The 72089-nt window shown below is 35.1% G+C and overlaps 1 protein-coding gene across 1 annotated transcript; it reads left to right on the top strand.

Moving 5' to 3' along the window:
• Positions 1–21890: 21890 nt before the first annotated feature.
• Positions 21891–22376, top strand: LOC139856164 (uncharacterized). The gene is made up of 2 exons (XM_071845412.1): positions 21891–22143; positions 22237–22376. The coding sequence occupies exons 1-2, from the start codon at positions 22048–22050 to the stop codon at positions 22345–22347; spliced, it is 207 nt and encodes a 68-aa protein (XP_071701513.1). The 5' UTR covers positions 21891–22047; the 3' UTR covers positions 22348–22376.
• The last annotated feature ends 49713 nt before the right edge of the window (positions 22377–72089 follow it).

Genomic DNA, 72089 nt, shown 5'->3' with positions numbered 1-72089 from the left:
TCCTGCAATATTGTATATCAATATTAAACTGTGAGTTTCATAAGATCCCTTTTACTCTCTACATTTTTGGGCTGAGAATACATGCAAATGCTTTATTAACCGATATACAATATTTATATGCGTGAGTTTCATTTGCTCCCTTTTTAAATGCTTTTGCAATATATATTTTTGGGCTGAGAATACATGCACTTTATTTTAAACAATGGACACAAGTACATACTAAATTCTACACTGAGTTTGAACCGAAAATCCCTTAGCTTTGGTAACTAGTAACTGCCAGTTATAAGAACTGGTGGGCGTGAGTAGTAGTATATGGATCCATAGGGCTTGATATCCCCGTCCGAGCTAGAGCACTAGCCTTTTAACGGACGTATGCTATTTGAGAAGTGTACACGTTGGTTTGCGTGTATTATTAAGATGATTATACAAAGGGTACAAATTATATATACGTTAAAGTTTAGTTACCAGGGTGCTCAATTTTGTAGAATATTTTGATAAACGTTTCTGGATGAAACAACTGAAATCTTGTGATCCACTTTTATATAATCTATTGATAAACATTTCTGGATGAAACAACTAAAATCTTGTGATCCACTTTTATATACAGATTATACGAAAAACTAAAACTATGAACTCACCAACCTTTGTGTTGACACTTGTTAGCATGTTTATTCTCAGGTTTCCTAGAAGTCTTCCGCTGTTTGCTTAGATGTTAGACAAGCTATGTGCATGGAGTCTTGCATGACATATTTTTCAAGGAAACGTTGCATTCACCAAATCATCACCATGTATCTTATTTTGACTGCATGGTCAATGGAAGTACTGTTGTAAACTATTATTTATGGTGATTGTCTATATGTAGAAATCATTAGATGTCGAAAACCTTTGATTTAAATATTCATTTATGGTGTGCCTTTTCAAAAGAATGCAATGTTTACAAAACGTATCATAGAGGTCAAATACCTCGCAATGAAATCAATGAATGACGTGTTCGTCCATATGGATTTGGACCGATCGTCACAAATATTACTGCATATAGAGTGTCTATGGTTGTTCCAAATAATATATATAGATGGGTCGATATGATATGTCAAAACATTTACATACGTGTCTATGGTATTCCAAGATTACATAATATATTAGAATACATGTGTAATACAATATAAGTTAGCTAGGATATGATTTGTATAGAATTGTTGCAATATTTCCCGTAGCTACAACAATCAAAAAATATCCAATCTTGTTTTACCCATAACTTCTTCGTTTTAAATCCGTTTTGAGTGAATCAAATTGCTATGGTTTCATATTGAACTCTATTTTATGAATCTAAACAGAAAAAGTATAGGTTTATAGTCAGAAATATAAGTTAAAAGTCATTTTTGTAAGAGGTAGTCATTTCAGTCGAAAAAACAACGTCTTGATGACCATTTTGAAAAACATACTTCCACTTTGAGTTTAACCATGATTTTTGGATATAGTTTCATGTTCATAAGAAAAATAATTTTCCCAGAAGAACAACTTTTAAATCAAAGTTTAAAATAATTTTTAATTAACTAACCCAAAACAGCCCGCGGTGTTACTACGACAGCGTATGTCCGGTTTTACGGTGTTTTTCATGTTTCCAAGTTTTAAATCATTAAGTTAGCATATCATATAGATATAGAACATGTGTTTAGTTGATTTTAAAAGTCAGGTTAGAAGGATTAACTTTTGTTTGCGAACAAGTTTAGAATTAACTAAACTATGTTCTAGTGATTTCAAGTTTAAACCTTCGAATAAGGTAGTTTTATATATATGAATCGAATGATGTTATGAACATCATTACTACCTCAGATTTTGTGGATAAACCTACTGGAAATAAAAAAAATAGATTTAGCTTCAAAGGATCCTTGGATGGCTTGAAAGTTCTTGAAGCAGAATCATGACACGAAAACAAGTTCAAGTAAGATTTCCACTCGAAATAAGATTGTTATAGTTATAGAAATTGAATCAAAGTTTGAATATGAGTATTACCTTGTATTAGAAAGATATATTACTATAAATAAAGATTTCTTGAGGTTGGATGATCACTTTACAAGATTGGAAGTAAGCTAGCAAACTTGAAAGTATTCTTGATTTTATGAAACTATAACTTATAGAATTTATGAAGAACACTTAGAACTTGAATATAGAACTTGAGAGAGATCAATTATATGAATAAAATTGAAGAATGAAAGTGTTTGTAGGTGTTTTTGGTCGTTGGTATATGGATTAGATATAAAGGATGTGTAATTTTGTTTACATGTAAATAAGTCATGAATGATTACTAATATTTTTGTAATTTTATGAGATATTTTATGCTAGTTTCCAAATGGTGGTTCCCACATATGTTAGGTGACTCACATGGGCTGCTAAGAGCTGATCATTGGAGTGTATATACCAATAGTACATACATCTAAAAGCTGTGTATTGTACGAGTACGAATACGTGTGCATACAAGTAGAATTGTTGATGAAACTGAACGAGGATGTAATTGTAAGCATTTTTGTTAAGTAGAAGTATTTTGATTAGTGTCTTGAAGTCTTTCAAAAGTGTATGAATATATATTAAAACACTACATGTAAATACATTTTAACTGAGTCGTTAAGTCATCGTTAGTCATTACATGTAAATGTTGTTTTGAAACCTTTAGGTTAACGATCTTGTTAAATGTTGTTGACCCATTGTTTATTATATCTAAAGAGATGTTAAATTATTACATTATCATGATATTATGATATATTAATATATCTTAGTATGATATATATACAGTTAAATGTCGTTACAACGATAATCGTTACATATATGTCTCGTTTCGAAATCCTTAAGTTAGTAGTCTTGTTTTTTTACATATGTAGTTCATTGTTAATATACTTAATGATATGTTTACTTATCATAATATCATGTTAACTATATATATATATATCCATATATATGTCATCATATAGTTTTTACAAGTTTTAACGTTCGTGAATCACCGGTCAACTTGGGTGGTCAATTGTTTATATGAAACCTATTTCAATTAATCAAGTCTTAACAAGTTTGATTGCTTAACATGTTAGAAACACTTAATCATGTAAATATCAATTACATTTAATATAAATAAACATGGAAAAGTTCAGGTCACTACAATATATTAATCTCTTAACGTGTTTGATATTGTGTGTTAGATGTCTACCTCTAGTACAAATCCCATCGACTCACCTAATAATAATGAAGAGTCGAATATAGTTTGGGAAGATTCATAAATTCCCGAAGAGGAACCAGAAGAGGAGGAACCGGAAAAGGAGGAACCGGAAGAAGAGGTTTCAGAGGAGGAAATATTAGGAACCATAGAAAAACAGATAAATAAAAGAAAATCCTCAAACAATGGACCAAAGTTAAAAATGGTCAATGGTGTTTCCGTCGAGGAAGAAAAATATTGGGAAGATTACCAATTTTCCGATGAATCGGATCCCGATGGGGATTCTGATGATGTTATAGAAATTACCTCAACCAAATTTGAAAAATCAAAAGAAAATAATAAGGGAAAGGGCATCAAAATAGAGAAACCTGATTCCAACCCCGATGAAATTTATATGTATCGTCAACACCCGTATTTCTTAAGTTGTAACAATAACCCGGGAACCTCTAAGCCACCAGGTTTTTCTAAACCATTTGTGAAAACAACGGCTCGTATTAGAGGAACATCATATATCCCTAGAAAATTAGCAAAATGAAACAGGTTCGAAGAGGAAGAAACTAGTGAGTCGGAATAAAGAGTTGTAATCATGAGGTGTAAAATATGTAAAATAAGTGTGCTTGTACTTTTATTGTTGTATGTGAAAATTGCTTGTATTATTTGATAATTGTCTTTTACGAATCTAACCCTCGGCTATTTTTACAGTATTAAAACAAAAATGGATGTTAAGGATAGACAACCAAAAATTTTAGAAGACCTACCCGGGGACATGATTGATGAAATCTTGTCTAAAATCGGTCAGAATTCATCGGCACAATTATTTACGGCGAAATTAGTGTGTAGAACATTTGATGAATGTTCCAGGCATGCCTTAGTTTATAAAAGGCTTTCATTTGAAAGATGGGGTATATCACATTGGGGACACCGTAAGTTACACCGTGTTTTCTTTAAAGCGTTAAATGCGGGGTACCCAAGTGCAATTTTACGCTACGAGTTAAGAACCTATTTTGACTCAACATATCCCAACATAGGACTTCGTGAGTTAGAAAGAGCTTCTAACATGCAACATAAAGAAGCATGTTATGCTTACGGGTTAGTGATGTTCGCTTCTCACCAAAGTGAAAAAAAGAACATCGGATTACGACTGTTAAATAAAACATTCCCACAAGTGACGGATTCAGTAGTTGGGGTGAGAAACAAGGTTTTTAGATTATTACGGGGCTGTTGGATATTACGAAACCCTCGTCCCTTTGACGACGTTGCAACATGCTGTCTTGTCAACGGCCATAATGGTTATGTTCCACAAGACCAAGGATGGGAAGTAGTCTTAGTAAAACCAGAATGCATGACTTGTTTCTGAACTTATGAATTACGTGTTTTTATTGCCTTTACTAAACGACTTGCGTATTAACTAGGATTGTTGTCACAACTGTTTTGTATCAAAGTTATTGTGTGCTATATTTCATACCATATGTATAATAGCGGTATTGTAAGTTTGTAAATTTTTGTATAAAAGTTTGAACGCGAAATATTATTATAATCAGTTTTTCATATAGAATTGTAGTAGTTGAATGGTATATTAGCTACTAAGTATGAACTTAACGGGTAGGTACTACCCGAATTAAAACTATAAAATGCTAATATGAAGAAAAAGCTTTTATAAATGAGTTCATATTATGCTACGAAATACTATTGACTACTCTTAATATTCTATATGATTAACTTAATTCTTTTGGGCTATTTTTGAAGGAAATGGCACTGACAACTCGTCAGAATTTGAGCATAAGCGAGGAAGACTTCCGTGATTTCCTTGCAGCAAACATAGCCATAGTACAGGCTGCAATGCAAAACAACAACAATAACTCTGAATCTAGCAATACAAATAACGCCACAAGAAATCGTGTAGGATGCTCCTACAAAGAATTCATTGCCTGTAAACCTTTGAAATTCGATGGAACCGAGGGTCCAATCGGATTGAAACGGTGGACCAAAAAGGTTGAATCGGTGTTTGCCATATGTAAGTGTACTGAAGAAGACAAAGTAAAGTACGCTACGCATACCTTCACAGGTACTGCGTTAACATGGTGGAATACCTACCTAGAGCAAGGGAGACAAGATGCTGCGTACGCACTACCGTGGTCAGCATTCAAACAACTGATGACTGAGCAGTATCTTCCTAGAAACGAGGTCAATAAGCTCAAAGTAGAGCTTAAAGGATTACGAACATAAGGTTTCAACATTACCACATACGAACGACGATTCACGGAGTTGTGTTTATTGTGCCCAAGAGCGTTCGAAGATGAAGAGGAGAAAAACGACGCATTTGTAAAAGGGTTATCAGAAAGGATCCAAGAAGATATAAGTTCACACGAGCCCGCCTCTATACAAAAGGCAAGTCGAATGGCTCATAAACTCATAAATCAGATTGAGGAAAGAGTTAAAGAGCAGGCGGCCGAAGAAGCCAACACGAAACAAATCAAGAGAAAGTGGGAAGAAACCAGTGACAAGGGTCACAATTTTAACAATCAACACAACAATCACAACTACAATCGTACCAATTTTTGCAACAACAAACGCAACAACAACAACAACCACCCCAGCAACAACTACAACAATCGTTTCAACAACAATAACAACCGCAACAACAACAATCCCAACAATAACAACAAGAGGCAGAAACCATGTCAGAGGTGTGAAGGATACCATCCGACTGGGCTCTGTACGGCAGTGTGTACTAAGTGTAAAAGAAAGGGCCATGGTGCTACAAAGTGCGAAATCTACGGATCAATGGCTAAGGGAAAAAATAATTCCTGAATAAGTTATGCCGACATTACCTATTTCAGATGCGGGAAGAAGGGCCATTACAAAAATGTGTGTCCAAATCAGGGGGATAATAATGGGCAAGGCCGAGGAAGAGTCTTCAACATTAATGCAGTTGAAGCGCAGGAAGATCCGGAGCTTATTACGGGTACGTTTCTTATTGACAATACATCTGCTTATGTTTTATTTGATTCGGGTACGGATATAAGCTATATGAGTAAGGATTTCTGTGCTAAAATAAGTTGTCCATTGACGCCTTTGGATAATAAATTTTTACTCGAATTAGCAAACGGTAAATTAATTACAGCAGATAAGATATGTCAGAATCGAGAAATTAAACTGGTTAGCGAAACGCTTAAGATTGATTTAATACCAGTAGAGGGAGTTTTGATGTGATAATCGGCATGGACTAGTTGAAAAAGGAGAGAGCGGAAATCATATGTTACAAAAATGCGATTTGCATTGTAAGAGAAAAAGGAAAACCCTTAATGGTGTACGGAGGAAAGAGCAACGCGAAGCTAAATCTTATTAGTAATTTAAAGGCGCAAAAACTAATAAGAAAAGGTTGCTATGCCGTTCTAGCACACATCGAAGAAGTCAAACCCAAAGAAAAGAACATCAATGATGTTCCCGTCGCAAAAGAATTTCCCGATGTATTTCCAAAAGAATTACCGGGACTACCTCCACACCGATCTGTTGAATTTCAAATAGATCTCGTACTAGGAGCTGCACCAATAGCTCATGCTCCATAGAGACTCGCACCCAGCGAAATGAAGGAACTCCAAAGCCAATTACAAGAACTCTTAGAGCGTGGTTTCATTCGACCAAGCACGTCACCGTGGGGAGCCCCTGTTTTGTTTGTCAAGAAGAAAGATGGTACATTCAGGTTGTGTATCGACTACCGAGAGTTGAACAAACTTACCATCAAGAACCGTTACCCACTACCGAGAATCGACGACTTATTTGATCAACTACAAGGTTCGTCAGTTTATTCAAAGATTTATTTACATTCTGGATATCATCAAATGCGGGTGAAGGAGGATGATATTCCGAAAACATCTTTTAGGACGAGTTACGGTCATTACGAGTTTATCGTTATGCCATTTGGTTTGACTAAAGCACCAGCTGTGTTCATGGACCTTATGAACCGAGTGTGTGGACCATATCTTGACAAGTTTGTCATTGTTTTCATTGATGACATACTTATCTACTCAAAGAATGATCAAGAGCACGAAGAACATTTGAGAAAAGTGCTAGAGTTGTTGAGGAAAAAAAACAGTACGCTAAGTTTTCAAAGTGTGCATTTTGGTTGGAAGAAGTTTAATTCCTTTGTCACATAGTGAACGAAGAAGGTATTTAGGTGGATCCGGCAAAGATTGAAACCGTTGAAAAATGAGAAACCCCGAAAACTCCAAAACACATACGCCAATTTTTAGGATTAGCTGGTTACTACAGAAGATTCATCCAAGATTTTTCTAAAATAGCAAAACCCTTGACTGCATTAACGCATAAAGGGAAGAAATTTGAATGGAAGGATGAACAAGAAAAAGCGTTTCAATTGTTGAAGAAAAAGTTAACTACGGCACCTATATTGTCATTGCCTGAAGGGAATGATGATTTTGTGATATATTGTGACGCCTCAAAGCAAGGTCTCGGTTGTGTATTAATGCAACGAAAGAAGGTAATTGCTTATGCGTCTAGACAATTAAAGATTCACGAGCAGAATTATACGACGCATGATTTGGAATTAGGCGCAGTTGTTTTTGCATTAAAGACTTGGAGGCACTACTTATATGGGGTCAAAAGTATTATATATACCGATCACAAAAGTCTCCAACACATATTTAATCATAAATAACTAAACATGAGGCAGCGTAGGTGGATTGAGTTATTGAATGATTACGATTTCGAGATTCGTTACCATCCAGGGAAGGAAAATGTGGTAGCAGACGCTTTGAGTAGAAAGGACAGAGAACTTATGCGGGTAAAATCTATGAATATAATTATTCGTATTAACCTTACTACTCAAATAAAGGAGGCGCAGCAGGGTGTAGTAAAAGAAGGGAATTTGAAGAATGAAATACCCAAAGGATCGGAGAAACACCTTAATATTCGAGAAGACGGAACCCGGTATAGAGCCGAAAGAATTTGGGTACCAAAGTTTGGAGATGTGAGAAAAATGGTACTTGGGGAAGCACATAAAACCATATACTCGATACATCCCGGAGCGGGAAAGATGTACAAGTTCCTCAAGAAACATTTTTGGTGGCCGGGTATGAAAGCCGATATTGCGAGATATGTAGGAGAAAGTTTGACGTGTTCTAAGGTCAAAGATGAACATCATAAACCATCAGGTCTACTTCAACAACCTGAAATCCCAGAATGGAAATGGGAAAATATTACCATGGATTTCATTACTAAATTGCCAAGAACTGCAAGTGGTTATGATACTATTTGAGTAATAGTCGACCGTCTTACCAAATCAGCACACTTTCTGCCAATGAGAGAAGATGATAAAATGGAGAAGTTGGCGCGATTATATTTAAAGGAAGTTGTCTCCAGACATGGAATACCAATCTCTATTATCTCTGATAGGGATGGCAGATTTATTTCAAGGTTTTGGCATACACTGCAACAAGCATTGGGGACTCGTCTAGACATGAGTACTGCTTATCATCCACAAACTGATGGGCAAAGTGAAAGGATGATACAGACCCTTGAAGACATGCTACGAGCATGTGTTATCGATTTCGAAAATAGTTGGGATCGACACCTACCGTTAGTAGAATTTTCCTACAACAACAGTTACCATTCGAGTATTGAGATGGCATGGTTTGAAGCACTGTATGGTAGAAAGTGCAGGTCTCCAATTTTTTGGAGTGAAGTGGGGGATAGATATATTACGGGTCCGGAGATAATGCAAGAAACTACCGAGAAAATCATCCAAATTCAACAACGATTGAAAACCGCCCAGAGTCGACAAAAGAGCTACGCGGACAGTAAAAGAAAAGATATAGAATTTGAGATTGAAGAGATGGTCATGCTTAAGGTTTCTCCTTAGAAAGGCGTTGTTCGATTTAGTAAACGGGGGAAACTAAATCCAAGGTACATTGGACCATTCAAGATTATAGATCGTGTCGGACCAGTAGCTTACCAACTTGAGTTACCTCAACAACTCGAGGATGTACATAACACTTTCCACATCTTGAATTTGAAGAAGTGTTTTGCAAAAGAAGATCACACTATTCCATTAGACGAAATCCAAATCAACGAAAAACTTTAATTTATTGAAGAACCCGTCAAAATAATGGATCGTGAGGTTAAAAGACTTAAGCAAAACAAGATACCAATTGTGAAGGTTCAATGGAATGCTCGTAGAGGACCCGAGTTCACCTGGGAGCATGAAGATCAGATGAAGAAGAAATACCCGTACCTATTTCCAGAAGATTCGTCAACACCTTCTAAAGCTTAAAATTTCGGGATGAAATTTATTTAACGGGTAGGTACTGTCGTGACCCGAACTTTTCCATGTTTATATATATTAAATGAAATTATATAAATGAAATTGATATTTACATGATTAAATATTTCCAATATGTTAAGCAATCAAACTTGTTAAGACTTGATTATTTGAAATGAGTGTCATGTAGACAATTGACCACCCAAGTTGACCGGCGATTCACGAATGTTAAAACTTGTACAAACTATATGATGATATATATATGGATATATATATATAGTTAACATAATATTATGATAAGTAAGTATATTACTAGGTATATTAACAATGAGTTATATACATAAAAATGAGACTACTAAGTTAAGAAACTCCAAACGATATATATAACGATTATCGTTATAACAACGTCTTACTAAATACATATGTATCATATTAAGATATTTTTACACTATATTTAACATGATAAAATGATAATTATATATATCATTAAGTATATTAACAATGAACTACATATGTAAAACAAGACTACTAACTTAAGAATTTCGAAACAATATATACGTAACGATTATCGTTGTAATAGTATTTTAACATATATATATATGATGTTAAGATATATTCATACACCATGTTATCATGTTAACATAACAATTTAACATCTCATTTAAGTATAATAACAATGAATTAATTACATTTAACAAGATCGTTAACTTAAAGGTTTCAAAACAACACTTACATGTAACGACTAACGATGACTTAACGACTCAGTTAAAATGTATATACATGTAGTGTATTTAGATGTATTAGTACACTTTTGAAAGACTTCAAGACACATATCAAAACACTTCTACTTAACAAAAATTCTTACAATTTCATCCTCATTCATTTTCATCAACAATTCTACTCGTATGCACTCGTATTCGCACTCGTAAAATACACAGCTTCTAGATGTATATGCTATTGGTATATACACTTCAATGATCAGCTCCTTAGCAGCCTATTTGAGTCATTAAATATGTGGGAACCATTATTTGGCAACTAGCATGAAATATCTCACAAAATTACAAAAAATATTATAAATCATTCATGAATTATTTACATGAAAACAAAATTACACATCCTTTATATCTAATCCATATACCAATGACCAAAAATACCTACAAACACTTTCATTCTTCAATTTTCTTCATCTAATTGATCTCTCTCAAGTTCTATCTTCAAGTTCTAAGTGTTCTTCATATATTCTATATGTTCTAGTTTCATAAAACCAAGAACACTTTCAAGTTTGCAAGATTACTTCCAAGCTTTCTAATCCATTCCAAGTAATCATCCAAGATCAAGAAACCTTTGTTACATACAGTAGGTTATCTCTCTAATTCAAGGTAATACTCATATTCAAACTTTGATTCAATTTCTATAACTATAACAATCTTAATTCGAGCAGAAATCTTACTTGAACTTGTTTTCGTGTCATGATTCTACTTCAAGAACTTTTAAGCCATCCAAGAATCTTTTGAAGCTAGATCATTTCTTGTCACTTCTAGTAGGTTTACCTACAAAACTTAAGGTAGTAATGATGTTCATAATATCATTCGATTCATACATATAAAGCTATCTTATTCGAAGATTTAAACTTGTAATCACTAGAACATAGTTTAGTTAATTCTAAACTTGTTCGCAAATAAAGTTAATCCTTCTAAATTGACTTTTAAAATTAACTAAACACATGTTCTATATCTATATGATATGCTAACTTAATGATTTAAAACCTGGAAACATGAAGAACACCGTAAAACCGGACATACACCGTCGTGAAATCGGGGGCTGTTTTGGAGGGGGGGAAATAAAAAGTATCTTAATCTTTGAATTGGAAGTTTGTTTCCTGGAAAAATGATATTACATATGAACATGATACTATATCCAAAAACCATGGTTAAACACACAGTGGAAGTATGTTTTTCAAAATGGTCATCAAGATGTCATTTTTTTGACGGAAATGACTATCTCTTTAAAAAAATGACTTGTAACCTGTATTTCCAACTATAAACTTATACTTTTTTCTTTTTAGTTTCATAAATTTTAGTTCATTATGAAACCATAGCAACTTAAATCACTCAAAACGAATTTGAAAAGAAGAAATGACGGGTAAAACAAAATTGGATAAACTTGGTAGTTTTAGCTACGAAAATTTTGTAACAAATCTAGACTAAACATATCCTAACTAATTTATATTGTATTATACATATTATGTAATCTTGGGATACCATAGACACGTATACAATGTTTTGACATATCATATCGACCCATCTATATATATTATTTGGAACAACCATAGACACTCTATATGCAGTAATGTTTGAGTTAGCTATACAGGGTTGAGGTTGATTCCAAAAATATATATAATTTGAGTTGTGATCTAGCCTGAGACGTGTATACACTGGGTCGTGGATTGATTCAAGATAATATATATTGATTTATTTCTGTACAACTAACTGTGGATAACTAGTTGTAGGTTACTAACGAGGACTGGTAACTTAACAAACTTAAATCATAAAAACGTAATAAAAAATGTTGTGAATATATTTCGATCATACTTTGATATATATGTACACATTTGTTATAGGTTCGTGAATCGACCAGTGGCCAAGTCTTACTTCCGGCAAAGTAAATATCTGTAAAAGTGAGTTATAGTCCCACTTTTACAATCTAATATTTTTTTTTGGGATGAGAATACATGCAGCTTTATAAATGTTTTACAAAATAGACACAAGTACGCAAAACTACATTCTATGGTTGGATTATTAAACCGAATATCGCCCTTCAAGTCTGGTAACCTAAGAATTAGGGAAATGGCCCCTAATTGACGCGAATCCTAAAGATAGATCGATTGGGCTTAACAACCCCCATTCATGTTATGGATGGTTTAGTACTTCGAGATTATTATACAGACGAGAGGTTCTGTTTTAGGGATATTCTATGCATTAAGTTAACGTCGGTTATCAGGTGTTCAACATATGAATGATTTTTATCTCTATGCAGTTTGCGAAATGCCTGATATGAGATGTGCTTTAAAAAAATGAAATCTTGTGGTCTATTATTATGATTTGATAATATATAGGTTAAACCTATAACTCACCAACATTTTTTTTGACGTTTTAAGCATATTTATTCTTAGGTGATTATTAAGAGCTTCCGCTGTTGCATACTAAAATAAGGACAAGATTTGGAGTCAATGCTTGTATGATATTGTGTAAAAACTGCATTCAAGAAACTTATTTTTGATGTAATATATTCTTATTGTAAACCATTATGTAATGGTCGTGTGTAAACGGTATATTTTAGATTATCATTATTTGATAATCTACGTAATGCTTTTTAAACCTTTATCGATAAAATAAAGGTTATGGTTGTTTTAAAAATGAATGCAGTCTTTGAAAAACGTCTCATATAGAGGTCAAAACCTCGTGACGAAATCAATTAATATGGAACGTTTATAATCAATATGAACGGGACATTTCAATTAACTTGCTAATTGAATCTTATTTGTGAGGGCATTGTGCTTAATATTTGCTACATCTAACATGCCATAAATTTTTCATCATGCTTATGTGCTTACATGCTTATGATTTATTAACATGTTGAAAAATTATGCATGGATGTTTTTATACTCACGATCCAATATAACACTCCAAATTGTTAACTATGATACATCAAAAATTCTAGCTAGTTAACATTATACGTAGTCAAGTTAACATATCTCTACATGATGATAATTCTCTTAAATCATCTTTGTTGAGTGCTAAATTATACTTTGATATTAGCTAGCTTATCATGAGTTATGTGATTGCTTGTTACGTTATATCATTTAAGTGCAGTCTTGAGCTATATTTGAATAAATGACTAAGTAAGTAGTGACTTAACATAAATCATGTTGATCGTAGTTTACAAGCCAAATACCTACTTGATCTAGTTATTTAGTTTATGTATTTTCTCATCAATATTCATACTATGGAACATGCGTATATTTGAATATCATGATTACTTACTTGTTATGCATGATTGCTACTCACTTGTAGTATGAATTTTAATTGAGCTTACTATGCATGATTGCTTGTTTTGATGTGACATGTGCTTACTATGATGAATATTATTCTTGACTTCTATGCATGCATATATTTCAAACAATACATGCGAGACTTCAACGCATTGTTATGCTCATCACCCATGCAAAGGAAAGTCCCAATATGTCACACTTTTGAGCCGTTAAAAGGATCTTTAGAGAAATCTAAAGGGTTCTATGCATCATGAATATCATGTGCCTTAAAGATTCGGATAATGATGGATAGCTACTATTTAGAAGAGTGGTGTATGTGCATTAGTTAGTTTATGCATAACCTCTTGGCTCTCAAAGGAACAAACACTTGTAGCTCTCTCTCTCTCTACTACCAAAGTTGAGTTTATAGCAATTGAAAGATCATGTGCTCAAGGCTTAATGATGAAACAAACTTTCCTCGATTAAGGTACCACTTCTTCCGAAACTCATATATGTGTGCATCCTCTTGCTAAAATTGGACTAGTTAACCTAATAAGTGAATATTTGAACACCAATTTAGCTTTGATCATTACATGATAAGTGAAATATTAACATGATATATATGCTTAGGTTATACATATGTTCATCACTAAGTCTACAAAGAGATATGCTCTTAGTTGAATAACCTAAAACTTAGTGAATAATTTTTAAATGATAACTTATCATGTGGATAATGTTTTGAATTATCATATCGGCCCTATTGATCACCATTTCTTGACATGCTTCAACTAATATACTCATAATGTTAAATAGATTTGCCTCATGCATGTTTTAAGCTTATATATAAATTAGATCGTTATGCATATATTAGCTTCATCATGCTACTCTTACTTGTATTCTTACAATATGTATTCATCATGCTATTCTTATATTATGTGCAATATGCTTGACATGCTATGCTTATGATATGTGCCATACGTATGCCATGTTTGTGTCCTTACATGCTTGTTTGAAACTACCATGATAGTATTTATAGTGTTACATGATATGATTACGTGTGCTACTCTTACTTGTTTGCCATGCTATATTATTCTTGTGTTTTAACATGCTTGTTTGAACCTACCTTCTTTCATACATGCTCTAGCATCTAAGCTTATAAATATGATTATTACGCATGATTGTTTACTTGACAATTGATCTCATGTATATTAGCTTTTGCATGCTACTATCACTTATGTTTTCACATTGTTCTATGTGCAATATGTATACAATGCTATGCTATTTGGTTCTACATGCTTGTTTAAACCTATTTTCTTCTATACATGCATGAAATTGGTAGAACTAGTAGAGTAATGTTTGTACTTTATGATAGTGTTGCATGATATACTAAGTCTTTTGCTCACTACATGTTATATCGCACATTCATGCTATACTATTAATTAACCTTGATATGTGGTGGTTCATACGCACTTTTGATCTTGCATGCTCTCTAATGATCACATATATTTGTCAAAGTTCTCACTCCACTATCTTTGTTATCTATGACACATAATGATTCTTATGCTTGCTATATATGATTATGTGTGTGCACTAACCCTTGATTGAAGGTTTATCCAGCTCGTTGAGTTCATATCACTCCTTAATTGATATTATGTCTTATGTGTGGACTAATCCTCTTTTCTATGAGTCTTATATTGCACATTTCAAGGGGGAGCTATATCATCTACCGCTATGTAAGATTTAAGGGGGAGCATTACTCTAGGGCGCGCTTAGTTCCAGGAGGAGCTAACCTTTTTGCTTCGACAAAAGGCGGAGAAAGTGTATGGTAAGTGATGTTAACACATGTGTATGTGTTGTATTATACGCTCAAGCACACTTACATATGTTTGTCATCATCAAAAAGGGGGAGAATGTTGGTTAGTGATCCAATATTAATATTCAAATGTTAACCACTTTATTTTGATGATGACACCAAGTCTTGTGTGCTTAAACTACGTATTGAACAACACAAGTTCACAAGCCTATACTATCTCTAGCAAAAGACCAATACATAAATGATTAACTTGGTAAAAATTGATATGCGGCAGTACCATGGTCGACCGCGGGTCTGACCGTAGATGCCCTGTTCCAACGGCTACACCATTTTACAAAACTGTTGATCTACGATCAACCTCACGGCCGACCGTGGATCGACCGTAGTTTTATCTGTAACCAAATTCATCCACTTTAAGATAGACCACTTTGAGGCATCTATAATTTACAAAACCTTTTTAAACACACTTATAATGGTTGCATTCTTTGTTTTCAAAAGAATTTTGAACCAAAAGATGTTAATCTTGATTAATCACACCTAATAACACATTAATGCAATTTAGCTTGAAATAAGATTAAACACACAAGTGTTATATCTTTTTATACTATTACATAATGTCATTTAAACATACTAATAATGGTCATTAAAGTCCCAATTAAAGAGGTGTTTTCCCATTAGTTTTAAGTACCATTGTATGTGTGTAAATGTAATTAGTTCAAGCTAGTCAAGGTTCTAACAAGGATCATTAAGTTCCAACTAGATACAAACTAGTTCATTTGAGATGTAACAATGTTCCAAAGAGCAAGATACTTCCATCAAAGAAAAGACAAGTTGGTGAAGACATGGGTATGAGGTTTGGAATGTAGTGATGTATCTTTGTGATTAGTGCAACTAGTCAAAGTGTTCTAAAACTAGTTCAATGGAGTTGTAACAAGGTTCCAATGGGCAAGATACTTTCATCAAAGATGAAGACAAGGGTTTAAAGATTTGGAGAATGAAGTATGGATGCAAGTGGTTTGTCAAGGGACAAAAATCTGCATTTACCTTATTAAGAAATCAATGACAATGGTCAAGGACATTGGACTTTCTTCTTTAGCTAGCACATGTCAATATCCATGCATATGTCTAAGATCAAAGGGGTAATGGAGTTAACTTCTAGGTGTATTAAGCATCTTTTGAAAGCTTTATATTGGGTAAAGAAGCCAAAAATTCAAAGAAAAAAGTGCTTTAATGGATATATTGAATAGTTGTCCAGTAGGAGCAAGGTCGAAGCACGGCTGACCGTGGACTCAGCCGTACACCATCTGAGAGAATTTTTTCTTTCCTATAAATTCCAACCTTTTCCAAACTTGAAGACTACCTCTTTCCAACATTCTTTCAAAGACATATCTACTGATCTTCCAAGCCTCAAGCACATATCTATAGAGAGATTATAAGAGAGAAAGAGATATTCTACTTACACTAAGTAGAATTGAAATGTAAACTTTGTACTTATCATTTGTATCTTTAAGTTTACTTTGTACGACACTTCCTTAAGGGGTCGAGGAAGTTAGATGGTTCTTATGATAGGAAACACCATCTTGCTTAATGATTCAACTTCCTTAAAGGGATCTAGGAAGTTGATCAATTCCATTGGGAATTAAGTTGGTGTGATCTATTGAAGAACTATGAGTGATTGTAATCTTAGCTATAAGTTTACTTGTGAGTTATCTTCTTAAAGGGATCTAGAAGGTAGTTGTTACTTCATTGGGCTAGAGCATTAGGATCTTGTGGTAAGAGCATTTGGTGTTTGTGAATTCTTCAAAGGGACGTAAGGGTTCATAAGTAGCGGCTTATCGAGGATCTAGTGTTGTATCCTGACACTCCACCGGGTTTGGGGTATCATAGTGAAGAAAAGTCTCAATTCGTAGAATTGGAAAGTGGATTAAGTTGGATTAGTTAACATCCACCTGAACCACTATAAATCCTTATGTTTGTGCACTTACATTCTTTACATACTTGCATTAACAAACACAAATGCTTCCACACTTAAAACTTATGTTTTGATCGCTAAAGATTCCGAAAAAGTTTTAAGAAACCACAAAGTAACTATTCACCCCCTCTAGTTACTTACAGAACAACTTGATGAACAAGAATATCATAAATAAATTTCAGGAAGAACAACTTATGAGCTTACGATAAGCTTAAACAGGATCACAATTCAATGAAATCCTTGTCACGCCGACAAAACAAACTATTTAGTTGCAGGGGTAGTCCAAAAAGGAATGAGTACATCCCGAAGACAGAAATTCTTTTGGTATGTCAAGAAATATTACTGAGAAGACCCGTACTTGTTCAAAGTTTGTCAAGACCAGATAATCAAAAGATGTGTTGATGAAAAAAAAAAGCGATGGGAATCCTTCACCAATGTCACCATGAACCAACAGGAAGTCATCACTGAGCCAAATTGACCGTAAGGAAAATCTACGATTCAAGCTTTTATTTGCCAACTATATTCAAATATGCCCACAAAGTGTCTACATCACAAAGTGTTGAAGCATAACCTGTTTATCACTAATCAATTAACATTAACTAGTCAAAAAATCATTTAATAATTAAAGTAAAGTAAATGATAAATATAATAAATCTTTTGATTGAACAGAATAATCAATAACGAAAAATCAAACATTATAATTATAAATGAAAGACAATCCAACAATAAATGTTTCACATATGAGCAAACACAATAATTTTAACCTAACATGATTATAAAAAGAACAATCACAAACATGAACACAATATAATTCATAGTGATTAACAAAAACTAATGAAAAATAAAGAACCAATAACGATTTAATATCCAGTCATCAATCTTGATGTTAAAGGCCTTTGAAATTGATGAAGATACGGTTTGGAATCACCAAAATTGCCCAAGTATGCTCTCTAAACGGCTTTGAAAAGGTTAATCCTTCGAAATTCATTTTAATCAGCAAAACAGGTATGCCCTGACAACACTCATGATCGTTAGATTCATAAAGGCACAGGGATCGTGATCACGAGGACCTGGTCTTCGCGTTCAATTTTTGTATTCTCGCGTCTCTAGTTTAGCTCAATGCGTTGCTCGCGAAAGGAGATAAAATACACATGAAATCTCGCGAAAGGGAGAGTTGAAACACCATATTTTGGCCTTAAAAAGTCTTGAACTTGTAGCTCGAATCGAAACCATTATTCTTGACATTTTAGCTCCAAAACACCTCTAGACCCCCACAAATACCTCAAGTAACAACTCAAATAACACCTTAACATAAAAGGTGTTAAACTTCAATATATATCTTTGATTAATCTTCAATTATAAACCGAAATGAACACATATGAACCCGATATTGCGACATAAAAGAAGTATAAACCGAACAAAATCAGTGATACCGCGAGAAAAATTTTTCTTTTTATTTTTCTCTTTTCCACTTATACTTAAAACATGCATACAAGGGCATAACATGATTTAAGTGTGGGGGAGGGAAAATTAAAAAATTTTGGGGGTAAAATACATTTGGCTTGTTGAAATTTTGATTAAAATCTTAAATTTCTCTTATATTGGATTTTTTTTTTTTTTTTTTTTACTTTTGTAGTTGTTTTGAATTATGATTTGAAGAAATAAAAGAAAAGGCCAAGTGTTTTTTTTTTTTTAATATATATGAATGACTGTGATGCTGTTATTACACTTTTGCATTAGGATGTTTCAGGTACATTAATGGTGATCATAAAAAGTTTTAGTTAAAGACCGGGCCTTAGCTTTCTTTATTCTATAAGTTGATTGTCATTATATCTCCAACCAATGATAGTATATACTCCACCCCACTTTACCCATATTTTATGCAAACACATTTTGCCACAACGTTCATTATATTTGAACAGAAATCTTACAAGTTTATTAAACATTCTTATGTAGGTCACCTAAACCAAGTTTGGTGTCAACCATGAGAACGATGGTTGCATAGCATGGTTAGAAACCAAACCATGTGCCAGACCGAAAACTTCTAGGACGATTTTCACTGTTTCCCCTAACAGGGATATTGATTGCACCCGACCACTTATTACCCAATTTGTATGCATGTCATTAAGACATTGACGTAAACGTTTCTTGTTCATCGCTTCTATTTTTACCCGATAAGTAGTTTAGTGAGAGGTAATATACCGAGCAAGTAAAGTGGTTGTGTCTCTTTCCGATACCGACTTAGCTGTGAATGACACGTACATTTTCACTTGAAAATTGCTTTCTCGTCGCCTTCCTTTTCACCCAGAAGGTAGTTTATCAAAAGGTAATACACCGAGTTAGTTAATTGTTTGTGTGGTTGTTCATTTCCAAAATAACATTAAAAAAACATAGCACTATTCACAAAACTCTTGTATCTTGCTCATCATCCTTTTAACACGGAGTGATTTTTTTCGATCTTGATGCTTGTATTGTGTCGCAATCTTTAAAACAAGGATTTACTGTGGTTTGATACATTTCATTTCCCAAATGAACGGTTAATACGTAACTTAAGATCCTTTTGGGGCTAAATCCAAAACATGAGAGCTAATTGGGGCCAAATCCAAAAACATGGGAAATCGTACCAAGTCACATGGGGCTATAACCATGAACTTCCTTTCATTTCTACACCCTTTTCTCTATCACAAGAATATCCGACATCGGTGCATTTGATTGTAGTGCCGTTGTCTTGAACATGAAGACAACTGTGGAACACACACCCACTTTTTAACCCTTCGTTCTTTGCCCTACATTTGGTGATCTTATTCGTACTCGAAAAATATGCACATTGAAGTTGGAGATTTTAAGATGGTTCATTTTATTTTTGGTTAACGATGAAGATTTGTTTGAGGACAAATAAAGGCAGGTGTGGGAGATTTGATTGTTCCATATTTTACATTCACATTTGTGCCTTTGTGATGAAATGTACGAGAGTTTGAAGGTTAAAACAAGTTGATTTCGATGGCTTTTGTAATAGTTGAAGATTAGAGACGGTTGCACGAAAATGAAGTTAAAAACAAGAATATATCGAGATGTCGTCAAAATCATAAATTACAGTTTTGCAACCGTAAATACGGTTTGGTTTTACTGTATGTGTATGTTAGAGATTGTTAACAAAAGTGATAGAGCCACATTTTTACGGCTCAGTTTTACGATTTTGATTTTTTTTACCGTAAATTACGGTTTGATGGTCGTATTTTACGACAATTTATTTATGGCAGTTACTTTCTGGACGAATTTTAGGAATTTATGACTTAGGGGACAAGTTTTCTCACATCTATAAATACTAATCCCTAAACCCACAAATTTTATCATTCTCTATCTCAGTTTTGGAGCTAGAAACCTTAACCCTAACACCAAAACACTCAATTTTTTAAAGATTGAAGGCATGTTCATCACTCTTCATCCTTGTTCATCATGTTCATCATCGCCAACATGCTCCGCTAGTTCTCTTTTCTTTATTCCTTCCAATGAACACTTGATGTATGTTTTATTCATTCAAATATTTATGTGGTTTATGATTTTGTAAGGATTATGTCTTTTGAATTATAATTTTGTAAGCCATTCAATTTAACGTTTAATTTAACTTTGTTGATTTTAATTTTTGCAAGACGTATTATTGTGATTTAACAATTGTGTTTGATCCCACTTAGTGTTAATTTAGATTATGGATAAGGATAAATGTTTAGGTTACATAATTGTGCCCAAGATAATTAACTTTAACACATTTAAGAATTCATGTCTATGTGATTTAAATGGAAACGTGACAAGCATAATATTTGTTTGATCGAATGAATGCTCGTGATTTGGAAGCAATAAAGCTTTTTAATCAGATGATCACAACTTCACGTTTTTAATAATTTGCTTATGTTTTTGCTTAAACCCTATAAAGTTTAAGTCTTATTATTTAAACGTCTTTAAATTAGTTACAATTTGGTTTTAATTACAACAAACTCCTGAAAATTATTTGCTTTTAACCACTATCTCATGTGGAACGAACCCTTCTTACCCTAACTAGTTTAAGGTAATTAAGATATTTTTTATTGATACTTCGACGCCGATCAATGACTAAGCCGGCTAATTTTGTATATAACCGTCTAAAACGTTAGTCTAGCGGTTAAAAACCGGGTCAAAATCGACCTAAGACGGTCATGAATTTCTACAATTATTACAAATAATCCAACTCGAGAACTTGTACTCACAACTTCAAGGTTGATAAATTAGCTCGATACCACTAGATCTTCTACTATAAATAACTACTCCGTCTCATTTTTATTGTCTTATTTCATTTGAAATGTCTCAAATTAATTGTCCACTTTCATGAATAGATTACAATAAAGAGTCAAAGTTCTTTAATACCCTAATACCCTAATGTATGTATGGATTACAATAAAGAGTCAAAGTTCTTTAATACCCTAATACCCTAATGTATGTATGTAAGAAAAAATAAGTAAAAATTAAGAATTAAAACTGTATAGTACAGGAAAAATCAGAAGGATATCATTAAAAACGTGTGTTTTTTTTTTTTTATAAATGCACAATTAATATGGAAGGGAGGGTATTATCACTCTTTTCATTTTAGATATAAAGATTTAGAGAAGATATGTTCTCATGATAAAAAAAGCACTTATTTAAAATGAAGGGATAGGGTTTTAAACATATTTGGAGCCACATAAAAGTAGAAGCGTAGATAACCAAAAGCTTTGAATTGAAGATGGATGGATTACAACAAGTAGGACTCCCTGTGCTCGGCATCGTTGCAGCTGCCGCAGTTACTTTCTACGTCGTAAGCTTCTCCGAGCTCCGAGAGGTACTCACTCTCTCACTTACTCTAGCTTTTAAATTTAATTTGATGATTTTATTTATTTATATATTTATACTAAAAATTTGGATATAATTTCAGAAATCATTAAATAGAGATTGGGACGACAATGAATCCGAAGGGTTCAAAACATCATTGAGTTCAAGAGAAAGAAGAGCTAAAAGAAAAGCACAGAAACAAACTAATAAATAAATCATTCCACCTTGCTACTTCTGTTTTCTCTGTTTTCAAATTTTTCATAACAGAAGACAAGTTTATCATGAATTGTTACTATTTACTTATGTATTGATTAATCTATCAAAAGTCTACGGTATATCTCATTATCTAGTTTTTTAATTTCAACATTATTAGTTTTATGCTTTTATGCCATTATGATTTCTTTTGCCACATATTTGTATTTGTATTTGTATCAATTGATAGCAAATAGCAATATCAACAGATTTTCTCAGACATAAGGATATACCATATTAATCTTTCGGATTGATAAAAACTTAACGGTAAAACTAGTTTTAAAAAGCGTATTTGGACGTTAAAAATGAATGGTATTTTGTACACGAATAAAGCAAAATTTTATAAATGTTCTGATACATAAAAAAACGTTTGATAAAATATATGATTAAGCATCAAATAGTTTAAAAGTTTTGATTGTACTTGATTCTGACAATAACTTGCTTGATAATCGTTATTTTAAGTGAAGGTAAAATTAATGTGTGAACCTTATAAAAGAATAAACAAAAGAATATAATTGTTTAATTATAATTTAAGTAAGAGTGCGGTTGAAAAATCTAAATGAATAAGCATTAAATGATTCATAATCTATTTGAGTCAAAAGTTCTAAATGAAGTAAGAATGAAAATAACAAGTTTAATAATTATACTTTATGACAATGTGTATTAGACTATATTTAACCCTTCGAGTCGTGTTGGCGTGTTGGTATGTTGGCGTGTTGCTGGGTGGGGTGGGTGCTTGATGGGCGGACTGGCAAATTGCTGAATAATGGTAGCGTGCTGAGTTGCGTGTTGCTGGGTAGGGGTAGGGTATTTTTTATTTCTCTTTCATCTTTCTTGAATTTAATTTCTTTAGTTATATTATTTTATAATGACAAAATAATAATAAAAAATAAACACTAAAAATTAAAATTAATAATACGATTACATTAATAAAAATCCTAAAAATATAAAATTACTACTTATTAAAAACATAAGATTACTACTTTTTAAAACCATAAAATTACTACTTATTAAAAACATAAAATTACTACCATTCAATCAATCGACTCTCCCAATTCGGGACTACTTCCAGAATCGAAAGGGACATGATTAACTGTTCACATGCTTAAATCCACAAGATACAACTGAATTCGATTACGGGTTACCTTGACGTATTTCTTAAGCTTCTTCCAAAAGTTATTATGGCAGCGCAATATTTCATTCTTTTCTTCGTCTAAATACAAATATTCGGCCATTGGGCACAAAATTCTTTTCTGAGTAATTTTTCCAACTCTTTAAAATCAAATTTGTTGATGTAGAAGTCGTTAAGTAGCATTTTCTGACCGCCTTCGTATGACTTGATGTTGGTCGATAGGCGACCTCCGTAATGAACATCGAAATTAGCTGTCATCGGTGCCATTTGTATGTGTAGATGTTTGAAGATTGGAGATGATGAGTATGTATGAATGTTTGAAGGTTGATGTTTGTAGAAACTGTATGTGTAGATATGTAAAGATAGGGCAAAATCTAAAATACATCCGTTGCAAAATTATGGAATATATTCGTTGCAAAACCAATTGAAACCACCCACATCACCAAAATTGTTCAAACACGCTTGAAGTTGTTGTGTGTTGAGTTCCAGCATGCCGAGGTCCTAACCCTCCAGCACGCCGCGTTGGCTGCGTGTTGGAGGCGTGCTCGTTGCACTTGGGGTCCAGCACGCTATGGTTAGAGATGGTCTTATGTAATTTTATATTAACCTTAGCATGAATTAAATAACAATTCAGTTGTTTAATGAGTGTTTTTGATATATTTTGAAATGCATATTACATAAAACGAGGTGCTCAATTGTTAAGAGATTATTTCAACTCTAGATAGTCGAACATTGAATGCTGAAAACATTTAGCACCACATGTTATTCAGAGCTCATAAACAAATGCGATGAATGTTTCTCATAAACAAATGCGATGAATGTTTGAATGGTTCAACATTCGTAATAAACCATTCAATTAATAAGTAATTAAATGCATCCTAAGATATCAAAGAAAATGAAGATGTTGATTGATTAGAAAAGTATTACAACTATGAATGATTCAAAATAAATTGTTGAACAGTTTATATAATTTATCATGCAGATATTATAAACAAATGTACTAAATTTGTACGATTCAGCATAAGGTGTTGAACGCTTCATTTAATATGCAATGAAATGCTTTGTGATATAGAAACTAGTCCTCTAGTATTGCAACTTTTTTGATCAAGATGAAGGCTTCGGTTTCTAAGGTGTGCAGGGTAGAAAGGTATGGGGCGTTAATTGTGTGTGTTGACGAGAAAAGATGCAATAGGTAACTGACATATGTTTCCGATGATTTCGTACTTGTTTCTCCGATTAAAGATTTGGCACGAAGCTTCTTCCGGTTCACTTGGGTCGAAGTAAAGGGTATCTTGGTTGCGTACGTGTTCGCCGATAGTACCTCAAAGGTTGCGAGCTTGTTTGGTGACGTTTTGAAGGTTGCGAAGGCTTCTAGCAATTTGGGCAATGTTGGTTCTTTGTACACTTTCTTCAAAATAGGTAAACCAAAACATTTACATGAATCGGTGGAGATTGATTTCGAGGATGATATTTTTTCTGTGTGTCACGTATGGGTAAACGAGTTAAGTTCCCCATCAGACCTTGATTTACACTAGTTTCCAGCCGATTTATTGGAATTGTCTAACCAAATCATTCTTGCGGGTCATCCTTTCTACGGTCAACACGTTGATTTAGTTAATGAGAATTTGGGTGTCGGTGGTGAACATGCTGATGGTATTAGTTTTGTTCAACCCGAGACTGAGTTGAATGTTTTGGATAACATTGTGAACATGGAAGCGGTTGAGGTTGGCTTACAATTCGGTAGCTTAGATGTTGAAGATGTTACAGATTTAATCCATGTTCATGATCATGTCGGGGTTGAGGTTAGTTTATATGCAACTGTAGACGTTACAGATGTTGCAGAAGTTGTGGAACGTATTGCCCTGAATTCGGTCCTAATTTACAACCTTGTTTACTGAGTGTTTTAGGTCCTTTTCAATCTTCAAATGTGCCTACTGATTCGGTTTTTAGTCATTCTGTTGGACCGATTGGTGAGGGGCATTTGGGATATAAAAGGGCTAAGCATGTTGCGGCTTCTTGGACAAAAAGAGGCGAACCAAAGAAATGTAAACAATAGGGTATGGGTTCTTTGAATGTTTCAAGCGTGAGCGTGGATCATGTTGATGTTTCTTCTACTCATCACATAGGTTTGAAGTTAAGAGATGAAGATGTTTCGGGTTCGTTGGAAACTAATAGAGTGGTTTCTTCGGAGTCTAATGACACGGGTCCCTCAGTTGCTATTAATAAAGGGTTTTTTTCAAGACTTGGTGGAGCAGGATGAGATTCAATCGAGTGAGAGCATTTGGATTAGTAGTTAGCTCGGCGAATGTTATTACTTATTTGATTCCATCCTGTAGCGGCAAAGGGATTCATATTGATAAGTTTGAGGGGAAGACGTCACGTCCGGATAATAGGAATGGTAAAGGCCCCTCATAGTGGACTTCAGTTTTTAGTTTTATGTGTTGTAGTTTGTTTGTGGTCCCTTATTTTGGGTTATGTTTTAGGTTTTTGATTGTCACTTTGATAGATTGTTTAGTGTGGTTGTGGTTGTTCGTAGTTATGTTTGTTTGTGTGGCCATTCTCGTTTTGACTCGGATTGAGTTTGCGTTTTTATGATACTTTAGTTTGCTTATTCTTTTCGAGCCTTTTCGATCATCAGTTTTTTTCCTGTTGTATTGGATTTATATAATCCTTCATTTATTCATGAATGTATTCTAATTTTAATATTAATCGTTATTTTAGGCAGAAAAAAAACTAGACTAAACATGTACACTGATATTGCTCGATTTACACATGTTTCATCTCGCAATATCTCCCTCGTTACACTCGTTTTTAGTGGATTATTGAGCTCGGAAGGGTTTTATTTGATCAAATTTATGGTTCAAGGCTGGAGATCACTACTTGGTGTAAAATTGACTAAGTTTGGCCAAAAAGTGAACCAAAATGGTAAAAATCAAGAGAATGCAGAATTTTAGCAAATGCGGTGCAGCAAAATGGCCAATGCGACGCATCTATAGTGTTAATTGGACCCTTTCAGCACCAGAATCTTTGCAAGCACAAAAATACGGCGTATTCACTACCAAATGCGGCACATTCATTATCCAAATGCGGCGCATTCACTACTAAATGCGGCGCATCACCTTTCGACTACCAAATGCGGTGCATCATCATGCAAATGCGCCGCATCATTCGCTGTTCTAGTGCAGAATTTTTGTCAAGCTATTAATAGAAAATGGGATTAGGTTTTTGGGAGAGCTGCAGTTTTTACCTCGAATATTACCCTAAAAACCCTAATTTCATCATCTAGTAGAAGATTAAGGCTAATTTGGAGGATTAAGCTCAAGTTCAAGCAAGTTTAGTGTTAGATCTACATCATATTTCCATTTGGGTTGTAATCTCCACCTTTATCTTCACAGTTTTCAATTGAATACTTGGAATTTTGAAGTATGAAGTTTATTTGTGATATTTTTTCTTTGATTAGTGTTAGTTTAGCCATGCTTGGCTAATTTGATTGTGTTTGTTTATCTATAAAACTCTAATGTAAGATTTTGCCCCAAAATCAAATGAATAATTGGTGTCTGAATGAAATAATTGAGTAATTGTTATTAAGTTAGCTAATGATCCATTGCTAGTTATTGTTTTGAACCTAACTTTGATTATATGAGTTGTTGATCATTTCTTAGTGATTTTTAATGAGATTCAATTTATACTTCAACATGTTTACATGATCTAGACAATCAAGGAAAGGATTACAAGTGATTATGTTCTCTAATTGAATGGTAAAGTGTGAAAATGGGGTGTGTGAGAGAGAGAGAGAGAGAGAAGAGAGAGAGCGAGGAGAGAGAGTACACGAAATCATCAATGGTCGGGCATGTCTGAAAGAGATCGATACAATGGTGGATTCAGGGACCGTTTAAGAAGGCTATTCGGAATTCAACTAACATCTTTCATGTTTTTCAACTTTCCAGAGAGTTGGAATGTTTCAGATCTATGGCGTAGCTTCAAACACTATGGTGAAATCAGAGACGTATATTTGGCGGGTAAGAGACTGAAAAATGGCCAGAGATTCGCGTTTGCAAGATTTTGTCAGGTGAATGATGAAGATCTAATGTTATCATCACTAAAGAACATATATTTCGATGGAAACCCAATCCGGGTTTTCAAAGCAGCTGAACGCAAAATCAATGGAGAGACACAAAAATAAAAATCATCCTAGGGTGTTCAAAAACCATAATGTTTGGAGTAACAACGCATACAGGGACAACCGTTTCTACAGTGATGTAACCAGGAATCAACAAGATCTTCGACACAATCTACAAAAACCTGATCTAAGAGATAAATTAAACAATAAAGCTGAGAAAAAGAAGGAACGCGAAGCGATAAACAACATGAGAAAGATAATCGTAAGGGATAATGAATGTAATAACCTTCTTACGAAAAGATCACTCGTTGGTATCCTGAAAGACTGGAGGAACATCACACAGATTATTACCCTTATTAGAGCTGAAGGGTTGTTTAATTGTGAAGTGAAATATTTAGGTGGTTTAGAGATACTTTGGGTTTTTCAATCATCATTTGAAGCTAAGAAGGTAAGAGATAACCTGGATCATGCTATTCATAGATGGTGTAGTAGTGTTAAGATCCTCGATGATAATCACCAATGTTGTAGCAGGCTTGTTCGATTAATTGTCAAAAATGTTCCAACAATATGTTGGAATGAAGGGATCTTCAGTTCAATAGCAAACTTATGGGGTGAAGTTATTGATATGAAGAATTGCAACATCACTCAAAATAACCAGAATCTAGACCATGGTGAAGTTACAATCTTGACTAATCATAAAAAATTCATTACAGAAGAGATTACATTATCTGTTAGTCACAAAGATAGTCGAATTGATCACAATGGTAGTCTAGTGCTCGTGGTAGAAGATACCCATCATGTTACTGGTCTAAACCTAGATATAGACACTGATTGTGAAGATGAAGTAGGAGGGGACGAGCAAAAGGTGGATGACGATGACGTTGTTGAGGATGATGAATTCGTTGAGGATACGTATGATGACGATGATGAAGAAAGTTTTAGTTCTTTTAATTCAGACTACGAGGAGAATATTGGCATCAAAAATCATAATGCCTTCCAAAGACATGATACGAATTCAGACAATAGTCCATATGCAGGTGTCAAATCCGGTAAACCTGATGGCTGGAAAGATAATCCGAAGCATGTAGAAGATGGAGAGACCAGTTGTTGTTTTGGTTTAGATGATCTTTTTCAGGAAATTGATGTTGGGATATATGATAAACGAATGGACAATAAAGCAGGCATTAACAATTGTGATGAAAAGAATCATAATTCTAAAGACTATCATGAAGACAATACAATGATCGAACAATCAGATGAGGTAGGCGTAAATTCCGGTGAAGTTGATAAGTCCGGTAACTGCAAAAGGAATCAACGGGTCGAAAACATAGTGGATGAAGAGTCGAACAATGATGCGGTCGGGAGTAATAATTCAAATAATAAAAGTAATAATACTTCCCATGAATACTTGTCGGGTGAAAAAGTATTCATTAATAATTTCCATGATGACATGATGGGTGGAAAAGAATGTCAAAATAATTCCTATACTAGCTCCCATGATGTTTTGTCGGGTGAAAATGCAATTCACAATAATTACTCCCATGAGGTTATGCAATGTAAAAAAGGATTTAAAACTCAAAGTATTGTTCAAAAGGAGAAATGGGACCGGCTACAACCAAATTCGAACAAAAAAACCTTAGAGGAGTATTCAGAAACAGTTCCTGATCCAGTGGGCTTAGAAGAAATTAAAAATAAAGACTTGGGCCGGGATGAAGCAAATATGAACAAGCTGGGTCAGGATATGGGCCTCGGTGAAAACATTGTTGAAGACGTGGACTCAGATCATAACCAAAAAACAACTAGTCCACATATCAGAATACCCCCTGAAACTAGTAAGGTTACCAAAAGGAAGTCAAAAATTAAAACATCAGTCACTAAAACAACTACAGCTGATAAGAACAAAGCAAAGGGTATTGTTGGTGATGATGAAAGAAGAAGAAAATGTTGTTGGTCCAGTGTGTGTCGATGGAAATCATCCTCAAGAATGCTGAACATCAAAAATAACGCAAGGAATTTAAGAGCTGATGATCAACCACTCCGTTCTAGATGCTCTTCTTGTGCTCAACTCGATAAAGACACTGTTGTTGGCGACCCTCATCATGTAACCAGTGGGAGTAACAGTGAGTCAACCAATTCAGCAGAAGTGAGAAATTATGGTAGCAAACTAGGCTTAAAATGGAAGGCAAAGAAGCCTTCACAGTAAGATCTTCTATCTCGTTTCGTTTTAATTCTGTTACCATGAAGATAGTTTCACTAAACATCAGAGGTTTTGGGATCGGGAATACTGAGGATAAATTCGGGTGGGTCAGAAAGCTAATAATAAAAGAAAAACCTACTTTTTTAGCTTTACAGGAAACACGTTTGAAACTTGTTACTCTTGATTGGATCCAATCACTTTGGGGCTCCCCGAATTGTGATTTCATCCAAAAGGAACGTATAGGGTTGTCGGGTGGCCAATTAATAATTTGGGATTCTGATTATTTCGGGCCAATTGATACAATTTCTAGTGATGGCTTGATGGGTATTTGTGGTATGTGGAAAGATTCGGGTATTAATTTTAATTTCATTAATGTACACGGCCCACATGATGATGTTGGTAAGATAAGATTATGGGACGATATGTCTAATTTGATAAGTGTTAGTGATGAGGCTTGGATTATATGTGGGGACTTCAATGAAGTGCGGGTACAATCGGATAGATTAAATTGTGAATTCATTGAATATAGGGCAAGAAGGTTCAACGAATTCATCACAAAAAATGGGTTGATGGAAATTCCAATATGTGGGAGAAATTTTACAAGAGTTAGTGATGATGGTCTTAAATTCAGCAAGATTGACCGTTTCCTTGTAACCGAATCCTTTCATAATATGTGGAAGGATCTCACGGCGGTTGCACTAGAAAGAAAATACTCGGACCATTGTCCGATTATGATGAATGATGAAGAAAGGAATTTTGGTCCTAAACCGTTCAAAATTTTTGATGCTTGGTTTGATGAAGAAGGTATTGAAGATATCATTAGAAATTCGTGGAACCTTCCGGTACCTAATATCAACCGAAAAGATTGTGTATTCCGTAATAAATTAAAAAATATCAAAAGTGTTTTAAAGGAGTGGAGTGTGAATAAATTCGATGGTATAGATGGTGAGATAGAAGCTTTGAAAACATTATCTCTAAATCTTGAATTGAAGGCAGAAAATAATCAACTAAATGATACGGAAAAAGGAATTTGGTTGGAAACAAGAAAAAAGTGGATGGAAAAGGAAAAAATGAAAACAAGCATGTTGAAACAAAAGGCACGTGTTAAATGGATCCTAGAAGGCGACGAGAATTCCAAGTTTTTCCATTCTATCATTCGACGAAAAAATAATAAGAGCAACATGAGGGGTTTAATCGTCAATGGGGTTTGGATTGATTCACCATGTACAATTAAAGAAGAAGTCTTCAATCATTTTAAGCGAATGTTTGAAGAATGTGAGATTGAAAGACCAAGTATGGAGGATCTCAATTATCCGTGTCTTTCCATGGATAATGTGACGTCACTTGAACTCCCATTTAGTGAAAAAGAAATTAGAGATGCAGTTTTTGAATGTGGTAGTACTAAAGCACCCGGACCCGATGGTTTTAACATGCGTTTCTATAAGAAATATTGGGAAACAATAAAAACGGATCTAATTCTTGCGATTGAGTGGTTTTGGGATAACGGTGAATTTTCGAGTGGGTGTAACTCTTCTTTTGTCACATTAGTTCCAAAGAAGTCCGACCCAACTGGACTTGGTGACTATCGCCCGATTAGTTTAATTGGTAGCTACTATAAAATCATTGCAAAACTTCTTTCAAATCGGCTAAGAAAGGTGATTCCACATCTTATAGGCTCGGAGCAAAGTGCCTTCATAAAAGGTAGGTTCATACTTGACGGTGCGTTGATTGTAAACGAAAGTATTGAGTATCTTAAAGAGACTAAGAAAAAAAGCATCTTATTCAAAGTTGACTTTGAAAAGGCTTTTGATTCTCTCAATTGGAATTTCTTAATGGAAGTCATGAAAAGCATGGGATTCGGTACTAAATGGAGGAAGTGGATTCTTGCGTGTTTTCAATCCGCTTCTATTTCGATCCTAGTAAACGGGTCGCCAACAAAAGAGTTCTCGTTGGGAAGAGGTATCTGCCAAGGAGATCCACTATCACCTTTTCTTTTCATACTAGCTGCGGAAGGATTAAACATCCTTACCAAAGCCACTTCCGAGAAGGGTCTCTATAATGGTGTTGAAATTGGAAGAGACAAAGTGCCATTATCCCATCTCCAATACGCGGATGATACTATATTTCTAGGAGAATGGAGCCGTGAAAATGCACATAATCTTCAGAACCTTCTTAAATGTTTCGAATTAGCTTCGGGTCTAAAAGTCAACTTTCAAAAAAGCTGCTTATATGGTATTGGGGTAAGTGTGGATGAGTTAAATAGTTTTGCAACTCGTTTAAGATGCCAAGTAGGGTCCTTTCCCTTTACGTATCTTGGACTTCCGATTGGTGTGAAAATGAATAAATTGAGTAGTTGAAATCCGGTCATTGAAAAAATAAAATCAAGACTTTCAAGTTGGAAAATGCGCTCGATGTCGTTTGGAGGAAGACTAGTCCTAATTAAATCGGTCCTAAGTAGCCTACCATTGTATTATTTTTCGCTCTTTCGTGCCCCGAATGGTGTGTTAAAATTACTTGAGAGTGTGAGGAGAGTGTTCTTTTGGGGCGGGTCGGATGTTAACTCAAAAATTCCGTGGGTTAAATGGGATAATGTGGTAACTTCATATGAAAACGGGGGGGTTAAATATTGGCCTTTTAAAAAGCAAAAATCTTTCTTTATTGGGCAAGTGGTGGTGGAGATTTAACACCGAAAATGACTCACTTTGGGTTCAAATAATTCGTAGTATTTATGGTTCATGTGGTGGCTTGGAATTAGAGAGTGAAGCAATTCGCTCTTTGAAACCAAGTGTGTGGAAAAACATTATTGTAACAGGTACAAGCATTCAAGATTTAGGCGTCGATTTCAAAGACTCCATTGTCAAAAGAGTGAGTATTGGTTCGAGGCTAAAATTCTGGGACGCAAATTGGTTAAGTGGCGGAAAGCTGAGTTCGCAATTCCCAAGGCTTTTCAGATTAGAAGCTGTTAAAGATGCAAGCATTTGCGAACGTATTGAAGAATCTGAAGCTGGAATCGAGTGGAAATGCAACTGGACGAGACCCCCGACTGGAAGAACACTAGGAGAATACGCTGACCTTTGCAACCTGATTACGAGCTATTCCTTCAGCGACTCGGGACGTGACACGTGTAACTGGACACTCTCACATAACGGTATTTTCACTGTTCGATCTTTATCCCTTATTATAGATAATCTACTAATTGCGGATATAAATGTTGAAGAAACCATGAGAAATAACTTGGTACCAAAAAAGTTAGAGATCTTCGTTTGGCGAGCATGTAAAAGACGTCTTCCCATCAAAATTGAGCTTGATAAGAGGGGTATAGATTTGCATAGTGTGAGATGTCCGTTATGTGATGATGATATAGAATCCGTGGAGCATTCCTTAATTTTTTGTAAGTGTGCAATGGATGTTTGGGATCGAGTTTTCGGGTGGTGGGGACTTGGAAACATGAAAAACTTAAGTATTAATGAAATATTGCGGGGGAATGGTCCGAGTACTTCAACAACTTTCGGAAAGAAAATATGGTAAGGGGTTGAATGGGTGTGTGCGTACTTAATTTGGAAAAATAGAAATGAGATGGTTTTTCGAGGCAAAAGTTGGAATTCACCGGTAGCATTGAACGAGATTCAAGTCAAAGCTTTCGAATGGATCTCCAAAAGATCGAGAAATCAGAAATTAGATTGGCATACTTGGATAAATGATCCTAGTAGTTACCTTAAAATAAAATAGTGTAAAACTCGTAGCTTAGTTTTGTGTTTTTATTGTTCGTGTTTGGTTTGCTATCCTTGCAAACCACTCTATGTTATGTAATTGAGCTTGCTCATATCTCATCGTAACTTTTTATATCTATATATATTACTTGCCTTTCAAAAAAAAAATGTTCTCTAATTGAATTGGTTTTCAAAATGTTCTTAGTCAAAACTAGCGGTGCTTAGTTTTCTTAAGTGATTTTGATTACTAAGGGGTTTTAAGTGATTTTAATCCAAGTATAATCTCAATGACTTCTCATGGTTTAACTTGATCTTGTAATTCGATGCTTATGTGAATTTGTAAAATGTAACTCGATTGAGGTTTAGTAGTGATATTAAACGTCTACTAGTTCAACAATGAATGAGATAGCAATTGGGAATAAACGGGGCAATCCAAGCATAAGGGTGGATTAGATAAGTGGACACTACTTGTTACTTGATTTATATTTCTTTATTTAGTTAATTGCTTGTTGTTGCAAGTTTTAGTTGTTAGTCAAAATTAATTAAACCCCCCCCCCCCCACCAAATCAAACCTAGGACGATTATTAGTAATTCGATATTCAAACAAACCTACTATCTTGGGATGAACTTGACTTGAATGCTTACATGAAAAGTGCTATAATGACCCGATCCTAGTTGCTCGTTAGTTGTGTGTGCTTATTGTGGTATTTGAATCTTGTTACAATTAAGAGTAGTGATGCATTCAACATCATACACCTAATATGTTTTCCCTATCAGAAATAAATTGCATAGGTCGTGTATGTGTCAACAAAGTATGTCCAACTTCACAACTAGTGGCCATTAAGAGTGATATTTAAGCGTGACATTCAGTAGAAGAACTAGAAATGTTACATTGTTTACCGTAAATAGAGTAGGTTGCTGTTAATAAGCCTGAGTTGCAAAGATAACTTGGGTGAAGTTGTGAATAGACGTTCACTCTCTTGTCCGGATACCTTGAATAACCCAGTTGGAGATGAGGATCTCTAAGGGGTTGCAGACAGCTAGTCGATGTATAAGAGAACTCAACTCGGTTTGGGACTGAGTACTGAGTTGATAAGCGAGTGATGAGAGGACAATTCTAGAGAGAGAAAGTATCTTGGCTCATCATTAGTGATGTGACTTGACTGATTCCAACATGTTCGTTTGGGGAATAACAATAACATATTTAGAGGCAAGCATTAGAGTTTATGATGTTCTTAGGCCTTGTTGTGCTGACGTGTCATTCTTTATTGGGCTTCGGCCAACATTGGGAGTTGGGCCCAAGCCTTATTGTTTGTGTTGAGCTTAAATGGCACGCATGCCCTGTCTGCACATTGTCGTGTAGCTGGATTTGCACGTACCAGTATCCTTGTACCAGACAGATAGTGTCCTAGCACTGACACATGTACAGACTTTTTCGAGTGATGGGCTTACACATGTACATTGCCATAAGATGGTCCAAAATGTACAAGTTGCCTATTGATGGTCTCACATACGTACGCTGTCGGGTGACGGCTCACGCGTACGTACTGTCGGATGCTTGGTCTTATGTGCACGCACTGCCTATAGGAAGGTTTACATGTACTTAATGCCAGTTGGCGGGCTTACGTCAGTACACAGCTTTTTTCCAGGGCCATTGACGGGTCATGGAAGATAATTCTGGTCTTACAAATGGATTGGTTGATGACGTTGAGTAAACGGCATCTAACTTCCGTATGCAGTAAGTAATATACTTGTGTGAGTTATGTTTATGGATTGAGGTATTCGTTATGCGTATCATTTAGTCCCCCCAGTTCGGTTGTGCTAGTTTTCAAAATGTAGTGTTTCCGAACTAAGAAATCATTGCTCTAACCCCAAGTCTGCAATTGCAACTCCGGATTCGACGTACATTCATTGTTCTAACTTTTTATTTGACCGGTACCGTTTCAGTGATACGATTAGCGTGTTTTCTGTCAGATAAGTTCCACATGCAAGCTTGTACCCTTTATTGCTCTCATCCGGACCATACATGTGTTTATTCAACCCAATATCTTGGCCCGTATACTTCTCCTATAAATACCCATAATAGGCTTTGCTTTTACCCTTTGTGTTGTGTCAAACTATCCTTTCTTTAACTTCGACTGCTTCTGCATCTTTTCGTCATCTCTTTTGATTCTATAGGTAAGTTGTTTTTTCCGATCATCTTTAATTGTACCTTCTCCTTTTTACTTGAATTTTTTAGTTGTATTCATCACTTTGTTCAATCTTTACTTGATTTTTGATTCATCCTTGCTTTTCTGTGTTTTTGACGGTTGTTTATTTATGCACTTATGAATATGCTTAGGTGTGTTGTTTCTGATACCATCTATGATTTGACGACTACTCCTTCGACTGCTTCGGAGGTAGTTCCCGAGACTACGACAGATGTTACTGCCGATGTTAAGCCCGTAGTCCAAGTTGTGGCCACTTCTGCTGGTGTTGGTCTCATTTCCAATGAAGGTGACAGTTCTGTTGTTCTTCGTTCTTTGAAGCGTCCGAATGATGTTGAGGGTACGTTTATCTGCGTTGTTATTACTCTGTTGGTTTTTTCTTTACTTATTTTTGTCTTTATTATTATTTTTGTAGATGTTGACGCCGATGGGGAGGAGCGTCAATTGTCCCATGAGTCTTCTCCTAGCGACTCCCGTACTCCTAAACTTGAGCTTCATCTAACAGAGTTGCTTTCGACCTTAACTATTTTCGAGCCGAGGTTTACTGGTTATAGGCATTTGCTGGATGGCCTAATTGTTTCTTATCTGGATGCTGAATTGTTGATTCTTACAGATTCGGATGCGCAACGCCTCCGAGCACAGGCGGCCGTCCTGAAGGTGCATTTGCCCGTAGATGAGCTTAGATGAGTTGATGATTCTTCAGCATCACTAGCTCATGCGTGAAGCTTCTATGATCAAATTGAAGAAGCTAAGAAAGCTAGTGACCGTCCAAGGGGTTTGATAATGCCAAAATTATACATGTTTATTGCCGTTATTTCGATCCAAAGTTGTTCCATTTGTATGTAATTGTTGTACGTATGTATTGTAATTCGTGTATATTTGTAAAAGTCCATTGTGAATGAATAAATGAAGACCAACAGCGAAAACAAAGTTAAAACGAAGATTGAACGCGTAAAACAGCCCGAAACCACTGAAACAGGTCCAAATGCGGCGCATCTCTCTTAGATGCGGCGCATCTATGCACCAAATAACTCCCGACAGTTTCAGATGCGGAGCATAAAGACTTCTGGTCCAAAACAGCCTCAGATGCGGCGCATCTGAGATGGATGCGGTGCATCCAAGCCAGATGCGGCGCATCTGGTCCTCTGCCAACATTTCTGAGTGCATAATCGAGCTGGAATCTACTGAGCGTAAAGAGATGCGGAGCATCCCAAAGAGATGCGGCGCATCTGGTCAATTTCTGGCCATTTTACCTAACTTTTTAGCCTATTTAAGAGAGCCTTTGGTTACATACTTCATATACATTCACTACTACGTTCTCCCTCAGTTCTAATACGATTTTCAAGGTTCAAGGAAGGCTGCAAGTCAATCTCCACTCTTTCAACATCAAGATTAAGCTAGGATCATTCATCACTATTGGTACTTTTGTTCTATATCTTTTAAACATGAATTCGAATTGTATTTACTGTTCCATTAGTTCTACTATGATTATGTTTGGCTAAAAGCCTTGTGTGTTTGCTTCAATGTAAGATTTATGGCTTGGGATTGTTCTATACTTTGATGTTATGCTAGTTATATATATGTTTGATTGATTAAATTATCTAGTTCAACCATAAGAACCATTGTTATGCTTGCTTAGTTCATTACTTCAATTATATGGATTGCAAACCTAGTATGTGAGTTAACTAGGAAAACAATCTATACTTCAATACACCTAGTAATCTAGACGATTAGATGCATAACTTAAGTGATTTTGTTATGTGTTTAATTCGGTAATTGAATAAATTCCAAAGCAACATAGTTATGAAATTACCTCAAGTGATTGTTGTAATTTAGGTTTCACGTGAGTTTAACCGGGTTGAATCTAGTTAGTTAATCAATCTAAATCACCATGTTCTTTCAAAAGATCCATAGTTGTAATCATCCTTGTATCCTAGTTCAATTATGTAAGTCATGACTTGGTTTATGTGAATTTATCAAAGACCATAGCTTATACTTCAACACCTAGTGATCTAGCCACCTATATGTGAGTATAGGATGTTAATTGAACGATATTTAGGATATACAATCATGTAGTTTACTTAGAGTGATTTTAGTAAAATAGGTTTTATGTGAATTCAACCACGAACGAACCTTGTTGATTAAACATAGCTCTTAAGTTTATAGAAATTGTGAAATTGATATAAACTGCTCTATTGTAACTATTACATAACGGTTTTAATTATAGGAGAACAATCCCTGTCATTTATCAAGCATAGAAGTAAACATCGCATTCTCATTCTTGTTAATTACTATATTTATTTACTATTTCGTTAAACAAAAATACAACTTCAAGCACAAAACCCCCCTTTTAGAATAATTAATCGTGGTAAAATCTTAAAAACAAACTTCTCCCTGTAGATCGAACTGGTCAATTTACTTGCTAGTTACTGCATGATCGGGTTTTAGTTGCCTGTATTATGTGTTAATTATTAAGCATATTGTCTTCATTTTAAAGGTTACGTTTTGACACATTAACTTTTTGGCGCCGCTGCCGGGGAAGCGATTTTGTTAAAAGATTTTAATAAACTTTGAATTATTCGATCCTTTTGTAGGAATTCAATTCCTAGAAAAGTTACTTTTTATTGTAAGCTTGTGTTTTTGCAATTGGTTTGTTTGTGGTGTTGTGATTGCAGGATAAGTATTAATGCATGAATCTACGTTCTTCCAACTCTAATTTAATTCCTTCATATCCTGAACCTGAAAGAGAACTTCACGAACGCTTAAGAGCTCAAGAAGTAGAATCTCTTGCTCAGGGTTTAGAATCACTTTCATTAGATTCTAACTCTGAACCAATTTTTCAACCAATCATCGAGCCAGTCATTAAAGAAGAAGAAGAGATGACTGATACAAATCAAACGATGGATGCATTAATGAAGGAAACAAGAACAGGTCAGGGCCACGCAATTATTCAGCCTACGATGACTAATGGTTTTGAAATAAAGGGCCAATTTCTCCACATGGTGACTAATACATGCCAATTCGGTGGAGCCCCAAATGAGGATGCTAACGAGCATCTTCGTAAGTTTGTAAGCATTTGCAAGCTTTTCAAAATCAAAGATGTCTCCGATGAAGTTGCATGTTTAAAAATCTTTCCATGGTCCCTAAAGGATGATGCAAGAGATTGGCTAGACTCATTACCGGAGATTGGCTAGACTCATTACCGGAAGGGTATATTGAAGATTGGAATGACATGATGGACAAGTTTTTGTCAGAATTCTTCCTTGCTTCAAAAGCAGCAAAATTGCAAAGTGATATAAATCACTTCAAGCAAAAGTCTAACGAGACTCTTTATGAAGCTTGGACCTGATTCAATAAAATGCTTAGGGTATGTCCTCAACACGGGTTGAATACATTCCAAAAGGTCCAAATATTCTACAAAGGAGTCAATGTGGCTACCCGAAAGGAAATAGATGTTGCAGCAAGAGGATAAATCATGAAAAAAATGCCCGAAGACGCTCACACAATAATTGCTGATATAGCAGCCCATTCTCACAATTGGCATCAAGAGATGGAGTTCTCTATATCATCAACAGTTGGTAATGTCGAAAGTAACGATGAAATCGCTGCATTAAAAGTTCAATTGGCAAATCAAGCAAGGCAAATTGAGAAGGTAACCAAAGAAATGCACGTTATCAGGGTAGGGTGTGAATTGTGCCAAGGTCCCCATCTCACTCAAGATTGCGACCAAACGACAATGGAAGAGCAAGCAAATTTCTTAGGTTACTTGCGTAAAGGTGAAATGAATTTTGATGACTTTCCGGCAGTTGATGCAATGAACCGGAAATACCCTCCTGTCAACAGTTATCAAATAGGGAGACCTTCAAGTTCAAACATCAATTACCATGGAGGAAATTCAGGTTACCAAAATAACCGGAATTTTCCAAATCAAAATCAAAGAAATGCACCACCTGGTTACAATCACATAAACAATCGTAATCAACCTCCATGAAATTACCAAAATAATTTCCAACACAATCAACCACAACCACAACCACAACCACAAGCACATGTACAACCACAACCCGAGAAGAAATCTGGTTTAGAAGATATTTTGAGAGATTTTATGGTTAAAAACGAGCAAAATGCGGAACTTCAAACTCATTAAATTCGAAATCAACAAGCAACGATTCAGAATTTAGAAAGGGATGTTGGAAGGATCTCATAGTTACTAGCAGAGAGACCACCCGGTGCTCTCCCCTCAAATACTCAAGTGAATCCCAGTAACAATCAAACAAGGAATGAGCATGTAAATGCTATAATTACTAGAAGTGGTTTAACCACTAACCCGGAGATTCCAAAGTCCTCGGAAGTTCCTTTATCTCCTTCTGTTTTGCAGGTACCTGTTGATGTAGATGAGCATATTGAAAAAGAACAAGAGAAAAATGATCCACCAGAGGTCATATCAAAGAAAAGTGAAGAACCACCAGTGAAGGTGTATAAGGCACCTATTCCATACCCAAAAGCATTGAAGAAAGACAGACTCGCGAGCCAATATCAGAAATTTGTGGATATGATCAAGCAAATCAGCATTAACATGCCACTCGCGGAGGTTCTTAAGGGTATGCCCCATTACTGGAAGTTTTTGAAAGATCTCATATCCTCAAAGGGTAAATACCACGATGTTTCTACCACATTCCTTCATGAGGAGTGTTCGGCCATCTTGAAAAAGCAAAATGTACCTCCAAAATTGGGAGATCCGGGTAGTTTTATCATACCATGTATGATGGGTGATTCGGTAGTGTATGATGCACTAGCCGACCTAGGTGCAAGTGTTAACCTAATGCCTTACTCGTTATATTTGAAACTTGACTTAGGAGACTTGAAACCAACCCGGATGGGTATTCGATTAGCAAATCAATCATTTGATATTCCCATAGGTATAGCCGAGGATATTCTTGTAAAAGTTGGCTCACTTATCTTTCCCGTCGACTTTGTTATTCTAGAAATGCAAGAGGACACAAAATTTTCTATCATTTTAGGACGTCCTTTCCTTAACACCACAGATGCTATCATTAATGTTCAAAAAGAACAATTAAGTCAAGGTGTGGGAAACGAGAGAATAATTTGTCATATTGACAAAGCCATGAAAAGACCCACTTCCACCGATGACTCTTGTTTTCAAATTGATGTTATAAATCTTTGTGTTGAGGATGAATTGCAGGAGCTACTTGAAATTGATACATCGGGGTTTGCCCCGGTAAGTGAAAGTGACTATTTCAATATTGATGAAGCTTTTGATGAGTTGATGAAAGTGGTCACGGATGATGAGACCATGGAAGAAGAAATTCCCAAGGAAGAGGAATCATTTGAAGAAATCGGAAATAAAGATAGATTCCGAATAAAGAATTCCTTGGAAGAACCACCCGTACTAGAGCTTAAGGAGCTACCCAAACACTTGGAGTATGCTTATCTCGAAGGTATATCTCAATTACCGGTAATTATTGATTCACATCTTTCCGGTAACGAGAAGGATTGGTTAATCTCTGTTTTGAAAACCCATAAAAAGGCTATAGCCTAGAAAATGACCGACATTCTAGGGATAAACCCGTCTTATTGTACACATAAAATTCTCCTTGAGAATGACTTCAAACCAGTAGTACAAAGACAACGTAGGCTAAATCCCAACATGAAAGAGGTTGTTAAAAAGGAGGTAGTCAAGCTTCTTGACGCCGGGTTAATCTACCCCATCTTCGATAGTACTTGGGTTAGTCCAGTACAAGTAGTGCCCAAAAAGAGGGGTACAACCGTTATTGTAAATGAAAAGGATGAACTCGTTCCAACTAGAACGGTTACTGGCTCGAGAGTCTGTATTGATTACAGACGTCTCAATGATGCCACTAGAAAGGATCATTTCCCATTGCCTTTTATTGATCAAATGATTGAACGATTAGTGGGGAAAGAATACTATTGCTTTCTAGATGGTTTCTCCTGTTACTTCCAAATTCGAATTGATCCCAACGACCAAGAAAAGACCACATTCACTTGTCCTTTCGGTACCTTTGCCTATCGTCGCATGCCATTTAGTTTATGCAATGCACCCAGAACTTTTCAAAGGTGCATGATGGCAATTTTTGATGATATGGTAGAGGATTGTATGGGAGTCTTCATGGATGACTTTTTCGTGTTTGTAGATTCCTTTGAATCGTGTCTTTTTAACCTTGAACGTATGCTTATCCGATGTGAAAAAGCAAACTTGGTCCTAAATTGGGAAAAATGCCACTTCATGGTGAAGGAGGGCATTGTACTTGGTCACAAGATATCTCATGCGGGAATAGAGGTAGATAAAGCTAAAATTGAAGTTATCTCTAAGCTACCTATACCGACAAATGTCAAGGCCATTAGAAGCTTTCTTGGTCACGCGGGATTCTACAGATGATTTATCAAAGATTTTTCTAAAATCGCCCGCCCAATGACCAAACTTCTTGAAAAGGATGCTCCATTTGACTTCGATTCAAATTGCGAGAATGCATTCTCCATTCTAAAGTCAAAACTCACACAAGCTCCCATTATCGTATCTCCGGATTGGAGTATGCCTTTTGAGTTAATGTGTGACGCGAGCGACTATGCCTTAGGTGCTGTCTTGGGACAACGACCCGATAATCATTTTCGTCTAATTTATTATGCGAGCAAAATGCTAACGGGATCTCAAATTAATTATACCACCACGAAAAAGGAGCTCTTGGCGGTTGTTTATGCGTTTGATAAATTTCGGTCATATTTGGTGTTGTCCAAAACCATTGTTTACACGGACCATTCGGCCCTTAGGTACTTATTCTCGAAACTAGATGCAAAACATCGTCTCATACGTTGGGTTCTTTTACTTCAAGAGTTCGACATTGAGATACGTGATAAGAAAGGAGCCGAGAATCTAGCCGCCGACGATGTTATGCGAGGTGTATATGAAATAGCTTATATTTTACTAGGAAAAACTATTAAATAGGATACAATTATACACAAGATATTTATTTATTTATAGAATGGATATACCTAAACCTTGCTACAACACTTATAGGCAGTGTACCTAATCGTACAGTAGTGTAGTTTTTAGTAAGTCCGGTTTGTTCCACAGGGAAATCTTTTAAACAAAGCTTAACGCTATATTAGTTTTAATTTATAAAAATACAAATATATATAAAAGTAATATTATTATTATAAAAGGGGGTTTTTACCGTTTAATGACCGGTTTGTCGATTTTTAAAACTTAGTCGCAGTTAAAACCTAATGTAAAATATTAAATAAATAAAAGACTTAATTTAAAGTGTAAAGTAAATAACGATAATGAAATTGCAATAAATAAAAGTGCGATGAAATAAAATTGCGATAATTAAAAAGTGCGATAATTAAAAGTGCAATTAAACACAATGACAATAAATAAAAATGTGATAATTAGAAGTGCAATTAAATATGAAAATAAAGGAATTATGCTTATTTAAACTTCCGTAATCATGATGTTTGACGTGTTGATTTTTAGTTTTATGCCCATGGGTTAATTGTTCTTTGTCCTGAATTATTCAATATGTCCGTCTGGTTTTTGTCCATAACAGTCCATCAGTCATAAATATAAAGTGCGAGTGTCCTCGTCAAATTATCCTTATACCCGAAGTTAAATATTCCAACTAATTGGGGACTTAAACTGTAACAAGGTCTTAATACTTTGTTTAATAATTACACCAGGATATCGACTGCTTGTAACCCAAGGTTTTAATACTTTATTATCAATTATGCCAAGTGTCCTTGTACATAATTTCACCCCTGTTTTAATAATTTCATAGACTATTAATCCATTCCCGTGTCCGGTTAAATGAACGATTATTCGTACATATAAATATCCCGCCCATCGTGTCCGATCGAGTGTATATGGTTATTTATAGGGACGTCCAATTGTAAATCTTTATATTAAAATTAACAAACTATCATTTAGTTAAACAAATATAAAGCCCATTAATAGCCCATAGTCTAATTTTCACAAGTGTCGTTCTTTTGTCCAAACCCCAATTATGGTACAAAGTCCAATTACCCAATTTTAATATTTTTAGCCCAACATCATGATTACTTCGGTATTAAATAAGCATAATAATAACTTAGCTATGAGACATTAATGTAAAAAGATTGAACATAACTTACAATGATTAAAAATAGCGTAGCATTACACGGACAGAATTTCGACTTACACCCTTACAACATTCGCTAACATACCTTTATTAGAAATTAAAATTAAAATTAAAATTAAAATATAATATATATATATATATATATATATATATATATATATATATATATATATATATATATATATATATATATATATCGTATGATGAATGAGGAGAAAAAGATCTGTTAAATGATGCACCAAAGCTCGAAATTTATAGGCCTGTGAGCTGAAAAAGGGGCTCATGCGATCGCATGAGCTTTGCTCTTCAAGGCCATGTGATCGCATGGCCAGCTGGGGAGGCTCACATGTTGTTGTTTTCTTCTGCCGACGGTTTTAATTAAATATATATAATATATAAATAATTTTAAGAATTATTTATATATTATATTATATTTATGTGCATAGTTGACTTGTAATTTTTAGTCCATTGCGTCGAGCGTTGAGAGTTGACTCTGGTCCCGGTTCCGGATTTTCGAACGTCCTTGCGTATAATTTAATATCTTGTACTTTGCGTTTCGCGTCTTGTACTCTTGTAAGTTTGAGACGTTTCTCATCAATAAGTGGAACCTCTTTGATTGTACTTTGTACTTTTGAGCTTTTTGGTCGTTTGCGTCTTCAATTCGTTGAATCTGTCTTTTGTCTTCACCTTTTATTATTTAAACGAATATCACTTGTAAATAGAACAATTGCAACTAAAAGCTTGTCTTTCTTGAGGGATAATGCTATGAAATATATGTTTGTTTTTAGCATTATCAAATATTCCCACACTTGAGCGTTGCTTGTCCTCAAGCAATATAGTCTTGAAATATACTAGAATCACTTCTTTATTCTTCACACTTTGTACATAAGTGATTTCTATACAGCGGTATAAACAATGGTAGTAACGATGTGGTTTACAGTCCCACATAACTATAAAATTTAGATCCATTAGGGAAATTGGATCTTTATGAAAATATTTGATCTTTTTTGAAAATTAAATCTAGCTTTTACCCTAGATAAGTTTTCCGGAATAACCCTTCACCGGTGTTTGCAAATTCTTTTTGTGGGTTTGGTGGGTTTCAGATTTGAAAATTTTAGCTCCAAGCTTGTGGTTTTGTGTCACCCACTTGCTAACCTTGTATTGGGAAAGCAACACGTCCAGTATACTTGCTCCGTATATTACCTTTCGGTAAACTACCGTTCGGTTATAAAGGAAAGCGTTGAACAAGCAACTGTTAAGGCAATGTCTCCTGACATGCTTTTAATTATAGTCTATAACGTGTCGGACGCAATTACTATCCTTTGTAGGAGCAATAGTAAAGCTCACCCTTATAATTTTTCGGTCTGGCACAAGGTCCTGTCTTCGACCATGCTATGCAACCACCGTTCTTACGGTTGACACCCGATTTGGTTCTGGTGACCTAATGAATTCCAGGTGAATTCCTAGCATTGAAAATGGGTTTTCAGAAAACAACTCGGTTTGCAATTTTGATCAAAATATTTTCTCGTTCAAGCTCGAGTTTAGATATCATCGAATTCCATGAGTTTATAATTCTCAATCTTTAAGGTCAATCTCTAAGATTGAGTAATATCAGGCTTAAAAGCTGATTTTTGATCTTTAAGGAGATTATCCTTTTCTGGGGATCTAATTCATTAGTCTTATTAAGCTAATTTGCACGGCGTCCTCCCCATTTTACGAGACAGATCCTCTCATGGTTAGGATAAGTGTGACCACTTGGCGACCCTGTTTGATGCTGAAGTCCGTGGATTTCCTGCTGATTTTAGTGATGACTTTTCTAGATTTTTCGTCAACCTACAGCTGGTCTGGACGACAACTTCATGACCTAAATCAAGAAGCGCGTTTCTTTTTCGGAAGACTTTATTTCCTTTTAATAATGGAATTGATTCATCGTGTAGATCCATCTTTCTTTCAAATATATTACAGTAAATCGGGTAAAACTGATTAGATTAGCCCAAAGCAAAAGTATCTTCAATTATTTGTACAAAAATATGTGATATATGTTTTAAATAACTTGGTAAATTTTCCCACACTTGGTTTTTATTTTCTTTTTTATTGTCCTCTATTCCATTTTAAATGAATTTTAACATTTTGGTTTGTTTCTCAATTAATGTCCTTTCCGAGGTAACAATAATTTCGGTGTTAACACCTAGTTTTATCATTCATAAATATGTATAAACATGATTTTGAATTCATTTAATTAAAAATTTTGAAAAATTTTACTAGAATTGGGTAGTCAGTATATAAGACTAGGGCTGTTCTTTATTATCAGAGAGCACTAGATTCTAATACAACTACTGCGTTACTAGTATTTTTAATGGTAACTAAGTGTATAAGTTAAAAATTTTAAAAATCCGAAAGAATTTAACCCCTTCCCACACTTAAGATCTTTCAATGCCCTCATTTGCAAGAAATCAGTAACAATTTAAATTATTGAGGGTGATTAGCGTAGAAAAATAATTAAATTTTACCAAAGTTTCCAAACATATTGGCGTTTGTTTGCTGAATGATAAATGGTGCACATCATTTGTTCATTCCATCTTGTTGTTACATCACATTTATTTTTCATCTTGTCGTCAAAATTACTAACTTTTGCTGAACTTAATGCCAGTCTTTGAAAATTGTGTTGTTTTACCCTGTTTTGTACAATCGACAATATACATACATACAAATATAAACATGCATGGCAATTTGAAATGGGACTTAATATCCCACTTTCAAATCCTAAATGTGAAATATTAGTACACAATAATAATAAAAATGATAAAAATTACATAAATATATCCAATAACGTAAGTTTAAACATGAATAAGTAAAAAGATAAAAACATAAAAATCATAAAAATAACCAATGGAACTAAATCAGTCTGGATAGGGGTTTCAGTTCATCTCATCAGGTGGGTTCCATTGTTGGTTATAGGTGTTCTGATAGGCTTGGTTATAGTCATACCGGTTAAAGGGTGGTCGGATGTCGGGGTTGTGTGGCGAAAAATGAGCAGGTCGAGTAGGCACGTAATTATTTGGTACCTGATATGATAGCTGGCTCATGATTTGGTGCTGATGAACTAACCAGCTGTCGTGTTGGCGTCGCCTATAGTCTCGTATACTCGCTCTGAGTTCCACTGCTCGTACATACTATGTCTGGCCGCGCTCGTCATTGCTTCCTCATCTATACGAACGTGGACGTCAAGAATAGCATCTCGAAAGACATCCCTAATGTCTTCCGCTTCCTCCATTTCCTCGTCTGAGCCTCTCTCTACCTGAGGATGATTACCTTCATAGAGCAATGCCTGGTTGCGTCTACTCTTCAATACCTTAGCACCCACATAAACCCGCAATCCTATGGTCTCATCCTGTTCTCTACAAATCTGTAATGGACCCCCTTGGTTCCTATCAACACCTAAATACTCTCCAATGAGAGTAACAAAAATACCTCCTCCTATTATACTCCCATCCTGCATTCCTTCTACCATTTTAGATAAATAAAAACCAACACAATAAGGGATATTAACAAAGCTTCTCGGGTCTCGAATACACTTTAGGTAAAATAAATCATGTAAGGTCATTTTTTCCTTATTATGACCTCTCTGTGTAATCGAGTTAGCCAAAAATCTATGAATTACACGAAGCTCGGTTTTGTTAATATGTAAGTAGGAGTGTTTTCCTCCCAGTCTAAAAACATTATAGTTTGACATACGCCTCCAAACGGCGTTCTCATCAAAGTTCCTATCTACCCTTTCACCACGATAAATCAAACTCATACAATCGGGTAGTAGCAATTCACTAGGAGTGTAAATCTGTAATGCCCTGGCCATGTCCATCATGGACATTCTGTACATCCTACCGCCAAGGATAAATCTAAGAAAACTTCTATCATCTAACCTATCTACATCTACATTTAACGCTATAGTACTCATCAGCTCAACACACCATTCCTTATAAACAGGTCTACGAATGGTGAAAAGACGTTCCCAATCTGTAAAAGAAGAACTGCCATACCTTTGAATCAAATGCTGTCTAACACGGTCAGCTAGATGGACCCTTTCTAAAGGATTTCAATCAATTACCCTCGGCACCTCTATCTCTTTTGTTACTAATTTGAATTTATTACTTTGATATGATGGGTAATCTCTCCATCGTCTATCGAATCTCAAATTAGGATGCAATGTGTGTTCAGGAATTGTTGGGTATTCTACAGGTGGATGTGGCGGAAATACTATGAATTCATTAGGTAACTGTAGTGGATCATAATAAGGTACGTGCTGATCAGGTTGTTGTTGTGGTTCCTGTTGTGGTACTTGTTCAGGTTCTGGCTCGTATTGCATTTCTGGTTCTGGTTCTGGAGCTGGAGCAGGTCGTCTAGATGATGATGATCCTGAACCTCCAGTATTGGCTTTCTGCAAAACACATTAAACACAAAATTTGTGCATCCAAATATGCATTAGCGTTAGCAAAATAACAACTTAAAACAATCACAATAACATGTTAAATCAAAATTAAACTTATACACATTTTCACATTTTTTACAATTCTATACTTTTTCAAATAAGCACATATGGAAATATAGACAAAGTTCATAAGCATTTAACTCAAATAACATGTCAAAATAGTCATTACTAACAATTAACCAAGTCTCAAATGGCAGATATATCAAATTAATCAAGTTCATGAATTTTCGCCTAAAAAGTCCTCTTTAATCTTTAAAAATCATGTTTAGGATCAATGTTTGGATCATTTAACTACCTAAACATGTTACACTACTCAATTTAGCAATAATTCATGACAAAAATCGGCCATAACCTGTTTATATCAAAAATCCCCAAATTGCTCAAGAACACAAACCCTAGATTTCTAAAAAATTTGAAGTTTTTGGCTTCAAATCATGTTAAATAGCATCAATCTAGGTTATACATGCATAAAATACTATCAATTTAACACTAATTACACTAGAAATTAACAAAATTGCATTAAGTAAAATATTGGTAATTATCACAAAAACTAGAAAATTTATGAGTTTAGGGGTGTAATTTTTACCTTCTTTGAAAAGCTTCTGAACAATTTCATGATTAGAGCGAGAAATTTGACGAATTACGGTGAAAAATTGCGAACTTTAGAGGTGATTTGGGAGTTGGTTCGTATATGTGTGTGTGTTTTATGGACAGAACAGCGAGCTGTTCTTTTTATCAAACTGGCCTGAAATCCAGCCTCATGCGATCGCATGAGGTTGGAGTGTAAACCCCATGCGATCGCATGGGGGTCCGGGTACAGTGTTTTTGGCTTTTTTTTTTTTTATAAAACCTTATAACTTTTTTAAAACATTTAATTAATTAAATTCTAAAAATTTTGTTTTCCTTTAGGAGCAAGGGTGTTTCGGATCGTTGTCATAGTCCGTCCCTCGACAAAATTTGTCAATTTTAAAGCGCGGTTTTAAAAGTAAAGATTTTTGAGTTTTGTTTTTAAATGTTTTTGGCATACTTTAATTCAATAAGATTAAAAATAATGATAACAAAAGTTCTCGTCCCTCCCTTGGGTAGAGCAATTTCGGTTCAACGACCTAGTCTTCAACTCACGACGAATTTTAAAAATCATATTTTTAACTTAACGAAATAAAGTAAATTCTTGTTTTTAAATTCACACCAAACTTAAATTTAAAATGCATAAAATTAAAAATTCATATTAATAAAATTTAAAGATTCTCACTAAACTTATATTATATTTTTGGTTTTATACATACAAACTTATATTAAAAATATTAATTTTCCAAATATTTACAATTTTAAATATATTGATTTAAAAAGTTTACAATATTATTTTAATATTAATTTTAAAAACAAAGTAAAAATAGAATTAAAAATCTTTTTGGTCTTTTTTCCCACTTTAATCAATCAAATATTATCAAAAATATGTGCCCCTCTTTTCGGTAAAGTAATTTCGGTTCCATAACCTAGTTTAACTCATGACGAATTTTTGAAATATTTTGGGTTGATTGATTAAAGATATTTATACCTTAAGAATAAACGGTAAATTTCGCAGTGATGTAATAAATTTTTATATGATATCAATAATTTCGGTCGCAAGACCTAATTTTATTGAATACCAATTTAATACTTTATTGCGAAAAAATTAGCGTTTATTATCAAAAGGTTAAAAATAAAAATAAAAATAAAAATGAAAACTATACATACTTACCTGTGAGAAAGATTTCTTAATGATATGCTCTAGCCCACTCATAAGATAGTCGGACTAATTGGTTTTCCATGGCTACATAGGCGTAACCTCGAGCATTCAACGTTTTTTCTTCTAAACATATGAACGGTCCATCTCTGCATAAAGTAACGAACTCGGTATTGGAATATGTCTGATTCGTCGAGCATTTTCCTTCGTGTGACCATTTTCCCATTTGTGACATCTTTCAAGGTGTTGTGCTCTTCTTTTCGCTGCGGATTTTGATTTTCCTTTACCAAATTGTAACTTATTATTTTCGCATCTGGATTCTTTTCTTACTCCGTCCAATTTACCTCTGATTAATGATACTATTTCACTTGGAAGGGTGTCATTATTACGTTTAGTGATCAAAGCGTGTAGCATTAGACCATGGTTTAGTTCACAGGAAGTCTTCATTTCGTAAAACCTAAAAAAAATTAAAAATTCAGAATGGGGGGAGAAGACTAGTTCTCTAGGGTCTGCTAGGGAAAGACCATTCGGGATCCATTTTCAAGAACTACACGAAAACAGAAAATCTAACTCTAACAGAAATACATATTATCCTTTAAAGACTTGATTCTCCCCACACTTAGTTAGCTGTGGTGTTGAAATTGTGATTAACTTCGTTGTCAACTTCCATCGGACTATATATGTAATGTTTAACTCTGTGACCATTAACCTTAAATTCAATCCCATTTGAATTTATTAATTCTACTGTTCCGTATGGAAAAACTCTTTTGACTATGAATGGTCCAGACCATCTTGATTTCAATTTTCCAGGAAATAGCTTGAATCGTGAATTGAAAAGAAGAACTCTGTCACCTTCTTTAAATTCTTTTGAACTTCTGATTCTTTTATCATGCCATTTCTTCATTCTTTCTTTATAGATTAACGAATTATCGTATGCTTCATGTCTCAATTCTTCTAATTAATTTAATTGACTTAACCGTAGACGTCCAGCTTCATGTAAATCAAGATTACATGTCTTCAAAGCCCAAAATGCTTTGTGTTCAATTTCTACTGGAAGATGACATGCTTTTCCGTAAATGAGTCTAAAAGGTGTGGTTCCAATTGGAGTTTTGTAGGCTGTTCTAAAAGCCCAGAGTGCATCCTCCAATTTCATGGACCAGTCCTTCGGATTTGATCCTACGGTTTTCTCTAGAATACGTTTTAAAGCTCGGTTGGTATTTTCAACTTGTCAACTTGTCTGTGGATGATAAGCAGTGGAGATTTTATGAGTTACTCCATATCTTTTAAGAACTTTCTCAAGTTGATTATTACAGAAATGAGTTCCCCGATCACTTATTAAAGCTTTCGGTCTCCCAAACCTTGCAAAAAGACGTTTTAAAAAGTTAACTACAACTCGTGCATCGTTAGTTGGGAGAGCTTGTGCTTCCACCCATTTAGATACATAATCAATGGCAACGAGAATATATAGATTATTATGAGATTTTGGAAATGGACCCATAAAGTCAATACCCCAAATGTCAAATACTTCACATACTTGAATGACATTTTGTGGCATTTCATCACGTTGACTTATTTTTCCGGCCCTTTGACAAGCATCACAGGATTTGCAAAGAAGGTGTGCGTCTTTGAAAATTGTAGCCCAATAGAATCCAGCATCGTAAACTTTTCTTGCTGTAAGTTGAGGCCCATAATGCCCTCCTGTTGGTCCTGTGTGACAATGGTTTAAGATTTTACTAGCTTCATCTCCGAATACACATCGGCGTATTATTCCATCGGGACAACTTTTAAACAAATGTGTATCCTCCCAGAAATAGTGTTTTATATCACTAAAGAATTTCTTTCGTTTTTGGTACGACAATCCTTTTTCTAGGAATCCACATACTAAGTAGTTTGCATAGTCTGCAAACCATGGAATTTCATTATAATCTATCTTCAATAGATATTCATCAGGAAAGTTGTCTTGTATGGCTGATTCATTTAGAACTTCTAATTCGGAATTTTCAAGACGAGAAAGATGATCAGCGGCGAGATTTTCTGCTCCCTTTTTATCTCGGATTTCAATATCATACTCTTGTAAGAGTAAGATCCAACGGATTAATCGTGGTTTAGCATCTTGTTTCAAAAATAGGTATCTAAGAGCAGAATGGTCGGTATAGACCACCGTTTTAGCTAGAACGAGATATGAACGAAATTTGTCAAAAGCAAAGACAATAGCAAGGAGTTCTTTTTCAGTAGTTGTGTAATTTGTTTGTGCTCCTTGTAACGTCTTACTAGCATAATAAATAGGTTGAAATCATTTTTCAATCCTTTGTCCTAAAACGGCTCCCATTGAAAAATCACTTGCATCGCACATTAGTTCAAACGGTATATTCCAATTTGGTGTTATCATGATTGGCGCATTAGTGAGTTTTTCTTTAAGAATATTAAAAGATTTGATGCATTCATCTGAAAAGATGAATGGAACATCCTTTTCTAGGAGTTTATTCATAGGAGTGGCAATTTTAGAAAAATCTTTTATGAAACGTCGGTAAAAACCGGCATGCCTTAGAAAACTCCTAACTCCTCTAACATTGGTGGGATGTGGAAGTTTAGCAATTACATCTACTTTAGCTCTATCCACTTCAATTCCTTCCTTTGAAATTTTATGTCCAAGAACGATGCCTTCTTTAACCATGAAATGGCATTTCTCCCAATTAAGTACTAGATTTGATTGTTCACATCTAATAAGCATTCGTTCAAGATTAACTAAACATGATTCAAAAGTAACACCGAAGACTGAAAAGTCATCCATGAAAACTTCCATGCATTCTTCTATCATGTCGTGAAAAATCGCCATCATGCACCTTTGAAAGGTTGCAGGGGCATTGCAAAGTCCAAATGGCATGTGTTTGTAAGCAAAAGTACCATAAGGGCATGTGAACGTGGTTTTCTCTTGGTCTTTGGGTGCTATTGGAATTTGAAAATATCCGGAAAAACCATCAAGAAAACGATAGTAACTGTTTCCGGCTAATCTTTCCAACATTTGATCAATAAAAGGTAAGGGAAAGTGATCTTTTCTGGTGGCGTCATTTAATTTTCTATAATCAATACAAACACGCCATCCTGTTACAGTCCTAGTAGGAATAAGCTCATTTTTCTCATTTGTGATGACAGTCATGCCACCCTTCTTAGGTACGCATTGAACTGGGCTTACCCATGGACTATCAGAAATTGGATAAATTAAACCTGCATCAAGCAGTTTAATAATTTCTTTCTTAACAACATCTTGCATATTCAGATTTAGTCTTCGTTGGCGTTGCACATACATTTTATGACCTTCTTCCATAAGGATTTTATGTGTGCAATACGAAGGACTTATTCCTTTAATATCATGAATTTTCCATGCAATAGCTGGTTTATGAGCTTTTAGCATAGAAATGAGTTGAGATTTTTCATTTTCAGTAAGAGAAGACGATATTATTACAGGTAATTCAGATTCACCACGTAAATAAGCATATTCCAAATGGTTTGGAAGTGGCTTTAACTCTAATGTCGGTGGTTCTTCTATCGATGATTTGTATCGATATCTGTCTTCTTCTTTTAGCATTTGAATTTCTTCTGTTGTTGTTTCATATCCACTAGCCATAAGTGTAGCTAACATTTCAGTTTCATCAATTTTTTCAGTACCTTCTCCTAAAGAACATTCTCCTGTTCCTTGTAATTCTGGAAATTCTACTAACAAATCTGCATGTGTATCTATAGTTTGAATATAATAACATGTATCATCTGCAGATTGCGGTTGTTGAATTGCTCTATCAACTGAAAATGTAACACTCTCGTCCTCTATACTTAGGGTCAGTTTCTTACCGAACACGCTTATTATTGCTTTAGCCGTATTTAAGAATGGTCTTCCTAATATGAGAGGTACTCGAGAATCTTCTTCCATGTCCAGGATAACAAAATCTACTGGAAATACTAAAGTACCAACTTTAACTAACATGTTCTCCATTATCCCTCTTGGATATTTTACTGATCTATTGGCTAGTTTTATGCTTATTCGTGTTGGTTTCAATTCTCCAAGGTCTAGTTTAGCGTATAGTGAATACGGCATTAAATTTATACTAGCACCTAAGTCTGCCAATGCTTCTATTGAACTAAGACTACCCAGAAAATATGGAATTGTGAAACTTCCTGGATCAGATAGTTTTTCTGGTATCTTATTCAACAGCACTGCTGAACAATTAGCATTCATAGTAACAGCCGAGAGTTCTTCCATTTTCTTTCTATTTGTGATTAGATCTTTCAGAAATTTAGCATATCTAGGCATTCCTGAAATCACATCAATGAAAGGAAGATTTACATTTATTTGTTTAAACATATCCAAGAATTTGGATTGCTCGGCTTCAAGTCTCTCTTTTCTCATTTTACTCGGGTAAGGAAGTGGTGGTTGGTATGGTTTAACATAAGGTTTATCCTTAACTGTGTTATCATTAACCTTTTCAACTACCGGTTATTTTTCCTTATCTTGATCAGATTGTGGTTCTTGTGGAGTAGGAATAGCTTCATCAGAAATTACAGGTATTTCAGGTGGTTTAAGTGTAATACCACTTCTCGTGGTAATGGCTTTAGCTGTTTTATTTCGGGGGTTATCATTTGTATCACTAGGTAGACTTCCCGGTTTTCTTTCACCTATTAACCTTGCTAGGTTGCTCACTTCTTGTTCCAGATTTTGAATAGAAGCTTGTTGATTTCTAAATGCTTGAGTATTTTGTTCATTGGTTTGTTTCTGAGATGTGAAAAACTGTGTTTGAGATTCAACTAGCTTCGTCATCATATCTTCTAAATTTGGCTTTTTATCATCGGTTTGTGGTGGTTTATTTTGAAAATTAGGTCTTTGCTGATTGTAAGTATTATTGGATACTTGTTGATTGCTAGGACCTTGTTGATTGTTGTATGGAACATTTCGGTTATAATTCTGATTTTGATTATAGATTGGTCTTGGCGGTTGATAATTATTCTGATAATTATTTCCTGGCCTTTGGTTTATGTATGAAACATTCTCTCTTTGTTCCATTGTTATTTCAATACTGAGACAATCTTTTGTCAAATGTGGTCCTCCACACTGCTCACAACTAATTCGTATTGAGTGGATATCTTTAGTCATCTTTTCCATTCGTCTCTCGACAGCATCTATCTTTGCGGAAATGGAATCTAAGTCATGGCTAGAATCGGCTCTAGCTGCAATAGATGATCTAACGATATCTTTTTCTTGGTGCCACTCATGTGAGTGGGAAGCAGTGTTATCAATAATTTTGTAAGCATCAGTTTCTGTTTTCTTCATAATGGAACCACCAGCTGCTATGTCTATGTCTTTCCTTGTAGTGATGTCGCATCCTTGGTAGAATATTTGTACTATTTGACAGGTATCTAAACCATGTTGCGGACATCCTCTCAATAACTTTCCAAATCTGGTCCATGCCTCATATAGAGTTTCATTTGGTTTCTGTGTGAACGTAACAATTTCTCCTTGAAGTCTCACGGCTTTGGATGCCGGAAAGAATTGTTTGAGAAATTTTTCAACTAAAACGTCCCATGTATCAATCGCCCCTTCAGGTAACGATTCAAACCAATCTTTGGCTTCTCCCTTTAAAGTCTAGGGAAATAACATGAGATATATCTGTTCATCATCCACTTCTCTTATTTTAAATAGTGTGCAGATCCTATTAAAGGTACGAAGATGTTCATTTGGATCTTCCTTCGGCGCACCACTAAATTGGCATTGATTAGTGACCATGTGTAGAATTTGTCCTTTGATTTCATAATCTGGCGCATTTATGTCACGTTGAGTAATTGCGTGACCTTAGCCAGTGCGTTTAGCTCTCATTCGGTCTTCCATACTTAAAGGTTTCAGATTTTCCATGATTGAATTTGTTGAATCTAAATCACTAGAGGATTCTGATTTAATGGTTGGTTCCTCAACAATCTCTGTTTGAATGATTGGTGGTTCTGGAGGAAAGATTAATGGTTCAGGATCTATGAATTGTCCCTGAATATTCTCCGGATTCTCAATTGTGAGGTTGGGTTCAAAAAATGGATTATCGAAAATTTGAATTGGAGTACTTGGTCGACTGGATGACGATTCTAAAGAAAAATCAACGGCGACAATATTTGCTAGATGTCTTGATTGAGTTACAGGTGGTGAACGTACAAAAGGTGGTGAACGTTTTGCTCGGTGCATTCACTGAATATCCTATTAGTTTTTAAAAAGGAAGTAAAATTATATAAGTTATCAAATTAATAGACTTTTCTGATTTTGTCCACGTTTCGAATAGCCAAAAGATGCAGCAGAGGGGCAGGATTCGTTTGGTCTCAATATAATTGAGTACTGTTTGGCTCCAATAACCCGATCCACGTACAAATCCAACTATTACTACAAACCAGAAAATTTTGATGTCTATCAATTTAACCACTTAAAATAAATTTTCGTAATTTAAAGAAATATTAGATAAGAAATAGAGAAAATTCTAAGTCCTAAAAACTAGAATGGCGAGAAATAAGAAAGAAAAAGAGCGCGTCGAAAAAGGTCGAAAAAAATTGAAAAATAATAGGCGTCGAAAAATAAAAATAAGAAAGTAGCGCGTCGAAACTTAAAAAGGCACTAAAAATTAAAAGTTGCGTCTTAAAATATTAAAGCTTAAAAGGAATTCTATATCTCAAAACGACAATAAATTAAAAAGGTACTATAATATAAAAATAGCTTCGCAAAATTCTAAAGCACCTAAATCTTAGTCTAAAGAAAAAGCACTTAAGGGATTTTACGTCAAAGCCTAAAAATCTAGAAATAAAAATAACTATGGCAAAAACTATGTCTTAAAACTAAATACGAGCGAAAAATACAAAAATTACGCTAAAACGATAAAAAAAGAGACAAAATATAAAAATATAATTAAAAGTTGTAAAAAGTACAATTTTTATAAAAATATTATTTTTATATAATTTATTTTATAAAACTATTAATTTTGTAATTTATTAAAACTAATTAAACTAAATATATAAATTAAATCTAAAAACTAAACTAAATAATAAATAATTAAAAACCTAATTAGGGTTTAAATAATAATAATAAATAATACACCGTAATTAATGCTGATTAGGGTTGACTGTTGGCGTGTCAGACACACTCATGCGATCGCATGAGTTCTAAGTTACCCAGCCATGCGATCGCATGGGCTAGGGTTTCGGGCCAGTGAGTGGGCTGCTACAGTACGGGCCGAGTGTTTTTATATTTATTTTTTTTTCTGTTTTAATTTCTGATTTATATAATTACAAAATATTTAAATAAAATTTATATTTTTACAAAAATAAAAATAAAGAAACTTTATAACACTTATATATATATTTTTAACAAACTATTAAAAATATATAATTTTTTTTAATAGCGTTGCGCTTCCGGCGTTTTAGCTATTCCCCGGCAGCGGCGCCAAAAATACTTGATGTTATGCGAGGTGTATATGAAATAGCTTATATTTTACTAGGAAAAACTATTAAATATGATACAATTTTACACAAGATATTTATTTATTTATAGAATGGATATACCTAAACCTTGCTACAACACTTATAGGCAGTGTACCTAATCGTACAGTAGTGTAGTTTTTAGTAAGTCCGGTTCGTTCCACAGGGAAATCTTTTAAACAAAGCTTAACGCTATATTAGTTTTAATTTATAAAAATACAAATATATATATATATATATATAAGTAATATTATTATTATAAAAGGGGGTTTTTACCGTTTAATGACCGGTTTGTCGATTTTTAAAACTTAGTCGCAGTTAAAACCTAATGTAAAATATTAAATAAATAAAAGACTTAATTTAAAGCGTAAAGTAAATAACGATAATGAAATTGCGATAAATAAAAGTGCGATAAAATAAAATTGCGATAATTAAAAAGTGCGATAATTAAAAGTGCAATTAAACACAATGACAATAAATAAAAATGTGATAATTAGAAGTGCAATTAAATATGAAAATAAAGGAATTATGCTTATTTAAACTTCCGTAATCATGATGTTTGACGTGTTGATTTTTAGTTTTATGCCCATGGGTTAATTGTTCTTTGTCCTGAATTATTCAATATGTCCGTCTGGTTTTTGTCCATAACAGTCCATCAGTCATAAATATAAAGTGCGAGTGTCCTCGTCAAATTATCCTTATACCCGAAGTTAAATATTCCAACTAATTGGGGACTTAAACTGTAACAAGGTCTTAATACTTTGCTTAATAATTACACCAGGATATCGACTGCGTGTAACCCAAGGTTTTAATACTTTGTTATCAATTATGCCAAGTGTCCTTGTACATAATAATTCCATAGACTATTAATCCATTCCCGTGTCCGGTTAAATGAACGATTATTCGTACATATAAATATCCCGCCCATCGTGTCCGATCGAGTGTATATGGTTATTTATAGGGACGTCCAATTGTAAATCTTTATATTAAAATTAACAAACTATCATTTAGTTAAACAAATATAAAGCCCATTAATAGCCCATAGTCTAATTTCCACAAGTGTCGTTCTTTTGTCCAAACCCCAATTATGGTACAAAGCCCAATTACCCAAATTTAATATTTTTAGCCCAACATCATGATTACTTCGGTATTAAATAAGCATAATAATAACTTAGCTATGAGACATTAATGTAAAAAGGTTGAACATAACTTACAATGATTAAAAATAGCGTAGCGTTACACGGACAGAATTTCGACTTACACCCTTACAACATTCGCTAACATACCTTTATTAGAAATTAAAATTAAAATATAATATATATATATATATATATATATATATATATATATATATATATATATATATATATATATATATATATATATATATATATATATATCGTATGATGAATGAGGAGAAAAAAGGGGCTCATGCGATCGCATGAGCTTAGCTCGAAATGGCCATGCGATCGCATGGCCAGCTGGGCAGGCTCACATGTTGTTTTCTTCTGCCAACTGTTTTAATTAAATATATATAATATATAAATAATTTTAAGAATTTATAGGCCTGTGAGCTAAAAAAGGGGCTCATGCGATCGCATGAGCTTAGCTCTTCAAGGCCATGCGATCGCATGGCCAGCTGGGCAGGCTCACATGTTGTTGTTTTCTTCTGCCAACTGTTTTAATTAAATATATATAATATATAAATAATTTTAAGAATTATTTATATATTATATTATATTTATGTGCATAGTTGACTTGTAATTTTTAGTCCGTTGCGTCGAGCGTTGAGAGTTGACTCTGGTCCTGGTTCCGAATTTTCGAACGTCCTTGCGTATAATTTAATATCTTGTACTTTGCGTTTCGCGTCTTGTACTCTTGTAATTTTGAGACGTTTCTCATCAATAATTGGAACCTCTTTGATTGTACTTTGTACTTTTGAGCTTTTTGGTCGTTTGCGTCTTCAATTCGTTGAATCTGTCTTTTGTCTTCACCTTTTATTATTTAAACGAATATCACTTGTAAATAGAACACTTGCAACTAAAAGCTTCTCTTTCTTGAGGGATAATGCTATGAAATATATGTTCGTTTTTAATATTATCAGCCGACCATTTATCCCGACTTGAAAACCTCGAATTAGAAAAACTCAATGATACAATCATCAAGGACACATTTCCTGATGAATCTCTAATGAGGGTTGACAAGGAATCTGAAATCCCATGGTTTGCCCATTTTGCAAACTATCTTGCATCAGGCATTCTTCAAAAAGGACTTTCTTATCAACAAAAGAAGAAATTATTTGCGGATTTGAAGTCCTATTTCTGGGAACATCCCGACCTATTTCGTGTTGGTACGGATCAAATGATTCTCCGTTGTGTGTACGGAAAAGAGGCTCAGCAAATTCTTGAGCATTGTCATCAAGGGCCCACCGGCGGTCATTTTGGACCAAACCACACCGCAAGAAAAATCCTTGACTCGGGCTTTTATTGGCCCACGATCTTTAAAGATGCCCATAATTTCATTCGGACTTGTAATGCATGCCAACGAATGGGTAACATCACAAAAAAGGATGAGATGCCTCAAACCGGCATCCAAGTTTGTGAAATCTTTGATATTTGGGGAATCGATTTCATGGGACCATTTCTAAGTTCCCATAAGTGCAAGTACATCCTAGTAGCCGTTGACTATGTATCTAAGTGGGCTGAAGAGAAAGCTTTACCTACGAATGATGCTAGGGTGGTGGTGAACTTCTTAAAAAATCTCTTCTCGCGCTTTGGAATCCCGAAGGCACTCATATCCGATCGAGGAACACATTTTGACAACAACCTTCTTGAAAAGGTGTTAAAGAAGTATGTCATAACTCATCGTTTCTCTACTCCGTAAAACCTGCAAATGAGTGGTCAAGTGGAGAACATGAATCGTACCTTAAAACGCATACTTGAGAAGACGGTTGATAACAACCCTAAGATTTGGCAACGCAAGTTAGATGATGCATTGTGGGCCTTTAGGACTGCTTTTAAAACACCAATTGGTACCACACTATTTAGACTTGTATATGGTAAAGCGTGCCATCTTCCGGTTGAAGTGGAACATAGAGCATACTGGGCATTGAAACTTTGTAATTTAGACATGGAAAAGGCTGGTGAAAACCGATTCATGCAAATGCATGAATTGGAAAAGTTGAGGTTAGAGGCGTACGAGAATTCGAGCTCGTATAAGGAGAAAATGAAAAGGTGGCATGATGCCCGATTGAAAGAAGTGAAAGAGTTTAAAACCGGTGATAAGGTTTGGGTTTTTAACTCACGGTTTAAATTTTCTCCCGGAAAGTTGAAGTCCCGATGGACTGGACCTTATTTGGTGAAACAAGCATTTCCATCGGGATATGTTGAGTTGTTTGGAAATGTAAATACTTTTAAAGTGAATGATCATCGATTAAAACTCTATTTTGATGGAGTTAATACCACGGTTCAAGATGACATCACTTTCTCCCCCAACGCTAATTAGCTTGGGAAGGAGTCGCGTGAACGACTCACTAATAAACCTCACAACGTGTACATAGTCTCATTCATATGTCTCGTTTCTTAGGATTGATTGTTTTTGAGTGTTTTGAGTGATTTTTCAAATTTTAGTACGAACCAAGTTGTTTAGGGACCTTCCGCAATGTTTAAAACGCGAAAAAACATCAAAAGCTGGTGCAACAGGGCCAGATGCGCCGCATCTGTAGTGGATGCGCCGCATCTGAGGACAAGAAAAAAGCTGACAGTTTCAGATGCACCGAGATTAGGTCATGCGCCGCATCTGCCTCAGATACGCCGCATCTGAGCCAGATGCGCTGCATCTGATACAGATGCGCTGCATCTGTATCTGAATATTGGAGACTGCCCATTTTTTTTTTGCACAAATACAGGAGTTTATCATTTTTATTCATTTTTTTCACCTACAACTCCGATTTTCATCTCATTTTCTCTCAAGGATTCCATCTCCAAACACTAAATCAACCGATTAAACCCATCTTTGAGCATCTAATCCGTATATCAACATGAGAAAGGTAAGATTAATCTTCATTTCTTCATGGTTCTTGTGTTCTTCATTCTCAAATTCGGATTTAGCTTGTTCTAAGTGTGGGGATGTTTAAATCTTCATGTTTTGGTCATTATATGCTTGTATTGTTGTTACTAATCCTTATTCATGCACGAATTTCATGCTTAATTGCTCAAAAATTTACTTTAGAAATTAGGGTTCTTCATGAATTTGGGGATTTCGAAAAAATGACCATTACTTATTTAAATTGGGATGCTTTTGAGTTCAATTACTAGTATACATTGGCAAATCCGCATGAACCTTAGTTGAATTACACGATTACACAAATTATTGAATGTTAGGGTTCTTAAATTGGGGATTTTAACTTTTGTTGACTAAGTGAATGTTCTAAGTGGAATTAAAGCAATTCATTGATTATGCTAAACTCATATACGCCTTAACTTAGTGCTTGTTCGAATTTAAAAGTTTTATTTGTGAAAGTTAAGGATTGTATGCTTAGGCTTTTTGATGAAATTGTATACTTGAGTCGACTTTAGTGTCTAAATGTATGATAACCATTGATTGCATATTGTTTGACATGCTTATTGATGAATGCTAATGGTTTCATATACTTGTTTTGGCTTGTGCAATATGAAAGATGTTTTGAATTTCTTTTACGCTAATCAACTTGGTTTGTTGTTTTGTTTGTTTGGTTTTGTTGTGTTTTTGTAGACTAGAGCATCATCATCAAACCCAAAATCAAAGAAGCAAAAAGTCCCGGCAATTGTAGATGAGGAAACAAGTGAAGAAGAAAATGCTGTTGAAGAGGAAGAAATGGATATTGACAACCGGCAGTTAAATGTCCGTGGATTAACCACTCCGGATCCATTGATCAATGCAGTTTTGAGGCATCCGGAATATCATAAACGGATGAAGGCACTTCTACACAAAGACGTATATTCGGGGAAATATATCGATTGGACACCATTAGAAGAAGCCGGCGAATATCAAAATTTTCGCATCCTTTTCTGAGTAATGTATCAAGGCCATCGAATATATGCATGGGAAAACCTGTTCAGAATGCAAGAAAGAGTGTACCCACTTTTAGTCAAAGAATTCGTTGGTTCACTTAGGGTTGATTACACGTCACCAACATCCAGTACCTCTATGAGATTTTGTCTTGGAGGACAGGACCGAACATTAACACTGCTACAATTTGTAGAGGCGTTGGATATCTATGAAGGGTTGCCGCATCAATTAATGCAAAATTACTTTAATCAATGTATATACTATGTTTCTTCTTTTAATCATTCAGAAGCATGGGTGGATATGAGCAATAGCGCATATAGTGCATGCAAGCAGACTTGTAGCAAGCTACGTACCTACGAGCATCGATGTGTCCAAAGATTCATTTCAAGTACCATAAACTATCGAAAAGACAGTAGCAAAAAAGTTACCAACTTGGATATTTGGTACATTCACGCGATAATGGATCACTCCCATGTTCATATTCCACGAATGATTCTCATTTTCCTTCTCAAAGAAAGGAAAAAGATTACACCAATCATGGGAGGCCATTTTGTAACCAGGATTGACCAACATTTTCGAATCAATACAAGTGGGTTAGAGGAGAAACATATGATTGCCTTTGATAGAGTAAGCTATACAAGGACAAACATTTTGACGAGGGGGTCGAACGGACTTCTAACTAGGTATGTGGATCCCGTGAACAGGCAACCAGAACAACCACAATCGCAGCCAGATCCACAGCCAAATTTTGGAAGTAGTTCGGGTCCGGGAAATGATTGGGAGGCTTACATGGCGCGACAGTTTTTGGATTTGCGACTCCATAATGATCTAAACACCTAAAAGGTAATTGATCACTACGATACAGGTAACAGGGAGATGCAACATTACATTAATGTAGGGAATGATCGAACGTGGTACACTCAAGTGGGGCAGCAAAATAAGCTTAACTGGATACATGAATAGACTGTGTCATATGCTGCAGATCCCGCTAACTATACCCCCTCTCCTTGGCTTGCATACGAACCATGGGTTCGAATGGGTGATCCATATCCTGCGCCTTATCCTCCTCCTCCTAACCCGCCTACTGAAGACACCGCTGTCGTCCCTGCTCAAGCAACTTATCAGGGGTAAAACTCCTCAATATTTCAGGACGATGACTCGGGAAACCAAAATGAAGGCAGAGCTGGCCCAAGTAACTCTTTTTGGGGATTCTTCTGAAGTTGACATGATTATTGGTGAAGTGTGTGAACGGTTTGATTGATGTTGGTTTGTTTCAAAAACAATTTATCTTTATGTTTAGTGTGTAATAACTTGATAGTATTTTGGATGATTGTAATTTGAATAATTTAGATAATTATAAGTGGGGTTTTTAGTACATGGAGTACACCCCATTTATTTGTGTGAATCGTATGTTTGCTTTGTTTGAATTGATACAGGTGAGAATTGTGCTATATGCTGCATTTTTACAAAGACTGGTTGTAAGTTCAGCACATACTTGATTGATGATTGTTTTGTGGTTGCAAGAAGCAGATGATGTTCTTATGGTGGCATTCAGTTCAGCACCATCATCCCGTGAACTTCGATTTTAGACCTTGAAAGTAATAAACTCTCTTACACTCTTTAACCCTCTTGAATTTAAATTTTTCTGATTTCATGTAACGAGGACGATACATAAACTCAAGTGTGGGGAGGAAGTTATAAATTCTTTCGGGTTTTTCATTTTGGTTAAAAAGGCTTAAAATGGTGAAAATTTTTAAACTTTTATCTTCATAAATTCAAATTTTGTTTAAAATTTGTAGATTTTAAAACTAGGTGTATATACCGAAATTATTATCACAAAACAAATTAAGAAACAACCAAATGATTGAGTTTATTTTGTTAAAAATCATAAAACTAGTAGTCATATAAAAGATATAATCATCATGCTATACCACATTCTGAATGAAAAAGAATCATCAAGTAATTTGTTGTTCTAACAATCTAATCCAATGATCATTTATGTAAGGATTGTAAATGAAGTCAAGTCTTCCAATATGACACACTTGCTAACTTATGTTAGAAGATGTAGTCCAGAACAGCTGTAGGTTGGCGAAAAATCTTGAAAAGTCATCTCTATCATCGGCTAAAAATCCACCTCACCTCAGCATCAAACAGGGTTTTTGGGTCAGACTTATCCTAACCATGAGATGGATTTGTCTCGTACAATGGGGGGCACATTGCAAATTAGCCTTTAAGACTAATGGATCTAATCCCCAGATGGATGATCTCCGGAAAGATCAACCGTATCTATGTTGACTGCGGCCAACATACATATGCCATAATAAACTGAGGTGTGCAAACTCATGGTTCACCGATGATATTTGGACATGATATAGTTTCTTCCAAAAACTTATGCTATTTTATGAACTATATTGTGTAAAACCATTTTTAGGACATCCAGTTTCAAGTTTCATGATACTTCAATCATGGGGGCGAGTAGCTTGCTAAGCGCCGATCGAGGCTTCGGTTTTCAGTTACCCTCAACTGGACTTTGAGGTTAAAATTGAAAAACTTGTTAGTGTAAAAACTAACATGTCTAATTTTCAAAATATAAAAGGTTTTTCGAAAAGGTCCCAATTTCCCCAAGGATCCAAATTTTTAAGAAATGTAGACTTTAAAACTCGCCTTTCGACTTTGGTGTGATTTCATTTCGTGTGTGTACTAAAAGTGTGTGTATTACATTGTGAAATAAATAAAAGCGTGTGTACTCCAAATGTATGTGTATACTCAAAACGCGTGAGTTTGATTCGTGTGTGAAATAAAAAGTGTGAGTGTATATATTGTGACCTGAGTGTGTGTTCCATATAGCGTGAGCTATTGTGTTACTAAATAACTTGTGTATCTTGTGTACTATATCAAGTGAGTGTGATTCCCATTTTTGTGCTCTCAATTAAATAAGTGTGTTCACTATAGTAAATTTCGATTTCTTGTGAGTCTTGCTTGAGGACATGCAAGGTTTAAGTGTGGGGATTTTAATAACGCCAAAATTATACATGTTTATTGCCGTTATTTCAATCCAAAGTTGTTCCATTTGTATGTAATTGTTGTACGTATGTATTGTAATTCGTGTATATTTGTAAAAGTCCATTGTGAATGAATAAATGAAGACCAACAGCGAAAACAGAGTTAAAACGAAGATTGAACGTTTAAAACAACCCGAAACCACTGAAACAGGTCCAAATGCAGCGCATCTCTCTTAGATGCGGCGCATCTATGCACCAAATAACTCCCGACAGTTTCAGATGAGGAGCATAAAGACTTCTGGTCCAAAACAGCCTCAGATGCGGCGCATCTGAGATGGATGCGGCGCATCCAAGCCAGATGCGGTGCATTTTTCCCAGATGCGGCGCATATGGTCCCCTGCCGACAGTTCTGAGTGCAGAATCGAGATGGAATCTACTGAGCGTAAAGAGATGCGGCGCATCCCAAAGAGATGCGGCGCATCTGGTCAATTTCTGGCCATTTTACCTAAATTTTTAGCCTATTTAAGAGAGCCTTTGGTTACATACTTCATATACCTTCACTACTACGTTCTCCCTCAGTTCTAATACGATTTTCAAGGTTCAAGGAAGGCTGCAAGTCAATCTCCACTCTTTCAACATCAAGATTAAGCTAGGATCATTCATCACTATTGGTACTTTTGTTCTATATCTTTTAAACATGATTTCGAATTCTATTTACTATTCCATTAGTTCTACTATGATTATGTTTGGCTAAAATCCTTGTGTGTTTGCTTTAATGTAAGATTTATGGCTTGGGATTGTTCTATACTTTGATGTTATGCTAGTTATATATATGTTTGATTGATTAAATTATCTAGTTCAACCATAAGAACCATTGTTATGCTTGCTTAGTTCATTACTTCAATTATATGGATTGCAAACCTATTAATGTGAGTTAACTAGGAAAACAATCTATACTTCAATACACCTAGTAATCTAGATGATTAGATGCATAACTTAAGTGATTTTGTTATGTGTTTAATTTGGTAATTGAATAAATTCCAAAGCAACATAGTTATGAAATTACCTCAAGTGATTGTTGTAATTTAGGTTTCACGTGAGTTTAACCGGGTTAAATCTAGTTAGTTAATCAATCTAAATCACCATGTTCTTTCAAAAGATCCATAGTTGTAATCATCCTTGTACCCTAGTTCAATTATGTAAGTCATGACTTGGTTTATGTGAATTTATCAAAGACCATAGCTTATACTTCAACACCTAGTGATTTAGCCACCTATATGTGAGTATAGGATGTTAATTTAATGATATTTAGGATATACAATCATGTAGTTTACTTAGAGTGATTTTAGTAAACTAGGTTTTATGTGAATTCAACCACGAAAGAATCTTGTTGATTAAACATAGCTCTTAAGTTTATAGAAATTGTGAAATTGATATAAACTGCTCTATTGTAACTATTACATAACGGTTTTAATTATAGGAGAACAATCCCTGTCATTTATCAAGCATAGAAGTAAACATCGCATTCTCATTCTTGTTAATTACTATATTTATTTACTGTTTCGTTAAACAAAAATACAACTTCCTACACAAAACCCCCCTTTTAGAATAATTAATCGTGGTAAAATCTTAAAAACAAACTTCTCCCTGTGGATCGAACTGGTCAATTTATTTGCTAGTTACTGCATGATCGGGTTTTAGTTGCCTGTATTATGTGTTAATTATTAAGCATATTGTCTTCATTTTAAAGGTTACATTTTGACACATCAGGGTTGCGTAGAATTGTAGTTTAAAGCTCTAGAGGAGCTTAGGCTGGGTCGTGCTTCATGGGTTCTTATTGAGTCTCGTCTGGAGAAAGCTCTTGTGGATCTTCAGACGATGGTCAAGAGTGTTGGGGAAGCCCTTGCCGCCTAGACCACGGATTTTGTGAAGTTGAAAGCTAGTATCCAGACAGTTGTCAAGAATGCTCTTGGCTCTGATCGCATTAGCCAGCCCTTTAGCAATTATGTCTTGCTTTGCAAGGCTGTTGAGTGGGAGGAGGTTTTTGGAGAGTTTCTTAAAAAAGATCCAACTCTTCTGTCCCCGTCGCTGTTTCCAGCAAGCTGATTCCTGGCGCCAAGGAGAAGGCTATGTTGCTTGGTGCAGCTCTTGGTAACCTTGGTTTTCCCATTTTGGAGGAGGCTTATAAGGATGATAATACGTCCGTTGATAGTATATTAGTGCTAAAGTCATAGGTTGTTCGGGCTTATTAGCTTATCCGTATTTAATTATTTCATATGTTAATGAAAAAGAACTTGTTAACTTTTTCTGTTTATAAACTGAATTCGCACTTTGATATGTGAAATCGTACCTTAAAATAACTAGCTAAAAACTTAATAATTATCACACAATTACAGGCAACTATAACCTGACCATGCAGTAACCTATAAGTAATTTGACCAGTTCGTTCCATAGAGAGCAGTTTAATCGAGATCTTAAAACTAGTAATTATCCTATGAGTTTAATAAAGAGATTTGGTTTGTATTTATATTCACGCAATCAACGTGAAGAGAATAAAATGAATTAACAATTAAGATAAAACAGTGTTCACTTGAATGATTCACTACTGATATGGATTGTTCTTGCGATTATTACCGATTATTATGTCTTTAATATAGTTGTATGACTTCTCACAAAGTTCTAATCAATCAAAGTTAGTAAACTCACATAAATACACTTCAAAATATTAAACTGTATTTGATAGAAACGAATGAGACTTGATTTGGACTAAACTCACGTAAAATCCTAACTATAACAATCACCTGCAGTAATTACACTATTATGCAGTTCACAAGCCATTCAATTACCAATTAAATCAATGACACAATCACTTGAAATCACTTCTCTAATTGTCTAGATCACCTAAGTGTTGAAGCATAATTTGTATTTCAAATTTAACTCACATTAAATGATTAACAACCTATGTAATTGAATTAAGAACATAGAACATGCATAAGAGTAGATCTTTAATCAAACACAATTAATTTCAATCACAAAACATTAAATCCAAATGATAGAACAATCCAATATCCATAGTTTCACATTCAAGCAAACACTAAACTTATTTAGCCTAGCATATTAAAGTAGCAAGAAACAAAGAAACAATAAAAACATTGAGTATTCATGATTACAATGATAAACTGATGATTAAAACAAGTACCGAAAGTTATGAATAATCGAATAGATGCAAAATATGAACTAGTCTTCAATGGTAGGGTTGATGTCTTCAAAATACTCTTCTTTTTGTAACTGGAAAACTGCACACACTTTTTAGAGTAAAAACCTCGACTATTTATAGCTGCTCAAAAAATACAAATCGGGCCCGCATCGCGACCGCAATAGGCCAATCGCGACTGGGATCACAGGAAGACATCGCGACTGCGATAGGGAGTCGCGACCGCAATCCAGGTGTTTTCGATTCCTTCATGTTCTGTCAATGTATTACGGCCGAGATTCAACCAGTTGTGGCCGTGATCAGCTCCAGACTCAGTAAAACTTTAATTTCTCGCGTTCAAACATACTTTAAGCTCAATACAACCAATACTTAGCAGGAAACAACCAAAACAATAAATCAAAGGCCTCTGGAGCTAGAATTATCATTTTATACCAAATCACCACAAAAGTCTTTAAATTCTCGCAAATAAATAACAATAAAGAACTGATATCGCGATGTAATATATGTATAATTTGAGCGATATCACACTTACATTCGTATTCGTAGTCTTATGCATGCGCTTGCGTGTAAGTACTGCTCATAATTATTTATTCATTTCATGTGTAATGTTCGATTATTTGGAACTTCGTCCGTTTATGTCAACGTTGATACACAAGTGTTATAGGCGCGCCATGTATTCGTGAGCTGCTATTGGTCAAGCTGTGTATTTGTTTAAGTATTTGTTGAGTAAACGCTAGAGCTTGTGCTTGCGTTATTTTTCGTTAAAAGCTTTCCTTTGCTTTGAACTTGTGGGCTTGTGTTCTTTCATGTATATGCGTGAATGTATGGCTTTACATGAATTTTGAGCAAAGCGTTTGTTGGCGGTCTGTTAGGTATCGTGAACTGTTGAGAACTAGTTCTTTGTTTTTTGAATGTTTAGTTTAATGTATGTTACCTTCGACCGTTAGGGAGACTACCGCTGACCGCAAGTGAGACAACCTAGGTAAAAGACATTTTATTATGCCTGTTGGATATTAAGATCTTAAATGAATATATTACTTGGTTACTCGTATGTGAGTGATCATGCCACACTAAGTTCGGTAATTGTTTACATGCATTATTAATTATTAAAAGCATTTCCTATGCATGAAAGCGTGACTTCGTCTTTGGTCTTTCGCTTGCTCACATTGTCGATCATTGCTGCCCGTTCTTGCTTGTTGTCACCTCTCTGCACGCGATTGTCGTGTTAATTCTGATTCCTGGATGTGGCTGGTCGTTCATGTAGTGTTCCTTTCCTGACTCTTGAAGATAAGGTCCTCAGAGTTTGAGTTTGATGAGTACGCATAGCTTCTTAGCCAGTTGCCTTCGTGTGCACCCGTATTGCCGATATTGTGCGCACGTCGTTTGTTGGTTTGATAAGAGGGTATGTCAATGTCTGCGATCACACATGGTTCTCTATTTTCTTGTACTGGGCTGGATTGTATGTTGCTATTCTTTCCAGTGTTGGGAACTTCATCAAATCGTGAATGGTTGATGTTACTGCCCCGAATTTCCTCATTGATTTTCTTCCAATCAAAGCATTGTACCGAGATGTGTTGTCTATTATGACAAAGTCTACGATCTCGAAACGCATGGTCCGATAGTTTTCCAAGATTACTTCCAGCGCCACCTTTCCTAATGGATCTACGGATGTACCCGTAAACCCGATGATTCTGGTGTTTGCCGTTCTCAACCATGCTCGATTATTGCTTCAAAATTCGAGTAAAAAGTGCTTGTAGATGATGCCTGATTCACTACCTGTATCCGTGTAGATTTTGGTCACAAGTTGGTTGGCGATTGTTGCTTCGATGACAACTGCTTCGTCAGTGGTGTCGAAATCAGTGATTGGTGGGAACGTCAGAAGAACTATCTACCATGGTTCTCATTTGGATGTTATGTTGCCGCTATTCTGTTTACTGGTGATGATCATGTCCATCTGCAATTCTTTGTCAGCTGATGCCTTGTCTTGTCATCGCCTGTTGTTCCCTCTTTTGTTATCCTTTTTTTCCACCTTTCTGCCATTCAAAAGTTTTGTTGAGGTCCGCCTTCCTAAATCCTTTTCCTGGTAACACATGGTTGAGTTCTCCTGAATTGATTTGTGCTAGTATCTTGCGCATTAACATTCTGCAATTGTTTGTTTTGTGACCAAAGTCTTCGTAAAACTCACACCATTCTTTTCTAGTCTCATCCCTTCTTTCCATGGGTACTGGCGGATTAAACTTGCTCTTGAATGGTTCAGTTAACAGGATTTCTCTAGGAGTTTTCGTCGGTGACTGTAATAGCGTGGGTCACGTAAATGTTTTATTTTGGTCTCCTCATGCCGCTCATAAGGTCTGTCGTATACCAGCGCTTGTTATTGAGGTTCTCGTCAAAGCTGTGATTGATCTTCCCTCATTCGCGCCGTTCATTCTCTAGTACTCTGTCTTTTCCCCCTCCGCTGTTAGGATCTTCACCCCGACCTTATGTACTTGCGGGTTATATCAATGATTTCTCTGAAGGTTGTTAGAATGGTCCATCGTAGATTTCTAACGAGCCCTGTGTGCTGAGTTTGATCAACACACGTGATGAAGCCTGAAATCATCTGCGTCTCCGGGACATCTACTATCTTTTAGCATTCAAGCATGTATCTGTTGAGGAAATCGGACAATGGTTCCTTCTGATTTTGGTAAATTTAGTGCGCATCTAAATGCGTCAAGCGGTGTCTTTTGAGATTCTGATATTGCATAAGAAACTTTGATCTGAGATCATGGAATCTCGACATCTAGTTACACTTCCTAGTGGCAATGTTGTGAACCATTCTCCTGCTACTTTCTAGAGCACCATAGGAAACATATTACACGCTACAAGGTCACTCTAATGTTGTGTTTTCATTGCGCCTTCAAATAACTGGAGAAAATCTTCGGGATCAGAAGTGTCGTCGTACGTTCCCAGCGTCAATGGTACAGATAGGTTTGCTGGTAGAGGGTGGTCTTCAATGCTTGGTGTGAACCTTTCCATGGTGGCTAAAAGCGCCACGAGCTTCTTTGCCTTTCACCAGTTATTAGTGCGTAGAGGTTTTCGACTGTTGTCGTTCTAACCTCTTATTGTGACAACAAGTATTTGTATGCTGCTGGTGCGTTCTGTATGAGTAGCTCTGTTAATTTGTTTGGCTCTTAGAGTATTGATTGCGTGTTTATGTCACCCCGTACGCGCACTC

Source organism: Rutidosis leptorrhynchoides, chromosome 6 (assembly GCF_046630445.1).
Source record: "Rutidosis leptorrhynchoides isolate AG116_Rl617_1_P2 chromosome 6, CSIRO_AGI_Rlap_v1, whole genome shotgun sequence".
Classification (NCBI taxonomy): Eukaryota; Viridiplantae; Streptophyta; class Magnoliopsida; order Asterales; family Asteraceae; genus Rutidosis; species Rutidosis leptorrhynchoides.
The sequence above is the reverse complement of the archived record's forward strand: the minus strand, read 5'-3'. Positions and strand labels throughout refer to the sequence as shown.

Excerpts from the sequence above, each read along its gene's own strand:
- LOC139856164 (XM_071845412.1), top strand. The coding sequence starts at position 22,048 with ATGGATGGATTACAACAAGTAGGACTCCCTGTGCTCGGCATCGTTGCA. Across the intron at positions 22,144-22,236 it reads GCTTCTCCGAGCTCCGAGAG|AAATCATTAAATAGAGATTG; the intron begins GTACTCACTCTC and ends ATATAATTTCAG.